Source organism: Nicotiana sylvestris, chromosome 5, assembly GCF_000393655.2.
Source record: "Nicotiana sylvestris chromosome 5, ASM39365v2, whole genome shotgun sequence".
Taxonomy (NCBI): domain Eukaryota; kingdom Viridiplantae; phylum Streptophyta; class Magnoliopsida; order Solanales; family Solanaceae; genus Nicotiana; species Nicotiana sylvestris.
Window position 1 is genome coordinate 156,179,080 of NC_091061.1, and position 72,089 is coordinate 156,251,168.

General features: G+C 38.8%; 1 protein-coding gene across 1 annotated transcript; it reads right to left on the reverse strand.

Annotated features, from left to right (window-relative positions):
- Positions 1-13,817: 13,817 nt before the first annotated feature.
- Positions 13,818-40,727, reverse strand: LOC138869528 (uncharacterized mitochondrial protein AtMg00860-like). Its single transcript, XM_070147153.1, has 2 exons — positions 40,600-40,727; positions 13,818-14,271 (listed from the first exon to the last, which is right to left on the reverse strand). Exons 1-2 carry the CDS (start codon positions 40,725-40,727, stop codon positions 13,818-13,820), a joined length of 582 nt encoding a protein of 193 aa, XP_070003254.1.
- Between the last annotated feature and the right edge of the window lie 31,362 nt (positions 40,728-72,089).

Genomic DNA, 72,089 nt, shown 5'->3' on the forward strand with positions numbered 1-72,089 from the left:
AATCCTTCTTCGCGAGCGCGGTCAAAGCCTCGTGTTCGCGAAGCACAAATCACCTTTGACCAAAATTTCTCTTTTGCGATCGCGTCATGCCACTCGCGAACGCGATAGTTCCTTAACCTGACTTTGTGAACGCGCTCCCTCACCCGCGAACGCGATGAACAAAACACCTCAAACCCAGCTGGCCAATTTCCTCTATGCGAACGCGGAGCTTACCTCGCGAACACGATCAATCACTTCCCAGCCCTTCGCGAATGCGGAGCCTTCCTCGCAAAAGCGAAGGCCAAAATCTCCGCCTTCTCCAGCTAACCATTCGCGATCGTGGCTCCCCTCTCGCGAACGCAAAGGCCAATTGTCTGCAACACTGAGTAGCTGATTACTACAATTCCAAACTTCATGAAATGGTCCGATTGACCACCCGAAACTCACCCGAGGCCCTCGGGACCTCAACCAAACATGCCAACATATCTCATAACCTCATTCAAACTTGTTCCAACCTTCGGAACGCTCACAACAACACCGAAACACCAAATTCGCATTGGATTCAAGCCTAAGAATTCCAAAATCTTCTAAATTATGCTTTTGATAAAAAACCCAACCAAACCACCTCCGAATGACCTGAAATTTTGCACACACGTCCCAAATGACACAACGGAGCTACTGCAACTCTCGGAATTCCATTCCGACCCCTATATCAAAATCTCGCCTACCAACCGGAAATCGCCAAAATATCAACTTCGCCAAGTCAAGCCTAAATCTACTCCGAACCACCAAAACTCATTCCAATCGCGCTCCTAAGTCCCAAATCACCTCCCGAAACTATCCGACCCATCAGAAATCACATCCGAGCCCTCTAACACACAAGTCAACATCCGGTTGACTTTTCCAACTTAACCTTCCTTAAAAGAGACTAAGTGTCTCAAACCTTACCAAATCCTTTCCGAACCTTAACCAATCAACCCGATCACATGTAGAACCATTATACGAAGCAGTAAGAAGCAGAAATGGGGAAAACGGAGTGGCAACACATGAGACAGCTGGCCGGGTCATCACAGGGAATCAACAAATTCATAATAAAATCCCGGTAACGGAACAATAGTACAACAATAATATCCCGGCAAGAGAAATAATAACATCCCGCCAAGGGAGATAACACTAAAACAACAACATCTCGGCAAGGGAGACAATATCATAATCCTCTTTTCTTTTTTACATTTACTTCACAACTTAATTCACAATTTGAGCCAATGCTCTATAAGGTTCAATTGCCAATTATACTTCCACAAATCATTTTACAACTTGAGCCAATGCTCTTCAATGTTCAAATACCAATATTACTTCCACAAGCCTTGCTCAACAATATAAATCATCACATAAGGCATGAACAATACAAAACAGAGTCACAATAATCATAGTATAAGACTCACGGGCATGCTTGATACCAACGTATAGATACTCGTCAACATGCCTATACGTCGTACTCAACAACTAGCACATAGCAAATAGGACACAACTCCTAATCCCTCAAGCTAAGGTTAGACCAAACACTTACCTCAATGCCACGAACATAATTCAAGCCTCAACTACCGCTTTATCTCTTGATACCACCACCAATTCGCTCGTATCTAGCTACAAATTACTTAACTATATCAATAAATACTAAATAAATCAATTTTAATGCATGAAAATAAGTTTTCTAAGGTTTTTCCCAAAAAGTCAAAAATCGACCCCAGGCCCACATGGTCAAAACTTGAGGTTCGAACCAAAACCCGATTATACATTCACCCACGAACCCAAATATATAATTTGTTTTTAAATCGGACCTCAAATCGAGGTACAAATCCCCTAAATTTGGAAAACCTAAGTTCTACCCAAAACACTCAATTTCCCCCATGAAACCCCTTGATTTTGAGTTGAAATCACGTGAAAAGATGTTAAAGATTAATGAAGACGTGTTAGAAATGACTTACAATCGATTTGGAAGAGTATTTGTCCTTGAAAAATTGTCCAAAGTTGTTTAGGCTTTGAAAAGGGTTGAAAAATGGATGAAAATGCGTCTAAGTTATGATTTAGCAGGTTGTAGATGTCGCAATTGCAACCAGGGTTCGCAATTGCGAACCCTTAAGGAACCTGCTATCTTCACATTTGCGATCGTATATTTGCAATTGCGAACTCGCATTTGCGAAGGGGATGTCGCATTTGTGACGGCTAGGGACATCAGGGGTATTCGCATTTGCGAAGAATTTTTCGCAATTACAAGGAAGGCTGGCCAGGGCATACTTTGCAATTGCGAAGTGACCCTCGCAATTTCCAAGCCTGATAGGCTCGCAATTGCGACACCTGACCACGCAATTGCGAGATCAGGGCCTGCAACACATACCAGCTGAAACCTGCAACTTCCTAAGTTCAATTCCACTCCGTGGCCTATCCAAAACTCACTCGAGTCCTCGGGGCTCCAAACCAAACATGCACACTAACCTAAAAATATCATACGGACTTGCTCGTGCAATCAAATCATCAAAATAACATCAACAACTATGAATTAAACCCCAAATTCATGAACTCATTCAAAAACACCAAAATTTCTAATTTCTCAACTTTAAGTCTGTTCTATACCAAACCAATACCGATCTTTACCAAATTTTACAGATTCGACCTAATTATTATTACAAACTTGTACCGGGCTCCGTAACCAAAATACGGGCCTAATACCATCAATTTCAAACATATTTCATTTCCAAAAACTCTTATATATTCTAGAAAATAATTTTCTTAAAAAATTCATTTCTCGGGCTTGGAACGTTAGAATTCGATTCCGCGCATACGCCCAAGTCCCATATTTTCCTACGAACCCTCCGGGAGCGTCAAATTACGGGTCTGGGTTCGTTTACCCAAAATATTGACCGAAGTCAACTTAAATTTATTTTAAAAGCAAAAGTCACCATTTGTTTTACAGATTTTTACATAATGGCTTTCCGGATACATGCCCGGACTGCGCACACAAATCGAGGTGAGGCAAAAAGAAAGTTTTGATGCTCGAAACACAGAATTTATTTCTAAAATAAGTGATGACCTTTTGGGTCATCACATGTGTATATATTAATTTTTATTTCTAGATTAAAGAAAGAAAAAGTTAAAAATGAAGATTTGAGAAGTGGCTCCTTCTATTTCATTTATTATATATTTTATGTCATTTTTACCTATTCTGAAATAACATATCCACATCAAATATGTGATTATTTATAAATTTATGTAAAGATGGCATTCTAATGTGTAGTTGTTACATAAAAAGTTTATCATAGTTGCATGATTTATGCGCATAAGACTATTTTGAGTTTTCCTTGGCGATTCATATTTTTTATACACACCTCTTATTGGTACGTATCTTTTAAGACATTATTTTGCTCAACAATATTCTTTGTAGAAATAATGGAGTGTTGTTGTCCAATTATTGATTCTGTTGCTTTAGAAAACATCATTAAATTTGGAATATTAGTCAATCATTAATATGATTTTTGAAGGAATAATATTGAATTTTATTTGATTCTATTTTTGTTAATGTTGTAGGCACTTATAAATTTGTGTCTTATTGTCAAAAAAATTCAATAAAACACACAACATAATATGTTAAATGCACATACACATAGTGAATTAGAAATTATATAGTCTGGCCTAAACATATTAATCGAAATGTTAGAATTGTATATACACTAAGAACATCGTCTAAAGTGAAGTATTAGTTGAGCTATGATAATATCACATGATTGTACCCGGTAACATCAAAATTAATCTCATTCATCGTACCAACATAACTAATATAATAACTGTTAAAATAGTCACAAACGATGTCTAATTATTTTTATGTTCAAATTTCAAGTTACACATCACACACATGTTTTAATATTATTTAGATCATTTAAAAAAAATTATACTCATTGATATAGGTTATACGTGTCGAGAAACTAGTACTATGTTATAAGCATGAAGTCCCAAGTTAAGATTGAAAGACCAAAATACCCATCAAAAATTGGATGCCCTTTTTAACCTTAAAAGTCAATTAAATTCCTACAAAGATTTGTGTGCCTGTGAGTTTTTTCAATATAAATGGTAAATGACCCCTTTAAACATAATAAAGTAGATTCATCGCATTATTAGAACCTCAAAGTATGTTGATGCTTAGAATTCTGGGGAAAAAACTGATGTATACATTGCGTCATTGCCTAAGTAATTGTCCAAGTTAAAGGCATGATTTTCCTCTTTTTAAAAGATGATCTTCCATTAGATCAACTCTTATTTATACTCTGTTCCACCTTGAACATCTTTCGTACAATTCAAGCAAGATAAGCACAACAACATATGCGGTTAAGGTATGTCTTTACGGCCTTTCAACAGCATAATCCCCGTGTCTACTTAATCCACGTTATCATCCCATTGTCCTTGAACACCTGATCTTTCTTGTCTATCTATAATATATGGCTTTTATAAAAATATTTGATTTCAATGTATGCTTTATAATTTAAATCGCCGGTGTAAAGAAACAAAAATGAAAATGATTAAGAATACCACTTAGTGAACAACTCTACATGATAAATCTAAGAGCCCATTTCGCCATAAAAAAGATTCCCTTTTTTTTTATTTTTTTTTTCACTTTTTTCCGAAATCAGTGTTTGGCCGTGAAATTTTCGATTTTCACTTGGAAGATGAATTTCAGAATTTTTCGAAAATTTAAAAAGCTCCAAAAAGCTATTATTCAAAATTTTCACTTTAAATTACTCATAAAAATTTAAAAACATCCCAAAATTATATTCATGTCCAAACACAACTCTAATTTTCAAATATTATTTTCACTTTAAAAAAAATTCTTTTTCCGAAAATTTATAATTCTTATGTCCAAACGCCCACTAAATGTGCATATATCTTCGTAATGTGAAACAATTTCTGGTATATCAACCTAAGGGCAGATGGTGTCCTCTTTGCACTTCGATTTTTTTTTTTTTGGAAAAAAGGCCAAAATTGCACCCCTACTATTGAAAATTAGTCACGTTAATACCCCATTATACTTTCCGTCCAAAATAATACCTACCGAGGTATATAAATTTGTACCTAAACCTAACGGATTTCCTACATGGCAACTGGGACCCCCAAAATAACTTGCCAACTAGGCATTTTTGACCTGTCTCTATTAGAAACCAGCCCACCCTTATAATAACCCGCCCTACCTTTAATACCCGTTAATTAGTCTCATTAAAATATTCCAAATCGTCTACTCTCTTCACTGCAAAATCTCTCACCTACTCTCTTCACTTCACCGTAAAAGCTCTAACCTACTCTCTTCACTGTAAAATCATCTTCATCGTGGATGCATACGAAGGTACTAATTTTAATGTTAAAATTAGTAAATTGTCATTCCTTTGCTTTGTTTTTGGTATGGACGGAAGCAGATCGTCTCAATTGTTTCAATTTTTTGTTTCTTTGACTAGGGTTTTGAATGATTCATTTAGATATGTATTTTTTTTAGTTAGGAGGTGTGTCTGATTTTTGTTATTTTTGTTTGCATGTGGTATGTTCATACTCGATTTAACCATAAATTTATTTTCCTTATTTTGGTCTTTATTACTGATGGTTTAGGGTTAGTATTTTGTATTGGAATGATCCCTATCTGGTATTTTGTTTTTGTTTCGATTTAGGGTTTCAATTTTGGTGGTCCTATATATATGGTCTTTGACAAAAAAAGGGTCCCCTTTGTGTTGGATCTATTTTTTTTGCTCTGATTTTTAGGTGTTTGGTCCCCTATTTCTTATACACATGCGTTGAGTTAAGGGATAAGTAGGTCATTATTTTATTTTATTTTTTGTTTATAGACTTCGTCCCCCATCATCCTTTTGTTTATTATAGTTGTGTCTTCATGTGTGGCAGCCCACTATTTTTTTTATTTTTTATGTATCTTTGTCTTAACTTTATGTAGTTCTTATGTCTTTATTGTATGGTCCACTTTGTGAGCATATTATATAGGTTGTAATGTTACTTTTGTTAATTTTTTGCCTTTCTTATTCTGCAGCTTATATGCAATGGTCTTATTGCATCTGATCTTTCATTATGGTGGTGATTGGATATATAATCCACAAGTGTTATACTCAAGGAAGCTTGTGCACACTATTAAAGGTTATAACTCTAACCAACTGTCTTGTAACTATTTAGTAAATTAATTTACTTCTAAGTTGGGGTTTATTGGAGTCAACAAGTAATTGTGAATGGGCCTTCTGGTAGATATTATGAAATAGAAAGTGATCAAGGTGTTAGGAGTCTACTGTCTTTGGTTAGTGATCAGTTTAATGTTATTGACTTCTTTGTTATAGATACGTGTGAGTTAAGTATTAATGTTCATAATATAGTCTAGCGCATTGAGTCAAACACAACAGAACTTGATGCTGCTACTGACTGTAGCTCAGATGACAGTGAAGAACATGTCTGTCATTCTTCTGATTCTTCATATTGTTTTGATAGTGAATCCGATTCATTAGAAGACTTCATACACAATAAAAGAGGAAGATATCTGATAAGTTGACTAATTATAAGGAGTTACACAAGTCCATGACACTCAAAGACATTCCAGACGCTAGAAAATTCTTCAACATATGTATTCCCTTGCTAATGGTTATGGGTTAAAACAACATAAGATTGCCCCTTTATTTGTAACATTTCTAAAGACTCTAAAGGTCCTGGTGTTAAATTCAAGACTTTAAAGGAAGAACATAAGTGTAATACTGCATATGATAACCACAGGGTAAGTGCAAAAACTATAGTTGCTTACTTTAAGAGAGGGCTGCAAGATAATCCTAAGATTAAAATTAAGAAGATGATGCCAAGTGTAAAAGCTGCATTTAACATCAATATTAGTCATTCAAAGTGTAAGAGAGCCAAGAGAATGATCTAGGAGAAAATGGAGGATAGTTTTGCAGATGATTACAACAAGCTTGAGGCTTATGCTAATAAATTAAGGTCTAGTAATCCAAGAACAGATGTGGTGATTAACATTTCAAAGGATGCACTTAATGAAGGAAAAAGAAAATTTTTAAGAATGTATATATGTTTTCATGCATTGAAAATGGGGTTTAATAGTAGGTTGAGACCATCCATTGGCTTGGATAGAACCTTTTTAAAAGGAAAATGCAAGGGTCAATTGTTCGTAGTTGTTGCTCAAGACTCCATTAGGAACTTTTATCCCCAGCTTGGGCTGTTGTTGATAAAGAGACCAAAGTGACATGGAGCTAGTTCTTAAGACAGTACAACATTCATTGGACCTCAAAATGGGAGAAGGGATCACATTTACATCAGATATACAAAAGGTATTAACCTATCACTTTAATTGATTCATCTCTTTACTGATGCATCTCTTTTATGTTTTTTTCATTTTAAGGGTTTGATTAATTCAGTCCATTTGGTTCTTCCTGAAGCATACCACAGATATTGTGTAAGATACATAGAGACAAATTGATGTACAAGATGGGGACATGGGAAATATAAGAAGTACTTATGATGGGCTGCATGGAGCACACATGAAGAAGATTTTAAAGACCAATTAAGGAATATGGCACAAGTGGATGAAGGTGGCAAGGAGGCTGTTGAAGATTTGATAAAGTACAATTGTTATTTTTGCTGGTTAATATACTTACTACTATGACAATACATTTTTTTTGTTGATTGATGTTATTTTGCTAGTTGATGTATGGATTTCTATGAAGTGCATTATGTGAATGTTATCATTGTTGGTGTTATGAATGTTATGACAGTTAGTGTTAAATGTTATTAACAGTTGGTGTTCCCTTTTCTAATGTTCCCTTTGCTGTCAATGTTAGTAAATTTTTTGGTGTTCCCTTTTTTAATGTACTATAACATTATTCTTGTTAATTTGGATTGAATACATATGGGTATAGTAAATATGTAACTCTTGCTATAATATATCACGATCCGACTTTTTCACCCTCGGGAGTCGTGACGGCGCCTACTAGTGAAAGCCAGGCAAGCCAACCGTTTGAATAATTTACCCTTTTCCCATTTTTAATCCTTTAGCAATTGTGAATCAACAGTTTATAAATAACGAAATTTAAACAAGCGGAAGAAATAAATAAAACCATTTAAATAATTTCAATACGATTTCTTAAACAAAGACTATCCAGAACTGGTATCACAACTTCACAGACGGTCTAGGAATACTACAAACAAGTTCCGAAAAATAAATAAAATATTGTTTCTGAAATACGTAAATAAAACAGGATGAAAGGATAGAGGGAGACGCCAGGGCCTGCGGACCCATGCAGGACTACCTTGGATCTTCGAATGGACTGAAGGCAACAACCCAAAGCTACGGTCCGAAAGCTACAGCACTGGGATCTACACACAGTGCAGAGTGTAGTATCAGCACAACCGACCTCATGTGTTGGTAAGTGCCTAGACTAACCTCGGCGAAGTAGTGACGAGGCTAGGACCAGACTACCAAATAAACATGTGCAGTTAAATCATATACAATGAAAAATAAAAGCAAAAATATACAGTTAAAGTTGGGAGGGGGAAAACATACTGCGGGGACATCGAAAAATAACAGAAGAACACAAATAAATATAAGGATCACCACAGTTCAATTGAAGATAGGAAGGAGGAATCATGTTGCGGGTTAGAACAAGTATCAATAGAAAACCAACAATTGAATGTAGAGAAACCATAACTCAGTTATCAATAATAAATTAGGAAATTCAAAGACAAGTGCACGACATCACCCTTCGTGCTTTAACACTCTCTTACCAAAATAATGCAAGGCTTCACCCTTCATACTTTACACTCTTCGTCACCCAAGAAACAATCACAAAGCAATTAGGGCAAATGAATCAATAACATCACAATAAAATTAGGTAACAACAGAAAAACAGTAAATAAACGTAAAGAACACCATAACTCAATCATCAGCAAGAATCAGGAAATTCATGGGCATATGCACGGCATTACCCTTCGTGCTTTTACTTTCGTCCTCATAATAAAATCAATATAAATGGCACGGCAGCACCCTTCGTGCTTTTACCTTACATAATTATGACACAGAATGATCCTTCATGAATTATCACTCATATAAAGGCACGGAATGATACATCGTGCATCACGACATCACCCTTCGTGCATTAACACTCTCTCACAAATATCATGCACGACATCACCATTCGTTCTTTAACACCCTTCCTTACCCAAACAACAATCACAAAACAATAAGGGCAAGGGAATCAATATAATCACAATAAAATCCCGGCAAGGGAACAATAGTACAACAATCATATCCCGGCAAGGGAATAATATCAAAAGCAATAACATCCCAGCAAGGGAGACAATATCATGATCCTATTTTTCTTTACTTTTTTCACATTTACTTCACAACTCAAATCATAAGTTCAGCCAATGCTCCATAATATTCAATTGCCAATTATACTTTCCACAAATCATTTTATAACTTGAGTCAGCGCTCTTCAATATTCAAATACCAATATTACTTCTACAACTTTGCTCAACATTAGAAGTCATCACATAAAGCATGAACAATTCAAATGGAGTCACATTATTCATAGTATAAGACTCACGGGCATGCTTGACACCAACATATAGATACTTGTCACTAGGGGTGTACATGGACCGGACTGGTTCGGTTTTTTTCAAAATCAAACCAAACCAACTATATCGGTTTGGATTGGTTCGGCTTTGTCGGGTTATTCGGGTTTTCGGGTTTTTTGTTACTTACATATTATTTCAATCTTACTTTGTTAAATATTTGATAAGTATATATCTATTTAGTAAAAATATAAAAAATTGACAAACATATTATCAATTAAAATATTCTTATGGGAAAAATTCTATTAGTAGCACATAATAATTATTTTTGTAGTCGTCTGATAATAATTTTTCATTTTCAGGTTAACCGATTTTAGTAATTAAACATAAAAATCAATATTATACCTAAATATTAATATCCATTTCGCATTCCAAAAAGATATAAGAATTTAATAGTTCTTAACATATGATATGAATATGGAAGAACAAAGAGATAGACGTATTTCAGTAACACTTGATAAGAAAGTGATCATACAATCCATTATTTAAGGTCAATAAATATGGACCCCTTTATATTCTATTAAAATTTATATTTTGCAAGAGAATCCCAAATATTTCTAGACATTTTTTTTAAAGAAAACTTTATATGAAATCTTAAAAATATATATAAAAATTATATATTTATATGTCGGGTTGGTTCAGATGTTTTTACTCAATACCAAACCAAATCAAACCAAACCAAGTCGGGTTTTTTAATCAGTTTGGTTTGACTTTTCGGTTTGGTGCGATTTTTCGGTTCGGTTTGTACACCCCTACTTGTCACCATGCCTATACGTCGTACTCAACAATTAACACATAGCAAATAAGACTCAACTCCTAATCCCTCAAGCTAAGGTTAGACCAAACACTTACCTCTATGCCACGAACACAATTCAAGTCTCCACCACCAATTCGCTCGTATCTGGCCACAAGTTACTTAACTTTATCAATAAATGCTAAATGAATCAATTCCAATGCATGAAAATAGATTTTCTAAAGCTTTTCCCAAAAAGTCAAAAAATCGCCCCGGGCCCACATGGTCAAAACTCGAGGTTCGAACCAAAACCCGATGAACCATTCCTCCACGAACCCAAATCGGACGTCAAATCGAGGTCCAAATCCCCAAAATTTGAAAAACCTAGGTTCCACCCCAAAACACCCAATTTTCCACATGAAAACCTTTGATTGAGTTGAAATCATGAGAAAAGATGTTAAAGATTTAATAAAAACAAGTTAGAAATGACTTACAATCGATTTAGAAGAGTACTTGTCTTTGAAAAATCGCCCAAGAGTGTTTTGATTTTGATAGGGTTTGAAAAATGGTTGAAATGCGTCTAAGTTATGTTTTTGTAGGTTGCAGGTGTCGCAATTGCGAACCCCTCAGACTGCTAACTTCGCATTTGCGAATAGGGCTTCGCATTTGCGAACCCTGAGGAATCCAGTCCTCTTCGCATTTCTGATACTGCCTTCACATTTGCGATGTCGCATTTGCGACCAAGGCAGCCTAGGCCAATATTCGCATTTGCGAGCCAGGCTTCACAATTGCAAAGCCTGCAGAACTACAACACACCAGAAATTCCTATGTCCAAATTTCACTCCGTAGCCTATCCAAAACTCACCCGAGCCCTCGAGGCTCCAAACCAAACATGAACACTAACCCAAAAAATCATACGGACTTGCTCGTGCAACCAATTCATGAAAATAGCATGTAAAACTATGAATTAAACCACAAAACTCATCATTTTCATCAAGAGCACTTTAAAGTTCACAACTCTTCGACCGGAGATCCAAATCACGTCAAATAAACTCCATTTTCACCAAATTTTACCGTTATCATTTAAATACTTTAACAAATTTGTACGGGCTCCGGAACCAAAACACGGGCCCGATATCAATGGTTTCAAACATTAATTCTTTTCTTTATTTCATAAATAATTCAGCAAAATAATTTCTTTCAAAAATTGATTTCTAAGGCTTGGGGCCTCGGAATCCATTTCCGGGCATACGCCCAAGTCTCATATTTTACTGCGGACCTCCCGGGATCGTTGAAACATGGATTCGGATCCATTTGCTCAAAATATTGATCAAAGTCAACCATAATCAAATTTTAACTCTAGAAATTTCTATTTCTTATATTTTCACATAAAAGGCTTTCCGAATATAGGTCCGAACCACGCACGCAAATTGAGGTGAGGTAAAAATGAGGTTTTAAGGCCTCGGAACACAGGATTTGTTTCTAAAACAAGTGATGACCTTTTGGGTCATCACATCCTCCACCTCTAAAACAACCGTTCGTTCTCGAACGGACATAAGAAGGAAGTACCTGAGTCAGGGAAACGATGGGGATAACGGCTCCGCATATCGTACTCGGACTCCCAGGTCGATGCCTCAGCAGGCTGACCTCTCTACTGAACACGAATAGAAGGGAAACTCTTCGATCTCAACTGACGAACTTGCTGGTTTAGAATAACTATCGGCTCCTCCTCTTAGGACAAGTCCTTGTCCAACTGGACAGTGCTGAAATCTAACACGTGGGATGGATCGCCGTGATACTTCCAAAGCATGGACACATGAAACATTGGATGCACAGCTGATAAACTCAGTGGCAACGCAAGTTTGTAAGCCACCTCTCCACCCTCGATCAAGAATCTCAAACGGGCCAATGAACCTAGGGCTAAGCTTGCCCTTCTTTCCAAATCTCATCACGCCCTTCATAGGCGTCACCTGAAGCAATACCCGCTCATCGACCATGAAAGCCAAATAATGAACCTTTCGGTCGTCATAACTTTTTTGCCTAGACTGAGCTGTACGAAGCCTATCCTGAATAATCCTGACCTTGTCCAATGCATCTTGTACTAGATCCGTACCCAACAACCGAGCCTCTCCCGACTCGAACCATCCAACCGGTGACCGACACCGCCTACCATATAAAGCCTTATAAGGAGCCATTTGGATACTCGACTGGTAGCTGTTGTTTTAGGCAAACTCTACTAGCGGCAAAAACGGATCCCACGAGCCTCCAAAGTCAATGACACAAGCTCGGAGCATATCCTCCAAAATCTGAATAGTGCGCTCGGACTGCCCGTCCGTCTGAGGATGAAATGTCATGCTCAACTCAACTCGTGTGCCCAACTCCCGCTGAACTGCTCTCCAAAAATGTGAGGTAAACTGCATACCTCGATCCGAAATGATAGACGCGGGCACACCATGAAGACGAACAATCTCCCGGATATTGATCTCAGCTAACCTCTCGGAAGAATATGAGACTGCCACGGGAATGAAATGTGCTGACTTGGTCAGCCTATCAACAATAACCCACACTGCATCGAACTTCCTCTGAGTCCGTGGGAGTCCAACAACGAAGTCCATAGTGATACGCTCCCACTTCCACTCTGGAATCTCAATCTTCTGGAACAAACCACCAGGCCTCTGATGCTCGTACTTAACCTGCTGACAATTCAAACACCGAACCACCTATGCAACAATGTCCTTCTTCATTCTCCTCCACCAATAATGATGCCGCAATCTTGATACATCTTAGCGGCGTCTGGGTGAATGGAGTAGCGGGAACTATGGGCCTCCTCTAAAATCAATTCTCGGAGTCCATCCATATTAGGCACACAAACTCGACCCTGCAGCCTCAAAACTCCATCATCTCCTAATGTAACCTGCTTGGCACCTTCGTGCTGCACCGTGTCTCTAAGGACACACAAATGAGGATCATCATACTGCCAATCTCGAATACGCTCTAACAATGAAGAACGATTGAATGTGAAAGCTAATACACGGCTGGGCTATGTAATATCCAACCTCACGAACTGATTGGCCAAAGCCTGGACATCCAAAGCAAGCGGTCTCTCACCGATCGTAATATACGCAAGACTGCCCATACTGGCTGACTTTCTACTCAAGGCATCGGCCACCACATTGGCCTTTCGCGGATGATATAAGATGGTGATATCATAGTCCTTCAATAGCTCCAACCACCTTCTCTGCCTCAAGTTTAGCTCCTTCTTCTTGAACAAGTATTGCAAACTCTTGTGATCCGTGAACACATCACATGACACGCCATATAGATAATGTCTCCAAATCTTCAACGCGTGAACAATGGTTGCTAACTCCAAATCATGAACTGGATAATTCTTCTCATGAATCTTCAACTGACGCGAAATATATGCAATAACCTTGTCATCCTACATCAACATCGCACCAAGTTCAATACGAGATGCATCACAATAAACCATATATGGCCTTAAACCTGTAGGCAAAACCAACACTGATGCCGTATTCAAAACTGTCTTGAGCTTCTGAAAGCTCGCCTCACACTCATCCGACCACCTGAACTGGACATCCTTCTGGTTGAACCTGATCATCGGGGCTACAATAGATGAAAACCCCTCCACAAACCTACAATAATAGCCTGCCAATCCTAAGAAACTCCGGAACTCTGTAGCTGATGCTAGTCTAGGCCAGTTCTTGACTGCCTCTATCTTCTTTAGATCTACGTGAATACCCTTTGTTGATACAATATGACCCAAGAATGCAACTGAACTCAACCAGAACTCACACTTCAAAAACTTTGCATACAACTGATTATCTCTCAAAGTTTGGAGAACCACTCTCAGATGTTGCTCATTCTCCTCCCGGCTGCGGGAATAGATCAAAATATCATCAATAAAAACTATTAAGAACGAATCCAAGTAAGGCCTGAACACTCGGTTCATCAAATCCATAAAAGCTGCTGGGGCATTTGTCAACCCGAATGACATTACCAAGAACTCATAATGCCCGTACTGAGTGCGGAAAGCTATCTTAGGGACATCGGATGCCCTAATCCTCAACTGATGGTAGCCAGATCTCAAGTCAATCTTCGAAAATACCTTGGAACCCTGAAGCTGATCAAACAAATCATCAATCCTCGGTAATGGATACTTATTCTTGATTGTAACCTTGTTCAATTGCCGGTAATTTATACACATTCTCATCAATCCGTACTTCTTCTTAACAATCAACACCGGCGCACCCCAAGGCGAGACACTAGGTCTAATGAAGCCTTTTTCAAGCAAGTCTTGCAACTGCTCCTTCAACTCTTTCAACTCAGGCGGGGCCATACAATACATCGGGATAGAAATGGGCTGGTGCCCGGAGCCAAATCAATGCAGAAGTCAATATCACTGTTGGGTGGCATACCTGGTAGGTCTGAAGGAAATAACTTAGGAAACTCACGAACAAAAGGCACAAAATCAATAGAAGGAAACTCAGCATTAGAATCTCGAACATATGCCAAATAAGCCAAACACCCCTTCTCGACCATATGTCGAGCCTTCATATACGAAATAACACTACGGGTAGAATGACTAAGAGTCCCTCTCCACTCGAAATAAGGTACACCCGGCAAGGCTAAGGTCACGGTCTTGGCAGGATAGTCCAAGATAGCGTGGTATGGTGATAACCAGTCCATCCCCAATATGATAGAAAAATCAACTATGTCCAAAAGTAACAAACCTACTCGAGTCTCAAGACCCCAATTACAACTATACATTAACGATGGACACGATTTACCATAATAGAATCACCTACCGGTGTAGACACATATATATGAGCATCCAAAGGATCACTAGGCATGACCAGATACGGTGCAAAATAAGATGACACATAGGATTACGTAGATCCTAGATCAAATAAAACTAAAGCATTTCTACTACAAACCAAAACAGTACCTATGATAACTGCATCGAAAGCCTCAGCCTCAGGCCTGGCTGGAAGAGCATAACATTGGGGTTGGGCCCCACCACTTTGAACTACATCCCTGGGACAGCCTGCTGTTGGCTGGCCTCCATCTCTAGTGGCCTGAGCTCCACCTCTAACACCTCTACCTCCACCTCTACCTCCACCTCTAGCTGGCTGAGCGGGCTGAACGAGTACTTCAATGAACCTCCCCGCTCCATCTCTTTGTGGGAAGTATAAGAAGAGCATGAAAGGTCAAATCAATAAACTTGGTCTCGTACTGAGTAACAGTCATAGAACCCTGCTGGAGACGCACAAACTGCCTCTGATAGATCTCTCTCTGAGTGATAGGAAGAAACCTCTCCAGAAATAGCTGAGAAAATTGATCCCAAGTCAAAGCTGGTGACCCAACTGGTCTGGCCAAACAATAATCTCTCCACCAAGTTTTGGCGGATCTAGACAAACAAAAAGTAGCAAAGTTGACCCTATTGGTCTCCACTATCCCCATGTTCCTGAGAACCTCATGATAGCCGTCTTAATAATCCTGGGGATCCTCAGAAGATGCACCGCTGAAAGTGGTAGTGAAGAGCTTGGTGAAACCTATCCAACCTCCATAAAGCCTCCGAAGACACAGCTGATCTAACACCGGTCTGTGCTGTTGTTCGGCTGAAAAAGCGATACGTGACCTCACCATTCGCGAAAGGAAAAGAGTAAAGGTTTTAATTTAGCATTAAGAGAACAACATCGCATGACATGAAGGAATAGATGTGATGTTTTTCCTAACTCTGTAGCCTCTGGGAGATAAATACAGACGTCTCTGTACCGATCCCTCAGACTATACTAAGCTTGTTCATGAATTGTGAGACTTATGTAACCTAGAGCTCTGATACCAACTTATCACGACCCGGATTTTCACCCTCGGGAGTCATGATGGCGCCCACTAGTGAAAGCTAGGCAAGCCAACCATTTGAACAATTTACCCTTTTCCTATTTTTAATCCTTTAGCAATTGTGAATCAATGATTTATAAACAGCAAAATTTAAACAAGCGGAAGAAACAAATAAAACCATTTAAATAATTCCAATACGATTTCTTAAACAAAGACTACCCAGAACTGGTGTCACAACTTCACAGATGGTCTAGAAATACTACAAACAAGGTCCGAAAAATAAATACAACACTGTTTCTGAAATACGTAAATAAAACAGGATGAAAGGATAGAGGGAGACGCCAGGTCCTACGGACGCCTACAAGACTACCTTGGATCTCCGAATGGATTGAAGGCAGCAACCCAAAGCTATGGTCCGAAAGCTACAACACTGGAATCTGCACACAGTGCAGAGTGTAGTATCAACACAATCGACCATATGTGCTGGTAAGTGCCTAGCCTAACCTCGACGAAGTAGTGATAAGGCTAGGACCAGACTACCAAATAAGCTTGTGCAGTTAAATCATATACAACGGAAAATAAAAGCAGAAATGTATAATTAAAGTTGGTAGGGGGAAAACATGTTGCAGGGACATCGAATAATAATATAAGAACACAAATAAATATAAAGATCACCACATTTCAATTGAAGATTGGAAGGGGGAATTATGTTGTGGGTTACAACAAGTATCAACAGAAAACCAACAATTGAATGTGGAGAAACCATAACTCAGTTATCAATAAGAAATTAGGAAATCAAAGACAAGTGCACGACATCACCCTTCGTGCTTTAACACTCTCTCACCAAAATAATGCATGACATCACCCTTCGTGCTTTACACTCTTCCTCACTCAAGAAACAATCACAAAACAATTAGGGCAAGAGAATTAATAACATCATAATAAAATCAGGTAACAACAGAAAAGCAGTAAATTAACGTAAAGAACACCATAACTCAATTATCAGTAAGAATCAGGAAAATCAGGGGCATGTGCACGGCATTACCCTTCGTGCTTTTACTTTCGTTCTCACAATAAAATTAATATAAATGGCACGACATTACCCTTCATACTTTTACTTCACATAATTATGACACGGAATGATCCTTCGTGAATTATCACTCATATAAAGGCACGGAATGGTACATGTGCGGCATGACATCACCCTTCTTGCATTAACATTCTCTCACAAATATCATGCACGACATCACCATTCATGCTTTAACACTCTTCCTTACCCAAACAACAATCACAAAATAATAAGGGCAAGGGAATCAATATAATCACAATAAAATCCCGGCAAGGGAACAATAGTACAACAATCATATCCCGGCAAGGGAAACAATATCAAAAGCAATAACATCCCGGCAAGGGAGATAACATTAAAACCAACAACATCCTAGCAAGAGAGACAATATCATGATCCTCTCTTTTCTTTACTTTTTTCACATTTACTTCACAACTCAAATCACAAGTTGAGCTAATGCTCCATAATGTTCAATTGCCAATTATACTTTTCACAAATCATTTTACAACTTGAGCCAACGCTCTTCAATATTCAAATACCAATATTACTTTCACAACTTTACTCAACAATAGAAGTCATCACATAAAGCATGAACAATTCAAATGGAGTCACATTATTCATAGTATAAGACTCACGGACATGCTTGACACCAACGTATAGATACTTGTCACCATGCCTATACATCGTACTCAACAATTAAGATATAGTAAATAAGACTTAACTCCTAATCCCTCAAGCTAAGGTTAGACCAAACACTTACCTCGATGCTACAAACACAATTCTAGTCTCAACTATCGCTTTACCTCTTGATTCCACCACCAATTCACTTGTATCTAGCCACAAGTTACTTAACTTTATTGTCATGACCCGGAATTCCCACCATTGGGAGTCGTGATGGCGCCTACTCGTAGAAGCTAGGCAAGCCACGAACGTAGAAATCTTTAACTCTTCTGTTTTAATCCTTTTTTACAACTTATATTAACAAGTGATAAACATCTAAAAGACAGCGGAATATGAGATTTAAGCAGAAGTCTTAAATAGATAAAAAACCAAAATGTTTCGAAAGTCAACACATGCCTCTACCCAGAAACTGGTGTCACAATATCCATGGACTACTAAGAGCACTACATACAACAGTTTGAAGGAAAAATAACATTGTTTGTCTCGGATACATGAGATAACAGAACATAATAAAAGATAGAGGAGACGTCGGGCCTACGGACGCCTACTAGGCTACCTCGGTGTCTCGGTGGACTGAAGGCTGGCTCCCCTACTACTGTTGATCAAGTGCCGCTCTGGTATCTGCACAGAGTGCAGAGTGTAGTATCAGCACAACCGATCCCATGTGCTGGTAAGTGCCCGGTCTAACCCCGGCGAGGTAGTGACGAGGCTAGGACCAGACTCCAGATAAACCTGTGCAGTTATATAATATATGGCGAAAAATAAATAGGAATGAGCAGTTTAAAATGGGAGGGGGGACATGCTTCGGGGAAACATATCAAGACCAACAAAAACTTAATAAAATATGAAAGGACAACTCAATATCTAACGACACAATAACAATACTGTTGCGGTGCACAACCCGATCCCTTATCACTTAATATTGTTGCGGCATACAATCCGATCCACATATATATATATATAGATGTTGCGGCATGCAACCCGATCCATATATATATATATATATATATATATATATATATATATATAGCTATTGCGGCGTGTAACCCGATCCAATATAATATCTCTTGCAGTGTGCAACTCGGTCCAATATAATATCTGTTGCGGCGTGCAACCCGATCCAATATAATATCTGTTGCGGCATGCAACACGATCTGAAATAATATCTGTTGCGGTGCGCAACCCGTTCCAACTATACAGTCACCAATAATCAAAATTAATCATCCCGGCAAGGGATCAACAATAGACTACACTATTCCGGCAGAGAACTCAGCAGTACAAATATATCCGTCCCGAAAAGGGAGAATCAGCTATAACCAATCTTAACTCAACTCCTACTCGTCTCAAATACCACCATTTCTTAATCATAAGTAGATTCCACGATGAACAAACTAAGTCTTTGCTCAATATCAAGGATTTACTCACTATTTCAACAATAGTAACATTCAAGAATACAACAAGTATCAATCTAAGACTCACGATCATGCTTGACACCAACGTATAGATACTCGTCACCATGCCTATACGTTGTACTCAACAAGAAGCATATAGCAAATAGGACTCAACTCCTAATCTCTCAAGCTAAGGTTTGACCGTACACTTAACTCGATGTCACGAATGAAATTCAAGCCTCAACTATCGCTTTACCTCTTGATTCCACCACCAACTCGCTTGTATATAGCCACAAGTTACTTAATTATATTAATAAATGCTAAATGAATCAATTTGAATACATGAAAAATGGATTTTCCAAAGTTTTACTCAAAAGTCAAAATCACCCCCGAGCTCACATGGTCAAAACCCGAGGTTCGAATCAAAACTCGATCACCCATTCCCCCGCGAACTCAAATATATAATTTGTTTTGAAATCGGACCCCAAATCGAGGTCCAAATCCCCAATTTGAAAAACCTAGGTTCTACCCAAAACACCCAATTTTCCCCATGAAAATCATTGATTTGAAGTTGAAATCATGTTAAAAGATGTTAATGATCGAAGAAAACTAGTTAAAAACGACTTACAATTGATTTGGAGAAGAAAGATTGTTTGAAAAATTGCCTCTTATGTTTTTGGGGTCTTAAAAATTGAAAAATAACTGAAAATCCCGACTAAATATACTGCCATCAGATGCCCTGTGCGGCCCGCACAAAATCAACCACGGCCGCACAGGCTTCTTGTGTTCTACAGTGACAGGTCTTAGTATTTTGGCTATAACTTTCTCTACAGATGTCCAAATTGTAATTTCTTTACCTTTCTGGAAATTAGACATAAAGGGCTACAACTTTTGTTTTTGAATCATCTCAAAATTCCTTGTAAATCAAAGGATATAGGCTTCCGAAATCGGACCAGTGAATCTGTTCTTCACCGCGGACCGCACAGAATCTAGTGCGGTCGCACAGGCCCCTCCGCGGCCGCGGTCCATATCGTGCGGACTGCACTGGCCTTTTTAGAGGTCCTCCACCTCTCTGAGCCTGCAACAGCTCTGTTTTTTAGGCCTAAGACATTCCGGAACCTACCCGAAACTCACCCGAGCCCTCGGAACTCCAAACCAAGTGTACACAAAACTTCAAAAACATCTTACAGATTTATTCGTGTAATCAAATCATCAAAATAACATCATGAACATCAAAATAAATCTCAAGATCAATGAAATTTTCTAAAAACTTCTTTAAACATCAAATATTTTGCAATTTAAGTTCGAATCATGTCAAATGACATCCATTTATCACCAAATTCCACAGAAACGTCATATATAAGACCTGTACCGGGCACCAGAAATAAAATACGGGCACGATACTATCATGTTCTAATCAAATTTCATTTCAAATTTTCTTAAACAATTTTAAAAAGCAATTTTCTTTGAAAATTCTTTTCTCGGGCTCGGGACCTCGGAATTTGATTCCGAGCATATGCCCAAGTCCCATATTTTCCTACAGACCCTCCGGGACCGTCAGATCACAGGTCCGAGTCCGTTTACCCAAAACATTGACCGAAGTTAAATTAACTTATTTTATAACCAAATTTTATCATTTTTCACAGAATTTCATATTTAAGCTTTCCGACTACACGTCGGACTGTGCACACAAATCGAGGTGACTCTAAATGAGGTTTTCAAGGCCTCAAAACATGGAAGTTTTGTTTTAAAACAAGTGATGACCTTTTGGGTCATCACATTTTCCACCTCTAAAACAACTGTTCGTCCTCGAACGGACAGAAGAAGGAAGTACCTGAGTCGGGGAAAAGATGGGGATAACGGCTCCCATATCGGACTCGGACTCCCAGGTCAATGCCTCAGGAGGCTGACCTCTCCACTAAACACAAACAGAAGGAAAACTCTTCGACCTCAACTGACGAACCTGCCGGTCTAGAATAGCTATCGGCTCCTCCTCATAAGACAAGTCCTTGTCCAACTGGATAGTGCTGAAATCTAACACGTGGGATGGATCGCCGTGCTATTTCTGGAGCATGGATAGATGAAACACTAGATACACGGCTGATAAGCTCGGCGGCAATGCAAGTCTATAAGCCACCTCTCCCACTCGATCAAGAATCTTAAATGGACCGATGAACCTAGGGCTAAGCTTGCCCTTCTTCCCAAATCTCATCACGCCCTTCATAGGCAACACTCGGAGCAATACCCGCTCTCCAACCATAAAAGCCACATCTCGAACCTTGCGGTCTGCATAACCTTTTTGCCTGGATTGAGCTGTACGAAGCCTATCCTGAATAATCCTGACCTTGTCCTAAGCCTCCTAAACCAGATCCGTACCCAACAATCGAGCCTCTCCTTGCTCAAACCATCCAACCAGAGACCGACACCGTCTACCATATAATGCCTCAAAAGGAGCCATCTAGATACTCGACTGGTAGCTGCTGTTGTAGGCAAACTCTGCTAAAGGCAAAAACTGATCCTACGAGCCTTTAAAGTCAATGACACAAGCTCGAAACATATCCTCCAAAATCTGAATAGTCTGCTCGGACTGCCCGTCTGTTTGAGGATGAAATGCTGTGATCAAATCAACCTGTGTACCCAACCCTCGCTGAATTGCTCTCCAGAAACGAGAGGTGAACTGCGTACCTCGATCCGAAATGATAGACATAGGCACACCATGAAGACGAACAATCTTCTGGATATAGATCTCAGCTAACCTCTCGAATGAATAGAAGACTGCCACAGGAATAAAATGCACTGACTTGGTCAGCCTATCAACAATGACCCATACTGCGTCGAACTTCCTCCGAGTCTACAAGAGTCTAACAAGGAAATTCATAGTGATTTGCTCCCACTTCCACTCGGGAAGCTCAATTCTGTGAAATAAACCACCAGGCCTCTGATGCTCGTACTTAACCTGCTGACAATTTAAACACCAAGCTACATATGCAACGATATCCTTCTTCATTCTCCGCCACCAATAATGCTGCCGCAAATCTTGATACATCTTCGCGGCGCCCGGATGAATAGAGTACCGGGAGCTATGGGCCTCCTCTAAAATCAACTCTCGGAGCCCATCCACATTAGGCACACAAACTCGACCCTACAATCTCAAAACTCCATCATCATCTAAGGTAACCTGCTTGGCACCTCCGCGCTGCACCGTGTCTCTAAGGACACACAAATGGGGATCATCATACTACCGATCACGGATATTCTCCAATAAAGAAGAAACGAGCGACCGTGCAAGCTAATACCCGACTAGGCTCAGAAATATCCAACCTCACAAACCGATTGGCCAAGGCTTGAACATCCAAAGCAAACGTCCTCTCACCGACCGGAATATAAGCAAGGCTGCCCATATTGGCTGACTTCCTACTCAAGGCATCGGCCACCACATTGGCCTTTCCCGGGTGATATAAGATAGTGATATCATAATCCTTCAATAACTCCAACCACCTCCTCTGCCTCAAATTCAACTCCTTTTGTTTGAACAAATACTGAAGACTCTTGTGATCTGTGAACACCTCACATCCCACGCCATACAGATAATGCCTCCAAATCTTTAACGCGTAAACAATGGCTTCCAACTCCAAATCATGAACCAGATAATTCTTCTCATAAATCTTCAACTGCCGCGAAGCATAGGCAATGAACCTGCCATCCTACATCAATACTACACTAAGTCCAATGCGAGATGCATCATAATAGACTGTATAAGGCCCTGAACCTGTGGGCAAAACCAACATTGGTGCCATAGTCAGAGCTGTCTTGAGCTTCTGAAAGCTCGCCTCACACTCATCTGACCATCTGAACTAGGCACCCTTTTGGGTCAACCTGGTCATCGGGGCTGCGATAGATGAAAACCCCTCCACGAACCGGAGATAGTAGCCTTCCAATCCCAAGAAACTCCGAATCTCTGTGCTGATGCTGGTCTAGGCCAGTTCTTGACTGCCTCAATCTTCTTCAGATCAACCTGAATACCCTCTGCTTATACAACATGACCCAGAAATGCAACTGAACTCAACCAGAACTCACACTTCGAGAACTTAGCATATAATTGACTATCCCTCAAAGACCGAACAACCACTCTGAGATGCTGCTCGTGCTCCTCCTGGCAGCGGGAATATATCAAAATTTCATCAATGAATACTATCACGAACGAGTCCAAATAAGGCCTGAACACTCGGTTCATCAAATCCATAACAGTTGTTGGGGCATTTGTCAACCCTAATGACATCACCAAGAACTCATAATGCTCGTACTGAGTGCGGAAAGCTATCTTAGGGACATCGGATTCCCTAATCCTCAGCTGATGGTAGCCAGATCTTAAACCAATCTTTAAAAATACCTTAGCACCTTGAAGCTGATCAAACAGATCATCAATCCTCGGCAATGGATACTTATTCTTGATTGTAACCTTGTTCAACTGTCGGTAATCAATACACATTCTCATCGACCCATCCTTCTTCTTAACAAACAACACCGACGCACCCCAAGGCGAAACACTGGGACTAATGAAACCCTTCTCAAGCAAGTCTTGCAATTGTTCCTTCAACTCTTTCAACTCAGGCGGGGCCATACGATACGGTGAGAAAGAAATGGGCTGAGTGCCTAGAGCCAAATCAATGCAAAAATCAATATCCTTGTCGGGTGGGTGGCATACCCGGCAAGTCTGAAGGGAATACCTCAAGAAATTCACGAACAACGGGCACAAAATTAATAGAGGGAACCTCAGCACTAGAATCACGAATATATGCCAAATAGGCCAAAAAACCCCTTCTCGACCATACGTCGAGCCTTCACATAAGAGATAACACTACGGGTAGCATGACCAGGAGTCGCTCTCCACTCTAAACGAGGGATACCCGGTAAAGCTAAGGTCACAGTCTTGGCATAATAGTCCAAGATAGCATGGTAAGGTGATAACCAGTCCATCCCAAATATAACATAGAAATTGACCATGTCTAAAAGCAACAAATCTACACGAGTCTCAAGACCCCCAATCACCACAATACAAGAATGATGAACTCTGTCAACTACAATAGAATCACCCACCGATGTAGACACATATACGGGAACACTCAATGAATCACTAGGCTTAACCAGATACGGTGCAAAATAAGATAACACATACGAGTAGGTGGACCCTGGATCAAATAACACTGAAGCATCTCTATTACAAACCAGATCCGTACCTGTAATAACTACATCTGAAGCGTTAGCCTCGGGCCTGGCTGAAAGAGTATAACATCGGGGCTGGGCCCTACCACCCTGGCTCCATCTCTGGGACGGCCTGTAGCTGGTTGGCCTCCACCTCTAGCAGCCTGAGCTCTACCTCTAAATCCTCTACCTCCACCTCTAGCACCTCTACCCCCACCTCTAGCTGGTTGGGCGGTCTATGGAACACCTGGTGCCTGGACCATAGCACGAAAACCCTACTACTACGACTGAGTACCCACCATCCTCGAACAAGTTCTCCTGATATTACTATACTCACCACACTCAAAACATCCACCTGAGTGTTGTAGCTGAGGAAACTGAGACTGACCCTGGAGACCTGAATGACCACCCCGAAAACTCTGGAGCGGCGGTGCACTAATATGAGTTGATGGTGCATTGTAGGACTGCTGATCAGAATACTGCATCTACGGACCACGGTTACCTGAAGCACCGTGAGAGACCTGAAGAGCTGAATGAAAGGGCCTAGGAGAATGGCCTCTACCATATGAATCTCTGCCTCCAGATGAGGCACCACTGAATCTACCTGAATGACGGGGCCTCTTATCCGACCCATGACCACCTCCCTACGACAGGACTGTCACGACCTAAACCGATGGGTTGCGACGGCCAACCCGGTACCTTACTCGACCGAGTACCAATGTAACGTATCTTTCTTATTACATCATTATATACACATGACATACAGACCTAATAGACCAACATAATCATTTATAAACTCAAACATAGGCCGACAAGGCCGTACAATCTTTCACGTATACGACATATGTCTACAAGCCTCTAAGAATACATAAATGTCATAAAGGTCAGGATAGAGTCCCGCCATACCAAACAATACACGTCCAAATCATACTAACCAAACAAGCAATCCCGAAGCAAATGGAGTGCACCAACATCTTCTGCTGAGCTGATAGCCTACTTGGAGGGTTCTCGACCTATCTATCGGGACCTGCGGGCATAAAACGCAGCGTCCCCAGGTAAAAGGGACGTCAGTACAAATAATGTACCTAGTATGTAAGGTATATAAATAAGTACATAAGAGACATGAAAGAAATATAGAATACATGACTCATCCTGCAAGTCTGAATAACTTTGTAAATCATAAATTACTTTTAGCATCATGCATATGCATATGAATGTCATGTCGTGCATAGGTACATGTTTCATAACATCATCAGCCCCTGAGGGCATTCCATCATATCATATCGGCCACTCTGGGCAAAATCATCATCGTATACCAGCTAATCAGGTTGTGGTGCATATATAACGCCATAACCTTTCCCATATCCCTTATACATATATATACATACATATATACATGTATTTAACACCGTTTGAATACATACATATATATGCATATATAACTCCATTTGATTACGTACACATATACACATATATAACGACGTTTGAATCATATTTCAGCCACTGTGGGCAACATCATCATCATATACCAGCTGATCAGGTGGTGGTGCGTATATAACGCCGTAACCTTTTTCCATATCCCATATACATATATACGCATATATAACACCGTCTGAGTCATGGGTCAATGTACATGTATGCAATGCATGAAAAGTACGTTAATAAAATCTTTTGGAATTGTCATAAGACCACTTTGCCTTTGAGTAATATCATAAAGTAACATCTTTTCAACTTTCATATTTTTCTGAGACCCATGAACATATGATAAAATATTATGACACATGGAAATTCAAGAACATAGATATCTCTAATACTTCTATGAATAGAGTCACTTATGGAATTTGTGCATTTGCACATTTCGTTCGTATCGTATGGATCATGCAAAAGAAAGAAGGGATAACCTAAACATGCCTGTTCCTGGAATTATTTAAACGAATCTGCTTCTATGAAATGTACACTGGATTTACTTGAAATTGAAACAAACTTTGCTTGGTCTTGAAATTTTGGACAAATTTCCATTTCCATTATGTTCTTGAACGATCTTTGTTCTAAAAGACAAATTGTCTTTTAAAAGTTACCAAGGATCCCTAATGTTTGATTTTGAAATTTGAGTTGAAGGTTCTGTTTCTCATTTTGGAACAGAATGTAACATTGCACCTTTGTCTTTTAAAATGAAATTGTTTATTTCCTTTGATTTTGACAAGGCCTACCCCAAAGTCTTTGTAAGACTTGGATTTTCTAAATCTAGACACATGTAAAGTATGAGTTAATGACTCATCTTATACAAAAGGAGGGGCTTCCACGTTCCCCATGCGTCATTGATTAAATTTTTGTCCGCTTATTAGTTAACTGGGTAATGTTCTGTTATCCGGTAATTAACCAATTACCCGCATAATTTAAAAATTGCCCCGAATTACTTAAAAATTCTATTTATTATTAAAATACTTTATATATTATACTACCTTGATCATATGGTATCTCGCATGGTACTAATTCATAATTATCGGGTATTATCGTTCGACCCGTATTTTATTCCAAATTGATCACTTTCAACGAAACTCGTTTTCTTTAATCCGTGTACCCTCTTATTCTTCATAATAGTTATTTATTGCTTGCTATAAATAGCTTAAGTACGTTAACATCAAGATGATCTCATCTCCGAGTCTTACATCGGTTAGTTGAAAACGAAATTTTAACGTACAATACTTCAGGGTTCAACATCGTCGTAACTTAATACTGTAAAACGTGACATCACCGTAATGTAATACTGCTAGGTGTAACATCTAACTTCCGGGAACTCACTAATTTATTTATGGCATTCTTTCATGTACAAAAATATGGGGTGTGACATCATTCCCCCCTTTGGAACATTCGTCCTCGAATGTTGACTGATGCGCTTAACGTTCTCATATCCCATCGCTCTTGCGAATACTTTAGTAATCCTCTTGCCATCTAGGCAACTGTTCTGTGTATAAGTCCAAAGGCCAGGGTATTCCCCCCCTTTAGGCCTCTATTCCTATGTCATGACTTGTGGTCGAAATCTTCCTAATCTTGCAACTTATGTTACCTCATATCATGCAGCCTGTATGACCCTAGCTTTATAGGTGCACTTATGTAATTCATCTTTCTTTCTTCTTTTTTTTCTTTTATATTTTAGTCAATCTATAGGCCTTACTTTGTATATACAAGGCTTAATAGGATGCCTCTCTGAGCCTCTATAGGTATATTGAAGTCCTTTTCTCGATACTTTGTAGAACTTGCGAATATGGCCATATCTTATTTCATAGATCTGGTTACCCATTCACATGACTTTACTGCATTTACATTGGTTATACTGTACCATAATTTTTGCTTCAATCTACCTTTACTGAGGTATGCTTACCAAGTTCCCAGTTACTTTTGTTGCCTACCCTTTAGGTATAAATCTCAGTCCTTCAATGCCCTTTCATTACCGTTCGCCTTAAGAATCATGGCCTAGCCTCATGTCATACTTTATAATTTATATCTGACCATTGTTGATTCGCCTCAACGTTGATATATAATCCTTTACTTGAATACTTGAAACTTATTTACGTAATACATTACTGCTAGGGCTTACATTGTATTGAGGAATATTTGAAGTGATTTCCATAATCATATTTCATAGTGTCTCAATGCGATTCACCTTATGGGGTATCTTGATTTTGTGCCGCTAGCGAAATATTTTTTCTCCTTCTCTTCTTCTATTTTCTCTTCTTCTTTTTTCAAATCATTATTCAAACAAAGGCCCAAACATCATTATTTATCTGTCATGATTATCCCTTCATTTTATTACTAGGCCAACATTTCATTCTCTCTAAATGATATTATTCTTAGATTCCTTTGAGTTCATTCAGGCTATACTGAACTTTGCATACTTTGGAGAAATCATCTGCTCTACTTGTTTTTATGGGTTTAATCCTAGGGACTTATCCATTCTCGTCATCTTTTCACTTGCCTTTCCCCATCCTTACTCATGTTTCGTTAAAACTTTGTCGCTCTACTATACTTTAGCTTGGGACCTATACATATCTATTTATTCTATCTGCGGCCTTCCTTCAACTTGCATGCACCATAGATTTTCTTATGTTGTTCTGGAACATCAAGCGAGACATCACATCTTCTCTAATTCTTCTTTACTCTCTTAGACAAGCTTTTCGATACCTAGACCATAGGCTGGAAGGTATGCTACTAACGATATCGCTATCATTCCTAGATATTGAATCTCAGCACTTCTAGCCTCCTATCCGAAGTATGGACTATTCACATCTTCTACCCTTGAGTATCTCGTATGTCGTTCAACTTTACCTTACCTTAAAATTTTGCATCATATCTTCCATCTCTTTCCTGACCTCCCTTCCACATAGGTATAATTTACATCCATAACTTGAAGCTCTATTATAATACTTGCACCTCTGGTACATACACAATCCGGTGGGAGCTTCGTACTAATTTCTTATGAGGCTGGTACTTCTTCTAACTGGCTTCCTTGTAGGGCCATTATAGATTATAATTGTTGTGTTATTTCTCTTGAACATCTGATATTAAGAGTGATTCTGTCATGTTCTCCAGCACAACTTCTATAATTTTTCTAGGTCCAATAATCAGACTCCTGATTTACTTCCGTGATGTAATTCTTTAGTTCCCTCTTCCTTCTGATCAACCTTTGCATAGGCTTAAGCTATCTTCCGACCTTTGGCTCATGGTATCAGTTATTACCTTAGACTTTCATGGGCGTTATAGAATATCCATGACACAATCTTCTAACAATCCAATCCTTTGTCTATGCACTGGGCTTAATTCTTTCTTTTAACTTATACCGGAATCTTTTACGGCTATATGATAGTCAACATATATGCTGCATGTATAAGAATCCAAACTCTTAAGTGCGTTCATAACATCACCAACTCGGGATCATTGATCAAATCATTCCTTTCGTTCATTCTCAGTTTTCTTTTAACGTAGGTTATTACCTTTCCTGATGTTTCTTTCCCCTTATTGCATGCATACTTAGCTTATCTTAGCTCCCACGCATGCTGAAATTTCCATACAACTCATATGATCTTTGAATATTTCTTTTGATTTTTACTTCCAATTCACTAGCCACGGTAGATTCCTCTTTCTTATGGAGGACGTACAATGTTGTTGTGAAACTGTTGTTACAAGACCATTTCCTCTTTAGGTCACTGTGCTTAGATTGAAGCCTTCTTCCTCATTTCCTCAGCTAGTCCTTCACTGTAGTACTTAGGGAGAACCCTTGACACTCATAAAACTGTGAGCTTATTACGGACCTTTTCGATGTTCTTACTTGCCTATAATCATCCGTAGTTGCTTACTTCCATGCCCTTGTGCTTGTACGGTTGCTTCTGAACTGATATTTTGACTGCCTTCCCAGTGGCACTTTCTTTTATCCCCGTAATACTCATACAGTACCTTTAACTACCCCGACTCATATTTGAATATATCTCAAGTATTATAATGATATTCTTTTAGGCTGAATTCTGCATGTTGGGTTATACTATGTTTATCTTACATGATCTAATGACTCGTCTGTAACCTCCTGTTTAGCCATAACTGGTATCCTCCTGACCAATTACTAATTACTCGTTGGGCCATTCTCATATCAATATTCCTCGTAATATTTCTTGGGTTATTTCCTTTGTCTTAATTTACGTCTCACACTGGCTCCTTATTTATTAATAACAGCTTAGGCAGGAACCTTTACTTCCTCTCCTTGACGTTGTCCTTGCACAATATTCTTGAATCGTAGCGTATCTGTAAGATTTGGATAAGTGTCATATCATTCCTCTTTCATTTATCGCATTCTTCCTTTACCATGCCATAGTCACTAGAACCACTTAATTCTGACTTAATACCACATCACTTCATATTTCCCACTTTGAGGTGTACTAAGAGTTGAAGCCACGAGGATTTACCTATAGATGTTTTACCTCTTCATTTTTGGCATTGTTTCACAACATCAATGATCCTTACTCGCCTTGCGGCAATCCTTCTATACCAAAGATGACAAATTCCCTTACTTACGAGGGTGGCACTTAGCTTAACTGGCACATACAGTCTGTTAAGTTTAACTTTGCTCACATTGTTTGCTTTAGGGAAGCGTCTCCCTGGATGACCATTCTCTGAATTTCTCATGAATCTTCTTTTGTCATCCATTCTATTATTGGAAGGACAAAATCTGAAATTCCCATGATATTGAGTACTTTCCAATCATTCAGTCCCTAATTCAAATTTAGTTTATCTTGTTTATCAGTCCATACTGATCTATATTACTCTGGGGATTAACTCTCCTCTCTGGTAGTCGTGTTGGATTCATGAACTTATTTCTCGAAATGAGGATATAACCTTATGACCTATACTCTTTTGTTGTCTTAAGGTCCATCACTTTTCGTCTCTTCCCTCATTTGACTATAGGTTTTGTAACACTCTACCATTTTCATCCATGTATCACACCTTATTCATAATGCTTTCTTATCTCTTTTCTCATTACTCTGCTAATATTTCTGCATATCCCTTTTCTTGTGAAAACTTCAATACGACATTCTTTCACTTTTAGATTTCCCTTTGCTACATCCAATGGCACTTTGGGTTGCTCAACATCCTCATTCTACTAGGGATGAGAGCCACACTTAAGGTAATATTTATCCCATCCAGGCTTTCACTGCCTATCTTCTGAATGCTAACATTCACATCTAATCGTAATATTCTAGGGTGCACCATCTGGGTGTCTCACAGGAAGATCTATTGGAACATTTGTAATACCCTTCGGAAATGCCAACAAATGAAAGTAATCCATTTACCAATTTGGGTTACTCTAACCCTAGTCGGATCTTGATATCCCATCATTCTCTTAACTATACCTGTTAGCACCCACAGGGCATAACTAAAATGGGTGTGACCAATTGTACATACCTCTGTTACTGTTGAATATAACTCAAAAAGCTTATGTTCCTCTGCCTCAATTATAAACGTTGTTAACCTTCATTAACTGGGCGCCTCGTATCCGCATCTTGCTTCTTTTTCTTGTTGAACCTTGTATTTATCTTCTTAATCTCTCATTGTCCTTCACTATAAAGATGGATAGGCATTCTTGCCTTAAGGGTTCTTATCAGGAAGCTTACACCTTTTAGTACACCCATGATCTGCTAAAGACCTCATATTTACTTATCATAAGCATGATATGAAGTCGAGTTCCTCTAATTCAACACTTCCACAGCTATATCTCTTATTGTTCTTCTTTCTAAACGTAGGCATCATCTTATTACGAATAAAAATAGAAGCTCGGAACTTGAATTCTTATAAGTGAGCTCTACCACACGATCCAGAGTAAGAAGAAAGAGTGACAGTCCTAAATGCCCTGTAGCCTCCTGCTTATAAGTGTGGTGCACTACTGATAAGTTAGGATTTTAACGTGTTTATGCCCCTACTTGCCTATGCTTTGAATATAAATTGCTGCAAAATAGTCCCAAAATGCTCACAAGTTGTGCTTGATTGCAGGTTTGATCAACAAAGTGATGAAATGTCAAAGATCGGCTCAAAAAGGAGTGAAACCTGCTCAAGTATCAAATACCAAGAGAATTGAATAAGAAAGAGGCTAGTGCGGACCGCACAACAGTGACCGCGGCCGCACGGAGGTTCAGAGATATGACATATTCAGGATTAAAGTCACGCGACCACGGTAGGATTTTTGCAGTCCGCGGTGAAGCTTCGCGGCCGCACTCCTACTTTGGGCGGTTCGCGTTCATAAGGTTCAGAGAGTTGGACAACGGACCAAAACCATGCCACGCGGTCCACGTCCTGTTTGTGCGGACCGCACCCGACCCTCTACGCGGCCGCGCTGCATTTTCACGCGGTCCGCGTCTTCCAGTTCAGAGAGCTTAAATTTGAAGTCAAAACAGCCAGTGCGGCCGCGGTTGCTTTTGTGCGGCCTGCACTGACCCTGTAGGGGTATTTTTGTCCAGTTTTTCTAGCCCACTATAAATAGGACATTTTACCATTTTTAGAGGAAGTTTTGGTATTCAGAAATGCAGCTGAGCTCGTGAGACCGATATTGTAGCCATTTTTGGCACTTTTGCTTCCCATTAACAATAGCTTATTGTAGTTTCTTCTTAGTAATTAATTAATATGTTTAGTTCTTCATCTATTTCTTCAGTTTCTTCTTTAATTATGTGTAGCTAAAACCATTACCTAGGGTTATGGCTCAACCCTACTGTGGGTAATTGATGGGTGTTGCCATCTAGGGTTAGATTGATATTGGGTGTTTGCTATTTGGGTTGATTTTATGTTTTTATTAAAGAATTGGTGGTTTCAAACACTGATTCAAGCTTTATGGGTTTAACTCTTCCCGAAAGAGAGAGTCTATGACCCCAAAATTGACCCAACAAGGAATTGGGATGGACCCATGAGAAATGGTAGTCCCAATTAACGGGTTAAATCTCGAGAGAGTAATCCCCCTACTTGAACTCTAGTTGCTTGGTCTCATTGGCCTACCCAATTGATCTCGATAGTCAATTGGGCAAAATCACTCTCTCTACCGATAGATGTGAGAGTGGGTGCAATTGTGCAACGGTTATAGCATAATTCCCAAATTTGTCAATCTATCCTTAGTAACATTAGCCACCTAGGTGATGCTACGACCCTAGTACTCTTTTTCCCATTAATTACAACTTAGAAATATTCTCTTAGCATAATTTAGCTTTAATCCTTAGTTTTATAATAGTATTTATAAATACAAAAACTCAAAAAATGTTTGAAGTGATATTAGAAGCACAACCGCAACTCTAGGCTAGACAGAAAATACAACTCCACTACTAGCTCCCTATGGAAATTCGATGCCGGACCTCTATTCGAGTAAAAGCTTTTGCGACCCGCTCTTCCTACCATAGCGTAGTGTCGAGTCGGCAGCGATCACTTTTTGGTGCCGTTGCCGGGGAGCTTACGGTATTGACTATCTGTTTAGTTAGTTTTGTGTTTTGCTTCTCTTTCCTTCCTGTTTACTAATTTTGTTTGTGTCGATCAATTAGGTACAATGGCTCTTAATGCAAATGACCCTTTCGGCAATGTGATAGCGGGGGAGGAGGTAGAGGATCTAGAACAAGATGAGGTCTTACCTCAAGTTCCACAGAGAGGCTGAAATGCCAATGTAAATGCAAATGAGAACAACAATATTGCAGACCCTCCTCTGGCACCGCCGAGAGTGGCTCCTAGAATTTTACCAAATCAAGGATACGCCAGTGCTATTGTTCCTCCCCGAATCCGGGCAGGGAACTTTCAAATCACAAATGTTATGTTGACCTTGTTCGAGCAAAGAGGGTATTTCAGGGGTGCCTCCGATCAAAATGCCTACAAGCACTTGAAGGGGTTTGTGGATACATGCTGGGGTAGCAAGCAGACAAACGTGTCCGAGGATGCGTTGAGATTGAGGCTTTTCCCGTTCTCTCTTCGGGGTAAAGCATTGAATTAGTTAGAAAGGCTCCCCAATCATTCTATTACAACATGGGATGAATTGGCAGACAAATTTATTGCCAGTTCTTTTCTCCAAGTCATATGGCAGCTCTTCGAGATGAAATTCTAGCTTTTAAGCAAGAGCCAATGGAACCTTTGCAAGAGATATGGGAAAGATATAGAACAATGGTGAAAGAGTGCCCTAATAACGACATGACCGAAGCTATGATTCAACAAACCTTTTATCGGGGCATCAACACCACGAATCAATGCATTGTGAACCAATTGGACGGAGGGAACTTTATGAAACTTTCTTACCAAGAGGCATGTGATGTACTTGATGAAATGGCTGATACCTCTTCGGCATGGCAAAGCCGAGCAAATGTGCCCCAAGGTGACCCCACGGTCATCCATTTGCACAAGGAATTTTACGATCATGGCCAAGCCATCGCCGAGCTTACAATAACTATGAATCAATTGGAAAAGGCGCAATTGCAACAAGTCCAAAACCCGTGCCAAGTCAATGCAATTGAAGGTGTTTCTATGTTGAAAAGGAGGCAAAGAGGACAACAACCTCAAGGTAATTGTGAACAATATGACAACAACAATGATGGTGGTGGTTATTCAAATGAGTGCTATGATGATCAAAGCGAAGAGGTCCAATATGTCAATAACTACCAAGGGAATAGAGGAAACTCTTCGAATCAACAATGGCGTCCTCAAGGAAATTAGGGCAATCAACAACAAGGCAGAGGTAATTGGAATAACAACAACCAAAACAACAATTGGGGTAATCAAAGCAACAAAGGGAATTGGAATGGTAATAACAATAATTGGGGCAACAACAACAATTAAGGAGGGTGGAACAATAGCGGGAACCAAGGCAACCGGGGGCAAGGCTTTCAAAGGCCCCCAACGTACCAACAACCGAACAATCCACCCCCCTTTCCTTCTCAAGGTCCGAGTTCGTCCGGAAGTGATATGGGGAGAATTGAAAGCATGTTCGAGCAAATGATGAAAAAGAACCAAGATTCCGAGGCCCAATTAGCTTTGCATAACACATCTATCCAGAACTTGGAGGTGCAATTAGGCCAAATCTCTCAAGCATTGAATACTCATCTCAAGGGTGCTCTACCAAGTTATACGGTGGTGAACCCAAAGGGTGGGAATAATAATCATGTGATGGCGGTTACAACAAGAAGTGGGAGAGGCGGTGATGTGAATGCCTCAATGCAAAAGCAAGTTATGGATGAAGATGTTGAGTCACGGGATGATGATGTACCTTTGATTGTTGATGATGTGGTTAATCAAAATGTGAACAATGATGTGCGGATTGATATTAATGATGAAGCAGATGTACAGACTCAAGATGTCGTGAACCCGTCTTGGGAACACGTGATTGACATGCCCGAGCTCTAAGGCACCTTTGCCTAGGCCACTTCCACCTTATCCTCAATGGTTAGAAAAGCAAAAGAGTAACAATCAATTCAAAAAATTCATTGACTTGATGAAGAGCCTCACAATCAATGTCCCTTTGGTTGAGGTACTTGAGCAAATGCCGGGGTATGCGAAGTTCATGAAAGATTTGTTTACAAAAAAAGAGGTAGATGGAGTGTGAAACAATTAAGATGACTCATCAAGTGAGTACCATAGTGCATTCAATGGCACCCAAGCTTGAGGATCCCAGAGCTTTTACTATCCCTTGTACTATCGGAAGTGCGGATTTTGCTAAGGCCCTTTGTGACTTGGGGGCTAGTATTAATTTGATGTCGTACTCAGTCTTCAAGACTTTGGGAATTGGGCAACCTCGACCTACCTCAATGAGACTTTAAATGGCGGATCGATTGATGAAGCGACCCTTGGGCATAACTGATGATGTTCTTGTCCGTGTTGATAAATTCATATTGCCGGCCGACTTTGTCATATTAGATTGTGAGGTGGACTTTGAAGTGCCGATTATTTTTGGGAGACCTTTCCTAGCTACGGGGAAGGCATTGGTTGATGTTGAAGTGGGTGAGTTGATTTTTCGAGTGGGGGATGAGAAGGTGGTATTCCATGTTTGCAAATCAATGAGACAACCCAATAGCACGGAGGTGTGTTCATTTGTGGACATTGTCATAGTTGTGATAGTGGATGACACAAGTTCCATGATCAATGTTGAAGATCCTCTTGAGGACATGCTTCTTAATATGGATGTCAATGATGATGCTAGTAGAGTGGAGTGTGTGAATGCATTGCATGGTATGGGTTCATATTCTTATGAGCCTAGAAGGCTATCTTTAGATCTTGAAAACTGCAAAACTCCACCAATAAAGCCATCGATTGAGGAGCCACCGGTGCTGGAGTTGAAGCCGCTTCCTCCACACCTCAAGTATGAATTCTTGGGTTCAAATTCTACTTTACCTGTTATTCTTTCTTCTTGCCTTACTAACATGCAGGTTGAGGCCATCTTGGCGGTTCTTCAAAAGCAAAAAAGGGCAATCGGATGGACTCTAGCTAATATTCGGGGTATAAGCCCCGCCTTTTGCATGTATAAAATCATATTGGAGGAGGATGCGAGGCCTTCACTTGTGCATCAAAGAAGACTAAATGAGGCTATGCAAGAAGTAGTAAAGAAATAGGTTATCAAGTGGCTTGACGCCAGTGTGGTTTATCCCATTTCTGACAGCTCATGAACTTCTCTGGTGCAACGTGTACCGAAGAAAGGTGAAATGACTGTGGTGACCAACGACAATAGTGAGCTTATTCCGACTCGGACAGTGACGGGTTGGAGAGTTTGTATGGATTACCGGAAGCTTAACAAGATAACTAGAAAAGATCATTTTCCGTTATCGTTCCTTGACCAAATGCTTGATCGTCTTGCGGGACGGGCTTTCTATTGCTTTTTGGATGGTTACTCAGGGTACAATCAAATTCTCATTGCCCCGGAGGACCAAGAGAAGACGACATTTACATGTCCTTATGGCACATTCGCTTTCTCGAGGATGCCATTTGGATTGTGTAATGCTCCGGCGACCTTCCAATATTGCATGATGGCTATTTTCACTGACATGGGGGAGGATATCTTGGAGGTCTTCATGGATGATTTCAGCGTGGTTGGGGATTCTTTTGAGGAATGCTTGGTAAACTTGGATAGAGTGTTGGCTCGGTATGAAGATAACAACCTTGTTCTAAACTGGGAAAGTGCCATTTTATGGTAGAAGAAGGTATAGAGTTGGGTCACAAGATCTCGAAGAGAGGAATTGAAGTTGATAAGGCCAAGATTGAGGTTATTTCAAGGCTTCCTCCCCCTACTTCTATCAAAGGGGTGAGGAGTTTTCTTGGGCACACGGGTTTCTACCGGAGGTTCATCAAAGATTTTTCTAAGGTAGTTAACCCGTTGTGCAAGTTGCTAGAGAAAGATGCCAAGTTTGTTTTCGATGAGAAGTGCATGAAGGCTTTTGAGCTCCTTAAACAAAAGTTGACAACTACCCCCATCATCACCGCACCAAATTGGAGCTTACCATTTGAGCTCATATGTGATGCTAGTGACGTTGCGGTGGGGGCGGTTTTAGTCCAAAGGATCAACAGGATGTTCCATCCAGTGTACTACTCAAGCAATACCATGAATGAGGCTCAAAGGAACTACACAGTCACCGAAAAGGAGTTATTGGCTATTGTTTTTGCTATGAAAAAGTTTTGTCCTTACCTTATGGGAGCCAAAGTTATTGTGCACACCGACCATGCCTCCCTTAGGTATTTGATGACCAAGAAAAATTCAAAGGCAAGATTGATGAGATGGGTTCTTCTTCTTCAAGAGTTTGATTTAGAAATTATTGACCGGAAGGGTAGTTAGAATCAAGTGGCGGACCACTTGTCCCATTTGGAGGAGGAGGGGAGGCCTTGAAATCAATGTTACATTTCCCGACGAGCAACTCCTTGTGGTGTCAATGAGTGGAATGCCGTGGTTCGCCGATGTTGCAAATTATCTTGTTACCGGAATCATCCCGTGTGAGCTCTCTTCTAACCAAAGGAAGAAGCTCAAGCGGGATAGCTTGGATTTTTATTGGGACGAGCCCTATTTGTTTAAGATTTGCACCGATGGTGTGATTCGATGATGTGTCCCAGAGGAGGAGCAATTGGGTATTTTGGAGGCTTGCCATTCCTCACCCTATGGTGGCCATCATGGCGGGGCGAGAACAGCTTCTAAAGTGCTTAGTTGCGGATTTTATTGTCCTACCTTGTTTAAAGATGCCGGTGATGTGGTCAAACGATGTGATGAATTCCAACGATCCGGCGGAAATTCAAAAAGGGATGAGATGCCCCTCAATACATTCTTGTGGTGGTAGATTATGTCTCCAAGTGGGTTGAAGCCGTGGCTTTGCCCAACAATGAAGCCCGGAGTGTTGTGGCATTTCTTAAAAAGAGTATCTTCACGAGGTTTGGCACTCCCCATGCTATCATTAGTGATGGGGGATCTCACTTTTGCAACAAGGCTTTTGATTCATTGCTTGCCAAATGGAGTTAATCACAAAGTTACCACCCCCTATCATCCTCAAGCTAGCGGTCAAGTGGAAGTCTCCAACCGAGAAATTAAGAGTATCTTGTCTAAAACTATCAATGCTAATAGGACCGATTGGTCGAAAAAATTGGATGATGCTCTTTGGGCCTATCGGACAACTTATAAGACCCCAATTGGTATGTCTCCATACCGGTTAGTGTTTGGGAAAGCTTGCCATTTTCTGGTGGAATTGGAGCATAAGGCTATGTGGGCCTTGAGGAAGTTGAACTTAGAATGGGATGTTGCTGCAAATCTGAGGGTTGAACCACTTAATGAGCTCGATGAGTTTAGATTCCATGCATACTCCAGCTCGTCCTTGTACAAGGACAAAATGAAGTACCTTCACGACAAATATGTTGGGGGCAAGGAGTTCAAAGTTGGGTATATGGTTCTCTTGTTTAATTCTCGGTTACGTCTGTTTCCGGGTAAACTCAAGTCAAAGTGGAGTGGGCCATTTGAAGTTGCGTTCGTGACCTCGTTTAGTGCTCTTGATCTAAAAAACAAAAATGGTGAAGTCTTCAGAGTTAATGGCCACCGGGTCAAGCATTATCTTGGAATGTTCGATGGCAACCACGTAGTGGCGCTTCTTCATCTAAAGTGATATGGTGGTAACATGCGTCGTGCCGAGACATTAAATCAGGCGCTTCTTCGGAGGCAACCCATGTTTGTGATTTTCTCTTTCTCCTTGATTTTCTTTGTAGCTTAGGATTTTTGAGTTAATTTTTTGTGAGATGTTGCAGGGATTGTGTTGAAGCAGTGCAAAACAAAGTATGAAAATTGCATAGTCTCTGAAGTTGCCAGTGCGGCCGCGGTGCACTTTGTGCGGTCCGTACCAGCATGAGTTTAGAAGGGGACTCTCTGAAGTTCTTCACCGCAGCCGCGGTCAAGTTAGTGCGGTCCGCGGAGGACTTACGTGGTCGCGTTCCACTTTTGTGCGGTCCGCGTAGGGTACTTACTGAAGGGTCACACAAATAAACCCAGCGCGGTCCGCGGTCGCTTTTGTGCGGCCGCACTGGTAGGTGAGTCCGGGTCCCACTAGGTGTCTATAAATAGAGACCAAGGGTCTCATTTTACCATTTTCGCGATTTGAAAACCCAGAACCCTAATTCTACTTTTCATCCTCTTCCAAGACCGAAATTATTGCTTGCTTAGATAGATTGCATTCATTCTTCCTAATCCTAGTAACATTTCATGCATTCATGATTAATTACTTTCTTATTTTCTTTTTATTTGCTTGCCAGTAGTGTGTAACTTTTTTTTTCCTTCATGATTTTCTTCGAATTGTTAGTCTAGGTTAGATTTCATGTTAGTTTAAAGTAACTAAGGATTGGGTAACTGAGTAGGGACAAGTAGGGGTAAAAATTTGAACAAAATTAGAAGAAAACATGAAACCCTAGCTTAGTCCCTGAAATTGACCCAGTGCGGCGCGCGGTAACCTTAGCGCGGTCTGTGGTGCCCTAACGCGGTCCGCGTTACACTTCCACGCGGTTCGCAATGCTTAATTGACTGAGGAAATACTTGTTCCCAGCGCGGCCGCGGTAACTTTTGTGCGGTCCGAGCTGGCCCAATGTGGCCGCGTACCCATTTTACAAGGACCGCGGTGCTTAGATTCAGAGAGAGACTTTAGTTGGTACTTGATCAACGCAAACCGCGATCGCCTTTGCGCGGTCCACGGTACCCCCAACGCGGCCGCGCTCCCTTGCACGCGGGCCGCGGTGCCTGGATCTGCAGCAGTGGCTGCAACAATCTTTTTGTTGTCTGCAACTTTAATTCATTCACATGCTTCACTGCATGTGCTTAAACTAACAATGTTAGATGTGTTTGCTTGCAGACAATGGTAAAACAACAAAGAAGAGGTGCCACACAACCCGGCCGAGGTGACTCCTCCCGGGGAGGAAAAGGGAAACAAGTTAAACTCACTCCCCGACCTAAAATAAAGAAACAAGTTATTATAGATGATGACCAATCGGGGAGTGAGTACGTACCCTTTCAAGACCTCTCTTCTGACTCAGGGTCACATCCCTCTGTACCAGCTTCACATACTACCCAAGCTCCACAACGTGTACCTTCTGAGTCGTCTGACGGCTCAGCAGCAGGCAGCGGTGAATACTCCACCTCCCCCATAGCTTCAGTATCTGGGGAGAGTGCATAAGGTGGGACTAATAGTGATAATGAGGTACCGGACAGTGGTGTGCCCCAGGTTGGGGGTGTTGAACGAACTAGAAAACCTGAAGTTTGGGAAGATCGATTTGTTACCCAGGTGGCGTTCCACAAGTTTAGGGAATGGTGGCCGTCACGGAATTTGATTCTTGAGAGGATCTTCATTGACAAAGACCTTCTACCCCAATACCCCAATGTGCATAGACAGTTTCAAGCTTGAGTGGGTTGGGAGTTCTTTAAAGACAATTGTGTGAAGGCAAATGAGCATATGGTCAAGGAGTTTTATAACAATGTGGCCCATATCTTGAAGGGCACTAAGGTGACCAAAATGAGAAACAAAAATGTGGTATTCACAAGGAAGGCACTGAATGAATACTTGGGGTTCAATGATGAAGATAAGTCCCTTTACAATGAAAAATTAGCAATAGGCGAGGAGGTTCGTCCGTGGTTAGCTTCATACCTGGAAATACCGGGTACAGTTCCATAGTGGTTACAACCAGGGGCCAAAATACTTCGGAGAACTTTCAACTTCGAGGCTAGAGGGCGGTTGACCTTTGTGTGCAGTCGGCTCGACCCAACTACCCATGATCAGACTATTCCACTTGCCCGAGAGGTTATTATTGCTTCTATTATGGCGGGATATCCTATCAACGTGGGCAATGTGATGTCCCGCATTATTTCTGCAGTGAGGGTTGAGCATGACCAAAACTACCCTTTTCCCAGCACCCTCACTATGTATTTTCAAGACTTGGAGGTGGAGAAGAGACCGTTTGACGTTAAGGTCAAACCTGTGGCTCCGTTCTCCTGGTACAGTTTGAAGGGGTCAAACAACCCCAAGGACAAAAATTACAAGCCGCCTGTTTCTACCCCAACTGGCCAGTCTGAGGAGCCAGTTGCGGTAGAGTCTTCTGTTGAGCCCTCCACAGAGCCTTCCTTCATGCCTGCTGCCACCACTGTTGATGATTTGCCTCCAGGACCCTCCTCTTCTACTGTCCCTAGTACTTCAGCTGGCCCGGGGATTCCTTCTTCCCGGACTCATCTTTTTATGGCCCATCAATTGAGCCAGACACTAGCCAGTTTGAACAACTGGATGTCAGCTGCGACATCCAAGTTGTGTACATTGTCTGCTACAGTTGAGGCCCATTCAGCACCTTCCACTGCTTAGATTCCTCAGTCTATTGAGGATACACTGAAGAAGCTCCTAGACAATTAGGAGAAGATTATGAGGACTCAGGACGCCTTGACTAAGGCGCTGGATTCACATGGCAAGGCTTTGAGGGAGTTTGCCAAGGAGCACAAGAAGATGAGGAAGTCAAGGGCTTCCAAGGTGTCGGTGAAAGTGCTAAGGACTGATGTGGACAAGCTATTGGTAGACCAGATGCCTTTAGACCTGCTATTCGGGGATCCAGCCCCAGCAGCAACACCAGTGCCACAGCCACAGCAGGAGCAGGAGCAGGAACCCAGGCCTCCAAGGAAGAAGAGGAAGCTCCCCAGTTCAGTTGGTGTTATTGATCTAGCAGACCCACACGAGACCCCTCCAGTGATGCACCTATCATCCAGCCGGTCCAGGAGCAGGCCCCAGTCCCAGCAGCTGAGCAACAGGAGATCGCGAACCAGTCTGAGGTTCCCATACATACAGAGGACTTGGGGACCACTGATGATCCCATGCAGACGGACCAGGCCTAGGGAGCTCCTATATCCTTTACTTTGTTTTTGGTGCTAATTTGTTAGTTGGCATTGAGGACAATGCCAGCTTTTATTCGTGGGGGTGTGCCCTACTTTTATCTAGATGACTGTATATATAGATTCTTAGTCTATGCTTTTGTTGATTTTTTTTTTATTTTGGCATGTATATAACTTTACATTTCTGTATATATTCATCCCCTGTTGTATATTCTACTCCAATATTGTACATATTTCATTCTATTTTCTATTTTCGCAAAAATTGTTCATTTTTAGCTTTGTAGTTAGGCTCATAGCCTCTTGTTTTTTTTACGCTTCCAATAAGCCCTTGGTTTTCTTAATGTCATGGTTCTTTCCAAGGGTGGAGTATTGTGTGAACCGGGTGGCTCTTCCCAATGATAGATGGCGTGACAACCTTATTAAGGATTTGAGTCCGTATCTTTGATTTTTCTTTTGGTTTTGATAGTTGTAGTTAAAGGTACCTCAAGCAAAGTTTCACTTAGGCCTAGCACATTTGCCTTTGATCCCATGGTCAAAGATATAATGTTGTGTTCAGGATGGTGAAAGTCGTGGCTTTGAGACTCTTGCGTTGACCAAACAATCATCATGTGGTCTTTTCGGACCATTGTGTGCTTGAATCGTAACTAAGGTCATTGTGGGCCCTCGACTCGATGTCTTTAGCAATCCCCTAGCGTGTGTGGTGAGGAATCAAAATGTGAGTCCAAGTCCAGAGCCAATGGTCTAGAACTTGCCTTGAATGTTTGTTGAGACGAAATCTTAGGTGATATTTGACTTGAGAAGTGATTATAGGCTATCCTTGATCCAAATATTAAGTTGAACAATTCCATAGCCTACCAATGAGATGATCCCTGGTTAACCCTTTTGAGCCTTAAACTTTTTTCTTTCAAGAACCAATGCTACAAGCCTATACCCGTTCTAAATGATCACCCTCTCTTGGCACCCAAATCTTCCCTTGAGTAATGGCAAATATCTAAGTTTGGGGGGAGAGACAAGAATGGAAGCAAAGTGGTAAAAAGGTACAAAAGCAATAGAAAAGGAAGGCAATGAAAAAGCAAGAAAAGAAAAAGACAAAAAGAAATTCCAATGTGAACAAGAATAAAAAGGGATTCAGGGAAAACAAAAGTGAAAAAGGTGTGGAAAAAGTAGAAAAAGGAGAAATGTTTTGAATTGTATAAGAAAGAGTCCCAATTTGTCCCTCTAACTCCTTGTAAAGAAGTGAAATACTCAAAAGAGTCAAGAGAGTTGTGCCAAAATGAATCAAAAGAAGTGCTTAAGGGAAGATTGAACCCACTTGAATAAAAATATGTCCTACCTTTACCTAAAAGCCTTCACAATGACTCCACAAAAGCCCTATTTGATCTCGAGTTGAAGGGAGCTTACATTAGTGGATACTTACATAAGGGGCAAACATATGGTAGTTAGAGCCGGACTTGTGACCTTCTTCTTGAGAGAGATGAGTGAAATTCCATTAACCTCGGTTTGTGTGTCAATACTTAAAAGGTGAGGTTCGCTTAGGGAGAGTTGAGGATGTGGGAGTTTTGGGTTTGACAATGACCAAAGTAATTGAGAGAAGCTCTTTGATGAAATGTGTCAACTCTTGATGCTCTTGTGTCACACTTGATCCATAGTTTTCAAAGTTTTAAATGTGTTAATGATGCATTCGTATTGAGGGCAATTGTTAGTCCCAATTGATGCTTGTTGAGGTTATTTTAGGATAGTTGGAATTACTTGGATGTTCCTTTAAGGGGTGGGTATTATTTTGTTGCTTGAGGACAAGCAAAGGTTTAAGTTTGGGGGAGTTGATAAGTTAGGATTTTAACATGTTTATGCCCCTACTTGCCTATGCTTTGAATATAAATTGCTACAAAATAGTCTCAAAATGCTCACAAGTTGTGCTTGATTGCAGGTTTGATTGACAAAGTGATGAAATGTCAAAGATCGGCTCAAAAGGAGTGAAACCTGCTCAAGTATCAAAGACCAAGAGAATTGAAGAAGAAAGGGGCTAGTGCGGACCGCACAACAGTGACCGCGGCCGCACTAGGAGGTTAAGAGATATGACATATTCAGGCTTAAAGTCACGCGGCCGCGGTAGGATTTTCGTGGTCCGCGGTGAAGCTTCACGGCCGCACTCCTGCTTTGTGCGGTTCGCGTTCATAAGGTTCAAAGAGTTGGACAAGGGACCAAAACCATGCCACGCGTTCCGCGTCCTGTTTGTGCGGACCACGCCCGACCCTCTACGTGGTCACGCTACATTTTTACACGGTCCGCATCTTCCAATTCAGAGAGCTTAAAGTTGAAGTCAAAAGAGCCAGTGCGGTCGCGATTGCTTTTGTGCGGCCCGCACTGACCCCGCAGGGGTATTTTCGTTCAGTTTTTCCAGCCCACTATAAATAGGACATTTTACCATTTTTAGAGGAAGTTTTGGTATTCAGAAATGCAGATGAGCTCATGAGACCGATATTGTAGCCATTTTTGGCACTTTTGCTTCCCATTAACAATAGATTATTGTAGTTTCTTCTTAGTAATTAATTAATATGTTTAGTTCTTCATCTATTTCTTCAGTTTCTTCTTTAATTATGTGTAGCTAAACCCATTAGCTAGGGTTGTGGCTCAACCCTAGTGTGGGTAATTGATGGGTGTTGCCATCTAGGGTTAGATTGATATTGGGTGTTTGCTATTTGGGTTGATTTTATATTTTTATTCAAGAATTGGTGGTTGCAAATACTGATTCAAGCTTAGTGGGTTTAACTCTTCCCGAAAGAGAGAGTTTATGACCCCAAATTGACCCAACAAGGAATTGGGATGGACCCATGAGAAATGGTAGTCCCAATTAACGGGTTAAATATCGAGAGAGTAATCACCCTACTTGAACCCTAGTTGCTTGGTCTCATTGGCCTACCTAATTGATCTCGAGAGAGTCAATTGGGCAGAATCACTCTCTCTACCGAGAGGTGTGAGAGTGGGTGCAATTGTGCAACGGTTACAGCATAATCCCCAAATATATCAATCTATCCTTAGTAACATCTACCGGTCAATTAGCCACCTAGGTGATGCTACAACCCTAGTGCTCTTCTTCCCATTAGTTACAACTTAGCAATATTCTCTTAGCATAATTTATCTTTAATCCTTAGTTTTATAATAGTAGTTATAAATACAAAAACTCAAAAAATGTTTGAAGTGATATTAGAAGCACAACCACAACTCTAGGCTAGACAGAAAATACAACTCCACTACTAGCTCCCTGTGGAAATTCGATCCCGAACCTTTATTCAGGTAAAGGCTATTGCGACCCGCTCTTCCTACCATAACGTAGTGTCGTGTCGGCAGCGATCAACTACACACCCATAAACAAGACTCTACTAGACACGGCTTGTAGACTCCCTAGGACAGAATTACTCTGATACCACTTTTGTCACGACCCAAACCGATAGGCCACGACAGCCACCCGGTACCTTACTCGACCGAGTACCAACGTAACGTATCTTTCTTATTACATCATTATATACATGTGACATACAGACTTAATAGGCCAACATAATCATTTATAAACTCAAACATAGGCCGACAAGGCCGTACAATCGTTCACGTATATGACATATGTCTACAAGACTCTAAGAATACATAAATGTCATAAAGGTTGGGATAGAGTCCCGCCATACCAAACAATACACGTCCAAATAATACTAACCAAACAAGCAACCCCGAAGCAAATGGAGCGCACCAACATCTTTCGCTGAGCTGATAGCCTACTTGGAGGGCTCTCGACCTGTCTATCGGGGCCTGCGGGCATGAAACGCAGTGTCCCCAGGCAAAAAGGACGTCAGTACGAATAATGTACCGAGTATGTAAGGCATATAAATAAGTACATAAGAGACATGGAAGAAATATAGAGTACATGACTCATCCTGCAAGTCTGAATAACTTTGTAAATCATAAATTACTTTTAGCATCATGTATATGCGTATGAATGTCATGTCGTGCATAGGTACATGTTTCATAACATCATCAGCCTCTGAGGGCATCTCATCATATCATATCGGCCACTGTGGGCAAAATCATCATCGTATACCAGCTGATCAGGTGGTGGTGTGTATATAATGCCATAACCTTTCCCATATCCCATATACATATATATACATACATATATACACGTATATTACGCCGTTTGAATACATACACATATATATATATATATATATATATATATATATATATATATATATATATATATGTGTGTGTGTATATAACGCCATTTGAATACATACACATATACGCATATATAACGCCATTTGAATTATATTTCAGCCACTGTGGGCAACATCATCATCATATACCAGTTGATCAGGTGGTGCGTATATAAAATCGTAACCTTTTTCCATATCCCATATACATATATATACATATATACATGTATACAACGTCGTCTGAGTCATGGGTCAATGTACATGTATGCATGAAAAGTACGTTAATAAAATCTTTCGGAATTATCATAAGACCACTTTGCCTTTGAGTAATATCATAAAGTAACATCTTTTCAACTTTCGCATTTTTCTGAGACCCATGAACAGATGATAAAATATTATGACACATGGAAGTTCAAGAACATAGATATTTCTAATACTTCTATGAATAGAGTCACTTATGGAATTTTTGCATTTGCATGTTTCGCTCGTATCGTATGGATCATGCCAAAAGAAAGAAGGAATAGCCTTAACATACCTGTTCCTGGAATTATTTGAACGAATCTGCTTCTACGAAATTTACACTGGATTTACTTGAAATTGAAACGAACTTTGCTTGGTCTTGAAATTTTGGACAAATTTCGATTTCCATTATGTTCTTGAACGATCTTTGTTCTTAAAGACAAATTGTCTTTTAAAAGTTACCAAGGATCCCTAACGTTTGATTTTGAAATTTGAGTTGAAGGTTCTGTCTCTCATTTTGGAACAGAATGTAACATTGCACCTTTGTCTTTTAAAATGAAATTGTTTATTTCCTTTGATTTTGATAAGGCATACCCCAAAGTCTTTGTAAGACTTGGATTTTCTAAATCTAGACACATGTAAAGTATGAGTTAATGACTCATCTTATACAAAAGGAGGGGCTGCCACGTTCCCCATCGGTCATTGATTAAATTTTTGTCCGCTTATTAGTTAACTAGGTAATGTTTCATTACCCGGTAACTAACCAATTACCCGCATAATTTAAAAATTGCCCCGAATTACTTAAAATTCTATTTATTATTAAAATACTTCATATATACTTTATATATTATCGCTCAACCCGTATTTTATTCCAAATTGACCACTTTCAATGAAACTCGTTTTCTTTAATCCGTGTACCCTCTTATTCTTCATAACACTTATTTATTGCTTTCTATAAATAGCATAAATACGTTAATGTCAAGATGATCTCATCCCCGAGTCTTACATCGGTTAGCTAAAAACGAAATTTTAACATACAATACTTCAGGGTGCAACATCGTCGTAACTTAATACTGTGAAACGTGACATCACCGTAATGTAATACTGCTGGGTATAACATCTCACTTTCGGGCTCTCATTAATTTATTTATGACATGCTTTCATGTACGAAAATATAGGGTATAACAAGGACCATCTCCACTCTACGGGCCACATTGGCCCTTCCTGAAAAGTGATCTCACTCCCAGCCTCCCTAGCCATCTGAAGGCAAATCGGCTGAATAAGACCATCAATAAACCTCCTCACCCTCTCTCTCTCGGTAGGAAGTATGACAAGATCATGGCGAGCTAAGTCGATGAACCTGGTCTCATATTGGGTAACCGTCATGGAACCCTGCTGGAGGCGCTCAAACTGCCTCCGATAAGCCTCTCGCTGAGTAATGGGGAGAAACTTCTCCAGAAATAGCTGTTCGAACTGCTCCCAAGTCAAGGCTGGCGATCCAGCTGGTCTAGGTAAGCAATAATCCCTCCACCAAGTCTTGACGGATCTACACAAGCGAAATGTAGCAAAATCAACCCCATTGGTCTCAACAATACCCATGTTCCTGAGAACCTCGTGGCAACTGTCTAGATAATCCTGGGGATCCTCAGTAGATACACCGCTGAAAGTGGAAGTGAAGAGCTTGGTAAACCTATCCAGCCTCCACAAAGCATCGGCAGACATAGCCGCTCCATCACCGGTTTGAGCTACCACACCCGGCTAAACTGCTCTAACTGGCTGAACCACTAGAGTCTGAATCTAAGGAGCTACCTGCTCCGGAGTGCGAGTAGCAGGAGTCTGGGCCCCTCCTCCAGCCTGAGAGACGGCTGGTGCTACAGGAAGCAAGCCCACTCGGGTAACACTCTCCAAGAGGCCCACTAATCGGGCAAGACCATCTTGAAGGACTAGGGTAGCAATAAACCCCTCTGGGACCTAAGTTGAGCCCACCGGAGCTGCTGAGGCCGGAACCTCATCATCAAAGTCAACCTGAGGTCTACTACTGGGGTTGCTGCTCGGGGCTGAGCTTTACCCGTACCTCGGCCACTGTCACGGCCTCGGCCTCGCCCTCTGCCCCCTCGTGGGAGCTACTGCTGGGGGCTCGGGCTACTGAGCGATAGATGAGGAAGCGCATGTTCTCGCCATCTACGAAAGAACAGAGTAGAAGTTCAATTAGCATTGAGAAACAAAACCGCACGACGAGAAATAACAAATGTGATGTTTTTCCTAACTTTGTAGCCTCTAGGGGATAAATACAGACGTCTCCGTATCGATCCCTCAGACTCTACTGAGCTTGTCCGTGAATTGTGAGATCTATGCAACCTAGAGCTCTGATACCAACTTGTCACGATCCGGAATTCCCACCTTCGGGAGTCGTGATGGCGCCTACTCGTAGAAGTTAGGCAAGCCACGAACTTAGAAATCTTTAACTCTTCTATTTTAATCCTTTTTTTACAACTTATATTAACAAGTGATATATATCTAAAAGACAATGGAATATGAGATTTAAGCGGAAGTCCTAAATAGAGATAAAACCAAAATGTTTCGAAAGTCAACACATGCCTCTACCCAGAAACTGGTGTCACAATATCCACGGACTACTAAGTGTACTACATACAATAGTTTGAAGGAAAAATAACATTGTTTGTCTCGGATACATGAGATAACAGAACATAATAAAAAATAGAGGAGATGTCGGGCCTACGGACGTCTACAAGGATACCTCGGTATCTCGGTGGACTGAAGGTTGGCTCCCCTACTGCTGCTGATTAAGTGTCGCTCCAGTATCTGCACAGAGTGCAGAGTGTAGTATCAGCACAACCGACCCCATGTGCTGGTAAGTGCTTGGCCTAACCTCGGCGAGGTAGTGACGAGGCTAGGACTAGACTCCAGATAAACCTATGTAGTTATATAATATATGGCGGAAAATAAACAGGAATGAGCAGTTTAAAATGGTAGGGGGTACATGCTTCGGGGAAACATATCAAGACCAACAAAAACTTAATAAAATATGAAAGGACAGCTCAATATCTACAACGATACAATAACAATACTGTTGCGGCGCACAACCCGATCCCTTATCATTTAATATTATTGCGGCGTGCAACACAATCCACACATATATATATAGATGTTATGGCGTGCAACCCGATCCAATATAATATTTGTTGCGGCGTGCAACTCGATCCAATATAATATCTGTTGCGGCGTGCAACCCGATCCAATATAATATCTATTGCGGCGTGCAACCCGATCCGATATAATATCTGTTGCGGCGTGTAACCCGTTCCAACTATACAGTCACCAATAATCATAATTAACCATCCCGGCAAGGTATCAACAATAGACTACACTATCCCGGCAAGGGAACTCAGCAGTACAAGTATATACGTCCCGGAAAGGGAGAATCAGCTATAACCAATCTTAACTCAACTCTTACTCATCTCAAATACCACCATTTCTCTATCATAAATAGATTCCACGATAAACAAACTAAGTCTTTGCTCAATATCAAGGATTTACTCACTATTTCAACCATAGTAACATTCAAGAATACAACAAGTATCAATCTAAGACTCACGGTCATGCTTGACACCAACGTATAGATACTAGTCACCATGCCTATACGTCGTACTCAACAAGAAGCAAATAGCAAATAGGATTCAACTCCTAATCCTTCAAGCTAAGGTTAGACCGGACACTCACCTCGATGTCACGAATGCAATTCAAGCCTCAACTATCGCTTTACCTCTTGATTCCACCACCAACTCGCTCGTATCTAGCCACAAGTTACTTAATTATATTAATAAATGCTAAATAAATCAATTTGAATGCATGAAAAATGGATTTTCCAAAGTTTTACCCAAAAGTCAAAATCACCCCCGGGCCCACATGGTCAAAACCCGAGGTTCGAACCAAAACCCGATCACTCATTCCCCCATGAACTCAAATATATAATTTGTTTTTAAATCGGACCTCAAATCGAGGTCCAAATCCCCAATTTGAAAAACCTAGGTTCTACCCAAAACACTCAATTTCCCCATGAAAATCATTGATTTGAAGTTGAAATCATGTTAAAAGATGTTAATGATTGAAGAAAACTAGTTAAAAACGACTTACAATTGATTTGGAGAAGAAAGGTTGTTTGAAAAATAGCCTTTTATGTTTTTTGGGATCTTAAAAATTGAAAAATAACTGAAAATCCCGTCTAAATATACTGCCCTCAGATGCCCTGTGCGGACCGCACAAAATCAACCGCGGCCGCACAGGCTTCCTGTGTTCTGCAGTGACAGGTCTTAGTATTTTGGTCATAACTTTCTCTACAGATGTCCAAATTGAGATTTCTTTATCTTACTGGAAACTAGACACGAAGGGATACAACTTGCGTTTTTGAATTATCTCAAAATTCCTTGTATATCAAAAGATATAGGCTTCCGAAGTCGGACCAGTGAATCTGTTCTTCACCGCGGACCACACAGAATCTAGTGCGGCCGCGCAGGCCCCTCTGCGGCCGCGGTCCATATCGTGCGGACCGCAATGGCCTGTTCAGAGGTCCTCCACCCCTCTGGGCCTGCATCAGCTCTGTTTTTTAGGCCTAAGACACTCCGGAACCTACCCGAAACTCACCCGAGCTCTCGGAACTCCAAACCAAGTGTACACAAAACTTCAAAAACATCTTACGTGTGTAATCAAATCATCAAAATAACATCATGAACATCAAATTAAATCTCAAGATCAATGAAATTTTCTAAAAACTTCTTTAAACATCAAATGTTTTGCAATTTAAGTCCGAATCACGTCAAATGACATCCATTTTTCACCAAATTCCACGGAAATGTCTTAAGTCATATATAAGACTTGTATCGGGCGCCGGAACCAAAATACGGGCCCGATTCCATCATGTTCTAATCAAATTTCATTTCAAATTTTGTTAAACAATTTTAGAAAATAATTTTCTTTGAAAATTCTTTTCTCGGGCTCGGGACCTCAGAATTTGATTCCGGGCATACGCCCAAGTCCCATATTTTCCTACAGACCCTCCGGGACCGTCAGATCACGGGTCCGGGTCTGCTTACCCAAAATATTGACCGAAGTCAAATTAACTCATTATATAACCAAATTTTATCATTTTTCACAGAATTCCATATTTAAACTTTTCGACTACGCACCCGGACTGCGCACACAAATCGAGGTGACTCTAAATGAGGTTTTCAAGGCCTCAGAACACAAAGTTTCGTTTTAAAATAAGTGATGACCTTTTGGGTCATCACATTTATCAATAAATGCTAAATGAATCAATTCCAATGCATGAAAATAGGTTTTCTAAAGTTTTCCCCAAAAAGTCAAAAAATTACCTCCGGGCCCATATGGTCAAAACCTAAGGTTCGAACCAAAACCCGATTACTCATTCCTCCACGAACCTAATTATATAATTTATTTTGAAATCGGACCTCAAATCGAGGTTCAAATCCCCAAAATTTGAAAAACTTAGGTTTCATCCCAAAACACCCAATTTCGCCCATGAAAACCTTTGATTTGAGTTGAAATCATGAGAAAAGATGTTAAAGATTAATAAAAACAAGTTAAAAATGACTTACAATCGATTTAGAAGAATACTTGTCTTTGAAAAATCGCCCATGAGTGTTTTTGTTTTGAAAGGGTTTTAAAAATGGTTGAAATGCGTCAAGGTTATGTTTTTGCAGGTTGCAGGTGTCGCAATTGCGAACCCCTCAGACTGCTAACTTCGCATTTGCGAACAGGGGTTCGCATTTGCGAACAGGGGTTCGCATTTGCGAACCTTAAGGAATCCAGTCCTTTTGTCATTTGCGATACTTCCTTCGCATTTGCGATGTCGCATTTGCGACCAAGGCAGCCCAGGCCATTATTCGCATTTGCGACACATTGCTCGCATTTGCGAAGCCTGCAGGCCTGCAACACACCAGAAATTCCTAAGTCCAAATTTCACTATGTGGCCTATTCAAAACTCACCCGATCCCTCAGGGCTCCAAACCAAGCATGCACACTAACCCAAAAACATCATACAGACTTGCTCGTGCAACCAATTCATGAAAATAACATGTAAAATTATGAATTAAACCTCAAAACTCATCATTTTCATCAAGATCACTTTAAAGTTCATAACTCTTCGACCGGAGGTCCAAATCATATCAAATAAACTCTATTTTCACCAAATTTTACAGTTATCATTTAAACACTTTAACAAGTTTGTACCGGGCTCCGGAACCAAAATACGGGCCTGACACCAATGGTTTCAAACATTAATTCTTTTCTTTATTTCATAAATAATTCAGCAAAATAATTTCTTTCAAAAATTGATTTCTAAGGCTTGGGACCTCGAAATCTATTTTCGAGCATACGCCCAAGTCTCATATTTTACTGCGGACCTCCCGGGATCGTCAGAACACAAATCCGGGTCAGTTTGCTCAAAATATTGACCAAAGTCAACTATAATCAAATTTTAGCTCTAGAAATTTCTATTTCTCATATTTTCACATAAAAGGTTTTCCGGATATAGATATGGACCACACACACAAATCGAGGTGAGGTAAAAAGGAGGTTTTAAGGCTTCAAAACACATGATTTATTTCTAAAACAAGTGATAACCTTTTAGATCATCACATAATAGGTGTTGATTAACACCTACTAACCATTAATATAGATTGAACACCTACTGATTAACTATTACTAATTTGAAGCCTCATATTCATTTCACCATTTCATATGTTCTCATTGAGGTCGTAAATTTGGTCGAAGACTTTGAGGTAATATGTTTTCATTCATTCACCATTTCAGTCCAAAAAATAGAAGCACACCACAGTTACATCTCCAATTGGAGTATCATTCTAATTGGAGATACTCCAATTCTTAAGAAATTAGTTCCCTAATTCACTAAGCAATACATGTCAATTCACTACACATGATAATCAACTAAACAATTAACTTAACAAGGAAGAACCATAATGAAATCTACTTCATTATCCATGCAGCAAAGAATCCAACAAACATTGCCCAAGAACCAATTATCACCATCATTAGTTCTACAACTCTTTCTTCCAATTTTTTGACTATACAGATTTCTTCATGGCTTCCATGTCAATTACTTTTTCTCTCAACTTTTCTCTTTCAATCGTAACAGCATTTAAAGACGACTTCAATTCTCTTATTTCAAGCTTGGAACCATTCGCGGATATTTCATCTTCCCATTCGAAATAACCACATGAATTATTCTGCCAAAGAAACATTTAAAAAATTCAATTTTTTTCAAATCAAAACATCTAGATATAGTAGAAAGATTAGATAAATCCACATCGACACCTTACCTTAAGGCGTGCATATTTGAAAAATTTTCTACCGGGTTTAGAGGCAGTGGTTGATGTGAAATGGTTGGCAAGAATACCACATCGACACCTTCTCTGCGAGGAAGTATTGCTCTACGACATTGAATCTCCCCTGAGAGGATAGAGTCGAGCAAAGGAGAAGAAAGAGAATTTGTGCAATTTGTGCCTGAACCCTATTTTTCATCGACTGAAATGTCTTATGAGGAAGACTAATTAAAGGTGGGGCGGGTTATTATAAGGGTGGGCTGGTTTCTAATATAGACAGGTCAAAAATGCCTAGTTGGCAAGTTATTTTGGGGGTCCCAGTTGCCACGTAGGAAATTTGTTAGGTTTAGGTACAAATTTATATACTTTAGTAACGGCAGGTATTATTTTGGACGAAAAGTAGAACGAGATATTAATGTGATTAATTTTAGTAGGGGTACAATTTTGGCCTTTTCCCTTCTTTTTTTCTACCATTGGACCTAAAACTCATAAACAAAACGAATTGATGACCCTTGCGCATATTCAATCATGTGATATTAATTAGTGAACATATTGAACTCTCAAATTATGTTGCCAAACTAAAATTGATACATCCAATTTAGCAGCAATGGTATATAGGCATCTTAATATGATATTTTGTGATTAATAAAAGATTTGTACTCATTAATAAGGATACACGTGTAGTGTCGAAATACTAATATATATATATATATATATAGGGTTTTGCTAACCTACTACATGATTGTAGTAGGTTAGTATTGTATACACATTTGATATCTCCAAAATGCCCTTATTATTTGCTACCATCTCATTAATAGCGAGGACCTTTTTTTGTCTTTTCATAAAATTCCACATTTCATTAACCTTTTCCATTCTACAACTATCAGGCGGGAAACATTTCCCCCTCTATTTTTCTTCTTCAGTCAATGCTCTTCTCAGATTCTAGAAGGGTTTTTTTTTTATTATCTATTTTGGTTGCACCTTGACTAATACTGCAATGAAGATATGAGTTTAGTATTCTAATTTCTCTTCATTCAGTGATCAGATCATGGTGTACACTTTTTGTAAGTTTTTTTATTTATTTGTTTATACCCAGCAATTAGTTTATCTAATTTTATTCGATAGAAACCACCATTCTTATTTCATTTAATTTTGGATTAGCTTTAGTTTTTCTTCGATCACTACAACAAGATTGGTAAAAAAAATTCTACTTGTATAATATCTAAAATCTAGGAACAAGGGATGAACATTCAGAAAGATCTACAAAATAAAATTTAGAATTCTTTCAAATCGTTTTTTTTTTGGGTTTACCTCGTAGTGAAAGTGAAAATCTTTAGTATTTGGGTATTTGTTACTATTTGCCAGAAATAAAAATAGAGATGAATTTGGGGAATATGTTATGGAATAATGAGAATAAGTCTATGGTAGCAACTGTACTGAGAACAAAAGCTTTAAATTGCTTAATGTCGAGTTTTGTTTCATACAATGTTCTTTAGTGACAATGTGGAAATTGATGGGAAGCTGTAGATTGAGAGGGTTTGGGCTTCTGGAGCAGTTATGTATCGAGTGAGAGTAGTAGAAAACATGGGGGAACTTTTTGTGAAAAGACAAAAAGATTCTCGCTATTAATGAGGTGGTAGCAAATAATAACGACATTTTGGAGATATCAAATGTGTATACAATATCATGCAGTAGGTTAGCAAAATTCATATATCTATACTATATTAAAAGCACGAAGACACTTAGCGAAATGTTGTTCGTTTTTTTTATCCTTCTAAAATAGAGTTCACATTGGACAAAATAGTCATTTAATTATTTTTCTAATATCTAAAAATATTCATTAAATTATTTTCCTAATATATAGGAATAGCCATTTAATTTTTTCCTAATCATAAATTCTTTCCTTTTTCTGAATTGTATAGGCTAACACTTCCATAAAAGAACTATTATTCCACGTTTTGGTTTCCATGTCTCTTTTCTTAATATAAGCAATTTATTTTTATTCATGCTCGGATTGACTTTTTAATCATGACATTAATTACTTTTTGAGTTGTATTTAATCTCTATTTAGATTTTACCACTTCAATTGCAATAAGGCAATAAAGACATAAAATTGAATACTAACTTAAATAGTTGAACTTACGCAAGTTGCCTTACCTATATAAAACCAATTGACATGATAGAATAACCATTAATTGATACTTAACACTTATATGATTAAATAAGGAGACATATATATATATATATATATATATATATATATATATATATATATATATATATATATATATATATATATATATATATAAACGTTAGTTATGTATATAATAAAGGAGTTCTAAAATAAAAGCACACTTAAATACACATTAAAAATAGGGAAATATCGCATATGTATAGGAAAATACCGAACAATAATTATTTTAAAAACTTAATTTTTTAACTTTTCTTTTATGATAACTCAAACAAAATTTTCAGTTTAAAATTCATGTAATTTTATTTAAAAAAGTTATACTCATTAACATGAGATATACGTGCAATGCGCGCACCCTAAAGACTAGTATATATATATATATATATATATATATATATATATATATATATATATATAGTGGATTGACTTCTTCTTTTTTTTAGTTTTGTTACAAGGGTTAAAGGGAAAGGAAAGAGACGCTAAAATGGAGAGTGAGAATTGAATTCATACCTATATATATTGAAATATTTTACCAATATATTCAGATTGTAAGTTTTAGCGATTGTGGAAAGACTTTAACATCAACTCATGTCATTGACATCCATATCATGGACAAACTATTAAAAGGAACCACTAAAGGTAGTATACTCTAATGTATATTGAATGGAATGTTTGTGTTTTACACTTTAGCAAAAATCAACTACGAGATTATTCTATTTATAATCGTCGATCTTAATTGGTTAAGAAAATTTGGATGTCCAATTATATAGTATTTTATTTGAGGTCAAAGTGTTTCCTTAAGAACAAAGAAGCATTAGGTTTTTTTTTTTTTTTTTTTGTTAAAATTGTATGGGGCGTCCTATTTGGTCTTCCCCATTTAACCTATATTCATTTTTTTTTAAGTTTTAACTTGTACCCACTGTTTAAAAAACTTCAGGCCTCTTTCTCCTCTTCCTCCTTCTCCTCCTTCGTTTTCCGAATGCTAAAGATTGAGATATTGTTAGGCGTTCTAGCATGATGATTCATATATATCTGTTTGTCCCATTACGTTCAGTTTGGTCTTATTCACAATAATTTAACCTCTTGGATAGTTTAGCTTTACAGGCACATTGGTTTTTGGTTCTAATTTATCTGTAGTAACTTGTTTTCATGTCGAAAATATTTTTCATGCTTTAATCTTTGAAATGAACAGCATCAATTGCTGCTAATCATGATCTATTAACTTCATTGTTATTTTAGAACTTCGGCTCTAAAAATGTTGAAGTTCAGCAAATATAAACAAAAATTTCAGCTCGTAGAATGCTGAAGTTGAGTAAATACAAAACAAACTTCAGCCCTGAAGTTCATCACAAACATAACAAAGCTTCAGCTAAAACATGATGAAGTTCAGCAAATACAGAACAAAGCTTCAACTAAAACATGCTGAGGTTCAGCAAATACAGAACAAAGCTTCAGCTACTAGAATGCTGAAGTTCAGCAACACATGCTGATGTTTTATTGAACTAAAGTTTGTCATTTGCACTATGAACTGAAGTTTGCGTGATTGCCTTTGCAAGCCAAGCCAAATGCTACACTTCAGGCAAAAAAATTTGCTACTTCAGGCCCATATGCCTAAAGTTACGCGAAAAGTGGGTACGCTTGCAATTTTTTTGCAAAACGGGTATAAGTTAAAACGTGACCCAAAAAACGGGTATAGATGCAAATGCTCCCTTTTTTAGAGAAACTTTCGGAAACCATTATGTTTTAGTGGTTATTAGCTAGTTGTAGCTACCGCTTACTATATTACTTCCTATAACTATGTTTTCAGGGGTTTTTAGAGTGTATTCGATGTATTTAAGCTATTGTATTCATGAATACAATAGTAGTTCTAGGCGTGAAACAGAGAATTACAACTAGATAGATTTTTGTATTCGACTATATTCACGGCATGAAACAGGGGATTACAACTAGACAGATTATTGTATTCGACTGTATTCACGATATGTATTTGTGAATACAGTAACGTAAATAGTGCAATTCATGATCTATTCCGCTGTTTTTAAACTGAAAGTGAATCAATTAACATAATAGACTCCTAATATAACTCAACAAACTCAATTATAATACACAAAATTTGTATTTCCAGTTATAAAAAAGATTCTCCATCGAAAAACACCCCAAAAACATAGCAACCTTCAGAGAAAATATATTGAATGTTTTTTTCCAGCCGATAAATACAACAAAAATAGAGCAATTTGAATACATATATACATCTAAATACATAAATTATATTAATTAAAAAAAATATATGAATACATTCATGGAATACAACGAGACAGTGAATACAATGAAATACATGGAATACAGCGAGATACATTGAAATACAATGGAAAAAAAGACAATGAATACAATAAAATACATGAAAATACAACGCGAGATACATTGAAATATATTAACAGAAAATTCAAGTTGCTCAGCCCCAAACTCCGTCGTCTTTGTTCAAGAACAACCCTAATACTATCTCGTCAAGAGGGCCGCAATTCTGACTCGAAACGCCATTGTTCCTGTTACCATAATACCATCACATGCGCTTCAAAAAACCTATTCTTTACCATTGAATTTGAATGGTGCTACTGGATAAATAGAGATACAACAACCATATAAAAGACTAAGCAAACACGCATTTTTCCACCATGATTTCTCCAGATTTCATGGATCCAGACGTGCATCACGGAAGACTGCACACAACTCACTTGACCTGTTCTTACATTGTAGAAGACTACAGAATTATTTTCTGCTCACGAATTCGGTCGATTCCTCCACAAATCGCACGTTTCAGCAATCCACAAGCTGAGAAATTTTCACAAACCCTGGGAAAAGAAGTGTTGGCTCTTTCGTTCTGTGTAGCGGAGACTTGGTAATATTAATTTGAGATTGAGAGTCAAAGCTACCCGTTTCGATCTGTATTTGGGAGAATTGTGGTCGTATTCATGGAGAAAGACCGGAGTTGAGATAGAGGGGTGGAGAAAAATCTGAAAGAATGAGACAGAAAAATAATACAAGGCATATTTTATGGCTTAAGAGTAGGATGTGACCATAAATAGATATTTGGCTATAAAAATCAAAAGGTAGCTATGGAATATAATTTTTTAAAAGGGTATTTATTTAAAATAAATAAGGTATCAACCTTTGCTATAGGAGATAGGGAGAAATTAAAAAATAGTCAGATTTACAAGTGGTCATTCAAAAATAGCGACAGTTTCAAAAGCAATCGAAATATAGCCACTTTTCATGTAAAGATAAATCTGAACAAAAATACTGTTCAAAATCCGAAAAAATACTCCAGCATAATATACTGGAGTTTGGAGCACCGGTACTCCAGTCTCCAGTATATTATACTGGAGCTAGCAAAGTATACTGGTCCAGTATAATATGCTGGAAGTTCATACACAGGTGCACTGAACTCCAGTCCAGTATATTATGCTGGACCGGTCTCTATTGCAACAAAATAGTGGCTATTTTTCAATGACTTAGAAAATATTGGCTATTTTTGAATGACCAATTCGAAAACTGGTTAGATCGTGTATTTTAAAGGTAAAAATTCCTTTTTTTTACTTGGGAAATTTGGGAGAGAGAAACATGGGGGTAGGAGGATTTGGAGGAATATACGGTACCAATAATTTAGGAGGAATATACGGTACAATTAATATACCGTTAAAATATATTATGGTATAAAATTGATAATTAGGTATACTAAATATAATTATATTAAACCTTAAACATTGAGAGTAATATAATTTCCTATATGGCATAGGAATGTAAAAATTCCTTTTTTACTTTCATTTTTGCACCATGTTGGATTGAAGGAATTAGAAGCCCACTAGAGTTATCGGCCCAACTTACATATCATTGGTTGGTTACTCAACCCAGTTAGACAAGATCTCTTCAGTAATCACTAAATGTATTTATTTATTTGTTCATTGATTTAATTATTTATTTGTAGCAAGAGTTGTATATTTAATTTCAAAGAGAAAATGTGCGCGTACATATATATATATATATATATAACAGGAGTTCACTGAGAATCAAACTTGTAACGTTACAATTTGAATGTTACTGTATTTTTTTTTTTAATTTTTTTGCTTTAGTTATATTATTTTTGACTGTTACTACTTCTCTTTCTATATTTCTTTGTTACAAATATTGTGATTATGTGTTTCTTGAACCGAGGATCTATTAAAAATAATATATCTGCCTTTATAAGATTTACGTAGACCTCCTCAAACTTTACTTATTAGACTGATATATTATTATTGTATGAGGTGGGTACTTGGTCAAATTTAGAGTCAAATACTACAAGAGAATCAAAGTACTTGAAAAGACACTCTTTTGGGAAGTCACATGGCAAATACAGAAGTAGAAGTTGCATCATAATATCAATTTACAAGGCAGAAAGTGCAAAATGCCATAGGTCATATACATGTAAATGGAAAGTGCCTTTGAAAAAAACTACTAATCAAACTATCGACATTGTGACATTTGTCCTCTCAAACCTTACAATTTTCAAATTTCCATCAATTTCTTGAATTCAATTTGCGATATTCAGATTGGCACCCACTTCAATAAAAAGTTTGGACCCCAATTAGGGGTGGCAAATGGACGAGGGGTCAGATATGGGCGGATTGAAAACAGGTATTATAAAAATGTATAGTTATTCGACCTGACTCATATTTAATACAGAAAAAAATGATTAACCGGTGGATAATATTGATATTCGTATTATCAATAGCTTCTTGAATAATATCACTGGTGGGAGAATTTTTAGTCTTCTGTACTTGAGAAACCTCCAATTTGAGTCTTTATAAATGTAAAAGTAAATTCAATGGTTATTTATTTTTAAGTAGATAATATGGATTTTATCCATATTTGATCCATTTTAAAAAAAGTTCATTATCGTACCCATTTTTTAATGGATAATATGGGTGAATAACTATTATTTTATCCATTTTGCCACCACTATATAATAGATAGTATGGGTGAATAATTATTATTTTATCCATTTTGCCATAACTATTATTTTATCCATTTTGCCACCACTATATAATAGATAGTATGGGTGAATAACTATTATTTTATCCATTTTGCCACCACTAGCCCCAATTAATCAGGTTTTCATTGGCATCTATACAACTTCGCCTCTCATTTTAGGTGATACACTTTTCTATTTAATCTTTTTAAAAAGACGAAATGACTTCTTGACCACTTAAACTTACATCACTTTGTAAAGCCGATATATGAACTCTTGTATTTCTCATTTGCATACCTTTACTTGAGAAAATGGCTACAAATAAACACTTGTGATGGTGTGTGTTGTTCAATTGCTGCTGACATGGATTTAATTTAATATTTTGTATAGTCACATCATCCATTCATTCACATTTTGTTGACACGCCTAGATGTTCAAGATCCCGTTTCTTCTATTTTTTCTTTTCTTTTTTTATCAAATTAATTTTCTCTACACATATCCCTTCCACTCCCTCAGAACCCGCGGGAAAAAACCTTACCGAACTAGTAATCAGTTTGAAAAACTTTAGATTTTATCATCGGCAATGGCTCCGACGATTGTTTTTTTCTATCCCACCCAATATCTTTCACTTTCATTGTTTATCATCTTCTCACCAAGAAAATATGAACCATCTGTAAAACCTTTTACCACCAAAAATTACAGGGAAAATATCACCAAAAACTAGAAGACAAAAATCACCACCTCCAAAGATCAAAGAGAAAAATCATGAAGCGGTGAACAACTTTTACCATGATTGAAATCAGACCCAACTTTTCCCAATAAATCAGCAAATAATTTCAGTAAATCACAAAGCATCGAACACTATTTGCTTTTTAATTTCTTTTGATCCATTCATACTACAAAATCATACCTGATTTCTCCATCTTCCTTGATCCGATTGGTTTATTTTTATGATAATGGGTATAGACTTTTCTCTAATACGGAGCTTTGGAGTGTGATTGATAGTGAAAATTGAAGAACAAACAAATATAGTGGTTTGATATGGAGCTTTGGAGTGTGATTTATCAAATTTTTTGTTATGGATTTAATATGGAATAAAGGATGAAGAGAGGGAAAAGGAGGAAGAAGAGAGATGGAGGAGGGAGGGGGGGCATCAGTGAAGAAAAGGAAGGGGTATGGGTAATTGTACGGCAAGGAATAAATAGAGGTGGATCTTTTTTTATTTATTTTTTATTAAATTTTATCGTATTCTTGCGTTTTATACTCGTGATTAACACACAATTGACCACATCAGCTATAATATTGCCACATAAGCTTAGTCAACGATCAAAGATATTTATTAGTAGTCATTTTCTCAAGTAAAGGTGTTCAAATGGGAAACCCAAAAGTTTATGTATTGATTTTAAAAATTGGTGCAAGTTTAAGTGGCTAGGAAGTCATTTCGCCTTATAAAAAAGATTAACATACTTTTATATTTAAACATAATTTAATTTTAAACTTTATATTTTACCATTAATAAATGATTTAGGATCACACAATAATTAAAATTTTCAAAATATTTATTTTTTTATTAAACTTTTTACCCAATCAAATATTATCACATTAATTAGAACTCGACGGAACAATAATTTCTTGAAAGAGAGAAAATTGAAATCCGTAGTAGTTTCACTTAAGAAATAGAGTCAATTATTCAAATGGTCACTCAACTATCCCAAATTATTTTCTAAAGTCATTTTACTTTCGTTTGTAACAACAAAGTCACTGAACTATGCCTATTGCACTAAGAATGTCACTCAACTAGATTTTCCAAAGTTTGGATTACCAAATACCTATTTTACCCTCTAAATTATAAATATTTATCTTCTTTTATTTTTTTTAAACCTTTTAATATTATAATTTTCTCTTTTTATTTTATGTTATGGACTTACCTAAAGAATAAATAAATATTATTTACAAATTAAAAAATAAAAAGTATTTAAGCATCTTTAATGCTGGAGTAACAAAATAATGAGCATAGTAAAAAAATTAATTAGAATAATTTGTTCGTAATAATAATTTTAGTATTAACAAAAAAAATTCAAAAATTTATTTACACAATTCAGAATGAAAGAAAATAAAGACTATAAAATATTATTTCATGCACGTAATATAAAAATAATTATTTGAATAAAAATATTTTAATAATATATATTATATATTCTTCAAAGTTATGCTCAATTATGTTATATATATTCCATGCACGACTTAACATAGCATATTTTACCATATACAGATAGTCCCCTTGCTTTCCGGTGATATAACTTTGTGTCGTCGGAAAGTTGATAGAAATATAATAATATAATTGAGCATAATTTTCAAGACTATATAATGTATATTATAAAAATATTTTTACTTAAATAACTATTTTTATATTACGTGCATGCAATATATATTTTATAACCTTTATTTTCTTTCATTCTGAATTGTGTAAATAAATTTTTGAATTTTTGTTGTTAATACTAAAATTATTATTACTAATAAATTATTCTAATTAATTTTTTTACTATGCTCATTATTTTTCCCCAGCATTATATATGCTTAAATATTTTTAATTTTTTTAATTTATAAATAGTATTTATTTATTCTATAGGTAAGTCCATAATATAAATTAAAAAGGGAAAATTATAATATTAAAAATTTTAAATAAACATATAAAGAAGATAAACGTTTATAATTTAGAGGGTAAAATAGGTATTTGGCAATCCAAAATTTGAAAAATCTAGTTAAGTGACCTTCTGAGTGCCATAGGCATAGTTTAGTGACTTTGTTGTTACAAACGAAAGTAAAGTGATTTTAGAAGATAATTTGGGATAGTTAAGTGACCATTTGAGTAATGGACTCTTAAAAATACTACCTTTTTGGCGTTTGGTTTCATTTACGAATTTTACTCCAAAAGAAAAAGGATTGTATAAGTTAGAATTAACAACTTCGCTAATATAGTTAATTCGAGTTATAATGGACAAGAAATGCTCTATCTTCTGTCACATCCCTTTTCTACCCCTCAAAATAATGATAATATGTGTATGGGCCAAAGAGTTTTTCCAATTAAAGTGACAAAATTTGAATAGGAATTACTTTATTGTTCAGAGTCGCCACTTAGAATTGATTTTTTCGGTGTTCCAAGTCACCATTTATTTGGATCCCTAGTCAAAGGAAGGTTTGACTCGATTTTAATCGGTCCGCGAAAGCAAAGTTCGGGTACAGAATTCTGTTGACCGGGGAGAAAGTATAAGGCATTCCCCGAGTCCCGTGGTTCTAGCACGGTCGCTTTATTGACTTAAACTTGGCTTGAATTAATTTTGGACAAACTGTGATTTATATTGTCACACCTCCTTTTTCAGCTACACCCCCGCAAAGGGGCGTAAAAGGGAGTTTTCCCAATTAAAGGACAATCGAAACGGAATTTATTATTTAATTCAGAGTCGCCACTTGGGAGATTTATGGTGTCCCAAGTCACCGGTTGAATCCCGAATCGAGGAAAATATTGACTCTATTTAACAGTCCGCGAACCCGAAATCCGAGTAAGGAATTCTGTTAACCCGGGAGAAGGTGTTAGGCATTCCCGCGTTCCGTGGTTTTAGCACGGTCGCTCAACTGTTATATTTGGCTTAATTATCTGATTTTTATACAATTATGAACCTATGTGCAAATTTTAACTTTTGACCGCTTTTATTATTATCATTATTATTTTAACAGAGAATTGCAACGTTGTGAAAACGTATCTCGAACCACGTCACATCAATGTACCCGTGGTTATTGACACACTTCGACTCCGTTGAGATTTAGATTTGGGTCACATAAATATGCACCCGAGTTTAAGAAAGTAAATTATTAAAGGCGCGCCTAAAGCGACTGGCGGATTATCATTTTGGGGAAGGCCATGAACTTTTGTTAAACAGCCCATCCCGAAGTCTAAGAAATTTTACAAAAACACTTATAGAGGGCCCCGCAACTTGTATATTTTTGTTTGTCGAGGCTCATCTCATATTTTTTAAAAGGAATTTGCAACGTCGTGGAAATGCATCTCGAACCACGTCACAATCGATGCACCCGTGATTAGCGACACATTTCGACTTCGTGGAGATTTGGATTTGGGTCACATAAATGTACACCCGAATTTAAGAAAGTAATATTATTTAAAGTACGCGCCTAACAGTGACTAACGCGTTATTACTTTGGGGAAGGCCGTGAAACTTGCTAAACGGCCCATCCCGAATTCTATGCATTCATGATATCCATTTGATGAGGCCCCCGCAACTTGTGCATTTTATTTGGCGAGGCTCGTCTCACTTTTATTTAAAAGGGTAAACCTAAAGTAACTATGATTTGCTATTTTTATTGTCTCTAAAGTAAAAGGAGAAGTCCTAATTAATTACAAGCGTGCAATGTCCCAGCTTTTGTTTGTTCGAAACAACAACTTAACGGTGGCGCACCTCAACGACAATACATAACTTTTTTTTTTGACAGACATGAACTCCCAAAATTCCTAAACAAATTTATCATACTCATTAACTATTACGAACTAAGGGTTTTAATGAACCGATTTAGTGTAAATGATCCTTTCTTTTCCTGACTTTTAACTGTTTTCAACACTAATCTACCAATGACATTTTAGGTTTTGCTTACTATCGAATTCAGAAATTGTTATTCAACAAAGACATCCTAATACACTAGCATGATGAATGATAAAATTACTAGCGAGTAGGGTGAATATTACTAGATCAGCTCGTGAATTGGAATCTCATTACAAGTTCATTACTCTTTTAACCAGACCTTAATCTAGACCCGCCTATTACTGATGACATTCGAGTTCCTCCAAACTGATTTAACGATCGCATTTTCACAAACCTGTTGGACTGACTACACTTCATGCCATTCTAAGGATTCAATTTAACATTTTTCAATGTTATACAATGCTTAACAAATAACCTATCTTAAAAAACAGTTTTGATTATACACATAACTACTATCTATGTAACAGGAAACCATTTAAACTAACATCAATTAAAATGCAGGCAGTCCTCAGTTGATCAATAAATATGTTCGAACATTTCTTTTCAAACTTCAACGAGCTTACATCAATGTAGTTCAGAGTAGTGTACCTGGTATTGGAATACAAGAAGAAGAAAAAAAGGATCAGCAGCAACAGTAGCAAAACAATACAGCAGAACAGCACCAGTAACCAATATCTAGTATCGACTCAGGAAAACCAGTTGAAACAAAAAATTCCCAGCAAATACCAACAGCAAACCAAACACCCAGTAATTGACCAAACTGAGCTCGGATAAGGTCAGAAGCAGAATCAATGGACTGTCGAATAGATTCAACAATCAAAGGAGCAAGAACCAGTTCTTGGAATCTATATTCTGCCTAGAACTCAATGGAACAATATCTTTAAACTCTCCCTTAGAACTAATTCAAAACTCAAAATGTTCCTCTCAGATTACTTTTTCCTCTCTTCAGATTTCCCTCCAAATTTTCAGAAATCCTTTTTTATCCTCTCCCAAAATCTCACCCTTTAGCTGTGTAAAAAAAACTGTATTCTGTAAAACCTACCCTCTCCAGATTTTTAGCCTCTATCCTCTGTCAAAAACTTTGCCCCCTTCTGTCTATAAATGACTCTATTTATATCCAAGCACTGACCCTGCCCCCCCTTACCTTATCAGATTTTCTGCCCATCATCTTCCCTTATAGCCCATTATCAAGTGTTTTGTCCCCCACTACACTTGTCTTTTCTTTATTTAAATTCAAATAGGTATGGGCACCTATTTCTTAATCCATTTTCTTTAAACCTTTTCCCCCACCATTATGTCTTGTTCCCCATTAGCACTAAACAATTGTATTAGTTTAATGGTATTTTAATACTTAGTGGACAGAACACTTAAACTACCCATTTCTTTCTGTTTTCAATTCCCAAATTACCCCTGAAACCCCTTAATATTACTGCCTCTAATACAATTATTCATCTGTATTTAAACTTTTAACTCTAAAATCTGTTCAAGCTAACAATTATCTAAAACTAATTCTGATTAACAGCTATAACCAACTTACTTCTGATAACTGAATGACTGAGGTTAAAATTCAATTGAAACAAATGAACTGAAATTAAATCAAAACCAGACTTAACACAACATAGAACTCAACATAATCCTTAAAGCTGAAACTGAAAATTGAATAAAAAATGAACATGAATGCAGGTTCATTGTCAGCCTATTGACAATGCCCTGAAGCTAAATGTCCACAGATCAAGCACACACAACATTCGACCTTAAATCATTTAACGAAACTACTAATAAAACTTGACTTAATCGATGATAACTGATTAAACAATTGCCTACAACAATTGACAGCAATCAATCAGAAATAGACAATCGGGCAATTCAAACGGCATCGACAAGAACAGGGATTTATAATAAAACTTAACTAATCGACGAACTTATTCGAATCGACTACACAACCTATAATTAACAACGAACAGAAACAAATTCGACCAAATAAAAAGGTCTGAGGGAGAGGAACAGAACAATCGACAAAAGAAATTGAAAAACCAATAAAGCTAAACTAAATAAATAAACAGAATAAACAAACACAAACTGGGACAAAATAGGAAATGGATAATACCTCCAAAACTCGGGACCTGGAGAACCCTGAATCGAACTCAAACTCGAACTTTTTGAGGTCGAACTGACCTTAATCGAGTGTTCTCAACTGAGAACACTTCGACTAAAGTCGGTTAGACCCCAAACCCTCCTTCAGTTGGGACGGATTTCAACCTCTAGTTTGCTAGGGTTCTTAGGGGTCTGATTTGGGGTTCGAGTGGTTCTGGTCTGATTCGAACCAAACCCACGGTGGTTTGGTGACGAGGGAGGTCAGGGACATGTCTGGTATGAGTTTGGGACTGGTTGGGGTAGATCTAGTTCCTGCTCGAATCTTCGATTGAAGATTCGGGAAGCTGGGGGTTGATTCGAGGCAAATGGTTAACAGATCCGTGACGAGGGTGATCAGGGGGTGCCCTGGTGTGGGTTTGGGGTTCATTAGATGAACTAGGGTTTTGGGTCCTGAGCTTCGATCGAAAATTCGAACAAGGCGGGGATGATTCGAGGACAACGAAGTGGGGATTCAGGTTGAGGGTGGTTAGGAGGTTCTAGGGTGTTATTTTGGTGGGGGTTGATTCGAGGCAAATGGTTAACAGATCCGTGACGAGGGTGATCAGGGGGTGCCCTGGTGTGGGTTTGGGGTTCATTAGATGAACTAGGGTTTTGGGTCCTGAGCTTCGATCGAAAATTCGAACAAGGCGGGGATGATTCAAGGACAACGAAGTGGGGATTCAGGTTGAGGGTGGTTAGGAGGTTCTAGGGTGTTATTTTGGTGGTCACCGGCGTTGTTGCCGCCGGCTTTCAGGCGATGGGGTACGAGGGCGGCTAGGGTTTGGTGAAGGGTCGTTTAGTCTCTGGTTCTTGGACACGAAGGGGTGGAAATGAGGCGGGTGAGAGGGGGTTTGGGTGTTTTGATATATTGGAATCAGGTGATTAATCTGGGTTGTTGGATGATGGGAACCAACGGTCCGGATTAAGCCACTTAAACCAAACGGGGTCGCTTAGGCTTAGCTGGGGCGGGTGTGGTTTGGGGTAAGCGGGTCGGGCCGGAGACGGGTTATGGAGATTGAATCTCAGCCATTGGATCGATTTAATCCAACGGCCTTGACTAAAAGTGACCAAACGACATCGTTTTAAGACGCCTCTGGCCAGGCCAGACTGGACCTGGTCCATGGGTGATTTGGGCCTGATTTTTGCCCTGAAACTAGCCCAAATTTCACTCTTTTCTTCTTTTCTTTCATTTTTCTTTTAATTCCTTTTCACCTAAAAATCCTAATTAAATTATAGAATTGACAATTAACTAAAACATTAACTCCTAACAATAGCTACCACATGAAATTAAACATCAAATAAAGATAAAATTACACAATTCGGACATTAAATGCTAAAAATGCAAAGCATATATTTTTTGTGATTTTTTTATTTTTGTAAAACAAACTTGCTTAATTAAATCCTAAATTTAAATCCTAATTTGCAAAAATTAAATCCTAAATGCACATGCAACACATATTTTTTGCATTTTTCTCATTTAAAATAGAAAATAGACAAAATACACATAAATTACAAACAACACAAAAACCATTTTATTTTGAATTTTTGGGAGTAGCTCTCATAGGGCAAAAATCACGTGCTCACAGCTGTCCCTCTTTGTCCGAAAACACAAAATGTTTTCGCGCAAAGATAAAGTGAACGGATACGAGCGATTTTTGCCCGTTCCATTCTCCAGGCGGGCTCCTGACTTCAACTACTTCTTCAAAATATAACACCTCCATTCTCCAGGCGGGCTCCTGACTTCAACTACTTCTTCAAAATATAACACCTCCATTCTCCAGGCGGGCTCCTGACTTCAACTACTTCTTCAAAATATAACACCTCCATTCTCCAGGCGGGCTCCTGACTTCAACTACTTCTTCAAAATATAACACCTCCATTCTCCAGGCGGGCTCCTGACTTCAACTACTTCTTCAAAATATAACACCTCCATTCTCCAGGCGGGCTCCTGACTTCAACTACTTCTTCAAAATATAACACCTCCATTCTCCAGGCGGGCTCCTGACTTCAACTACTTCTTCAAAATATAACACCTCCATTCTCCAGGCGGGCTCCTGACTTCAACTACTTCTTCAAAATATAACACCTCCATTCTCCAGGCGGGCTCCTGACTTCAACTACTTCTTCAAAATATAACACCTCCATTCTCCAGGCGGGCTCCTGACTTCAACTACTTCTTCAAAATATAACACCTCCATTCTCCAGGCGGGCTCCTGACTTCAACTACTTCTTCAAAATATAACACCTCCATTCTCCAGGCGGGCTCCTGACTTCAACTACTTCTTCAAAATATAACACCTCCATTCTCCAGGCGGGCTCCTGACTTCAACTACTTCTTCAAAATATAACACCTCCATTCTCCAGGCGGGCTCCTGACTTCAACTACTTCTTCAAAATATAACACCTCCATTCTCCAGGCGGGCTCCTGACTTCAACTACTTCTTCAAAATATAACACCTCCATTCTCCAGGCGGGCTCCTGACTTCAACTACTTCTTCAAAATATAACACCTCCATTCTCCAGGCGGGCTCCTGACTTCAACTACTTCTTCAAAATATAACACCTCCATTCTCCAGGCGGGCTCCTGACTTCAACTACTTCTTCAAAATATAACACCTCCATTCTCCAGGCGGGCTCCTGACTTCAACTACTTCTTCAAAATATAACACCTCCATTCTCCAGGCGGGCTCCTGACTTCAACTACTTCTTCAAAATATAACACCTCCATTCTCCAGGCGGGCTCCTGACTTCAACTACTTCTTAAAAATGTGTTTTATTGATGTTGTTCCTTCCTGCCTCCCGAACCATTTTCCTTCTAACATGAATCATCTTCTTTCAACTGCTTCTCTCAAAACTGGTGTCTTATTCCTCCGAAAACTGCTGGGGGATAACCCCGGTGTTTTACTCACAACTATGTTATTTTCCTTCTTCACATACTAATTCTTTTAAAGCTGGTGCCTTTTTTCATTGGAACTACTTCCCTCAAACTGGTGTTTTCACTTCTCTGAAACCTGCCGGGGATAACACTACTGGGGAATTATCTTCCTTCTTTAATACTAGTTACTTTCCTCCTTTTAACAATGGTGGGGATGACACTGATTCAAAGACCACTACCCTTAAAACTCGGGTTATCTTGCTTCTTCCAAGATTGCTTTCTTTAAAATTTGTATTGCCTTCTCCCGTATACTGCTGGGGATTCCACTTCCTTCAAAACTTGTGTTATCTTCCATCTTCCCCAAGTGGGTATCTAATTTCAAGAAAATTTTCGCCATGAGAGAAAATTTTCTGCCCCAGTTTGATAATCTTCTTTGCGGCCATGTCTTCCTGCTGTCAATAATATTTCCCTTCCCTGTTTCAAATCAAAGAAAAATTTGTTATTTTAAAACGTGGTGAGTGGTTGTGACACTTCTGCTGGGGATGGTTTTCCCTTTTCCTTTCCCCGCTTTGCGTTTTATTACAAAACTTGTCGGGGATGATATTATTTGCTGGGAATGATATTCCTGCAGGGGATGGTTTTTCTTTTCTCTTCCTTCCCCGCTCTATGTTGTCCAATCATCGCGGAACTTGGTCGATAATCTGTCGGAGTTGTTCCTGCATCTCGCAAATTTGCTGGGGATCCTCTTGGAATTCAATCCATAACCTTTCAACCATTGTTTTTTCTATTTTTCTCACACTTCCCCTGGAAATTCGGTCCTCTCGGAATCTAGACCCCTTCATCATTTGGTCTTGCAACAAACTTCTTTTGCTGTGTCGCCTTATCTTTGGCTTGTCTTATTCGCATTTTGCTTTGCACCGCTTTGGCAACTGGTAGTAAGCTCTGAAAATCCTTTTCAAAAACAAACTGCTGGGGGGATAAAGTCTTTAGACCAAGAAATGAAAAAGTGATGATTTCAAAAGATAGAAAAAGAGGAAATCTTTCTGAACAAATACTGGGGAA

Excerpts from the sequence above, each read along its gene's own strand:
- LOC138869528 (XM_070147153.1), bottom strand. The coding sequence starts at position 40,727 with ATGGGGGAGGTGGAGTATTCACCGCTGCCTGCTGCTGAGCCGTCAGAC. Across the intron at positions 14,272-40,599 it reads GACCCTGAGTCAGAAGAGAG|CCGGGAGGAGAATGAGCAAC; the intron begins GTCTTGAAAGGG and ends CTATTCCCGCAG.